At 41.4% G+C, this 72089-nt stretch overlaps 1 pseudogene; it reads right to left on the bottom strand.

The window, feature by feature from the left end:
- Positions 1 to 27718: 27718 nt before the first annotated feature.
- Positions 27719 to 59407, bottom strand: Gm20778 (annotated as a pseudogene).
- Positions 59408 to 72089: the final 12682 nt, after the last annotated feature.

Below are 72089 nucleotides of genomic sequence, written 5' to 3'. Positions count from 1 at the left end.
AATTCATGATTCAAAATAATCTTTATCTTAGGGGTTTGTGCACATGTGGTTACATTACTCTTCTTATGTTATGCTTGTGTGTGTATTTCTCCCCTCCCTCTCTCTGTCTCTCTGTCTCTCTGTCTCTCTCTCTCTTGTGTATTTCTGTATGTGTGTTTGTGTGTGTGTGTGTGTGTGTGTGTGTGTGTGTGTAGACTGGAGAGAAATTTCAGGAGCTGGATATCTTCTTCCACAGAGTTAGAAAGAGGCTCTGACCATTTCTGCTGCTCTCTATGGTCTAATCTGTCTAGCTTGTCTTTCAGGGCTGTTCTACTCTCTTAGCCTCCAATCTGGATTTAAGGGTGCAGAGATTACAGGCTTTTTCCTTTTTTCAGGATGAAATTCAGCTTATTAGGGTTCCAAGGCAAGTGCACTAACCCACTGAGCCACCTGGTTGCTATATTTTATGTATATATACATGTATGAGTCCATGTATGTGTGTGTATTTTTATACATATATATGTGTATATGAATGTGTATATATGTATATATATTATGCATTATATTCTAGTTTTAAAGTAAAGAGAGAGAGAGAGAGAGAGAGAGAGAGAGAGAGAGAGAGTGTTTGGTTGTTACCCGTTTACAATGCAAATGAAATGGAGAAAAGTATGAATTTCTCATTGACATGAGAACATTTCCTTTGCCCCAAGCTAGTTAGCCTCTTTGAAACATGCCTGTGTCATTGTCACCCCTGTCTGGCTGTACCTCTTCATAAAGACTTCTATTGGGTATTTTCTTAGCATGCAATAGAGAACTGTTATTATCTAGCTCAGGTCCATTTTTTTTAAATAAATTTTATACGTATTACACTGCAATTGCCACATAGGCTTCTGGGAAGTTTGTGTTAGTTTGATTTTATGCAAGTTTAATATCAGAAAATAGCATCTATTTTATTTCAATCACATAATTCATTTCTTTGAAGAAAGGAAACTACCTTTGGCTAAGTTGTGCCTGGCATATATCACTGCTTTAATGATATTGTGGATTGTATTCTAATAATTGGTATATAAAAGAAGTTGCTTCATTTCATGTCAACTGTAACTAATCTGTGGTTACCATATCCTTCACCATTATTATGTACATTCTGTATCATCATAAAAATTCTATTTAGGGGAAATGTGTTTGTATTAGGAATGTTAGTTTTGAAAACTCTAACGGCTTTTCACTGAACTTGAAGATGATTGCCAAGTGAATTTCTGTGCATAAAATTTACCTGAATTCTACCTTCTTGCTTAGTTCTCTCTAGAACAAAATTTACTCGGTTCATCACATATTGTAGCTAATATTATCTTGGAAACTAAATTGAGCTAGGCTAAAAAGAAGGAACAGTTGAGTTTGGTTTCTGACTATATGAAGTTTACACTTTCTTTTTTTTTTTTGGAGGGACTGGACATATGATTTATTTTTTTTCCATTTTTTATTAGGTATTTAGCTCATTTATGTTTCCAATGCTATACCAAAAGTCCCCCATACCCACCCACCCCCACTCCCCTACCCACCCACTCCACCATTTTGGCCCTGGCGTTTCCCTGTACTGGAGCATATAAAGTTTGTGTGTCCAATGGGCCTCTCTTTCCAGTGATGGCCGACTAGGCCATCTTTTGATACATATGCAGCTAGAGTCAAGAGCTCCGAGGTACTGGTTAGTTCATAATGTTGTTCCACCTATAGGGTTGCAGATCCCTTTAGCTCCTTGGGTACTTTCTCTAGCTCCTCCATTGGGAGCCCTGTGATCCATCCATTAGCTGACTGTGAGCATCCACTTCTGTGTTTGCTAGGCCCTCGCATAGTCTCACAAGAGACAGCTACATCTGGGTCCTTTCGATAAAATCTTGCTAGTGTATGCAATGGTGTCAGCGTTTGGATGGGGTGGATCCCTGGATATGGCAGTCTCTACATGGTACATCCTTTCATCTCAGCTCCAAACTTTGTCTTTGTAACTCCTTCCATGGGTGTTTTGTTCCAAATTCTAAGGAGGGGCATAGTGTCCACACTTCAGTCTTCATTCTTCTTGAGTTTCATGTGTTTAGCAAATTGTATCTTATATCTTGGGTATCCTAGGTTTTGGGCTAATATCCACTTATCAGTGAGTACATATTGTGTGAGTTCCTTTGTGAATGTGTTACCTCACTCAGGATGATGCCCTCCAGGTCCATCCATTTGCCTAGGAATTTCATAAATTCATTCTTTTTAATAGCTGAGTAGTACTCTATTGTGTAGATGTACCACATTTTCTGGATCCATTCCTCTGTTGAGGGGCATCTGGGTTCTTTCCAACTTCTGGCTATTATAAATAAGGCTGCTATGAACATAGTGGAGCATGTGTCCTTTTTACCAGTTGGGGCATCTTCTGGATATATGCCCAGGAGAGGTATTGCTGGATCCTCCGGTAGTACTATGTCCAATTTTCTGAGGAACCGCCAGACTGATTTCCAGAGTGGTTGTACAAGCCTGCAATCCCACCAACAATGGAGGAGTGTTCCTCTTTCTCCACATCCACGCCAGCATCTGCTGTCACCTCAATTTTTCATCTTAGCCATTCTGACTGGTATGAGGTGGAATCTCAGGGTTGTTTTGATTTGCATTTCTCTGATGATTAAGGATGCTGTACATTTTTTCAGGTGCTTCTCAGCCATTCGGTATGCCTCAGGTGAGAATTCTTTGTTTTACTCTGAGCCCCATTTTTTAATGGGGCTATTTGATTTTCTGGAGTCCACCTTCTTGAGTTCTTTATATATATTGGATATTAGTCCCCTATCTGATTTAGCATTGGTAAAGATCCTTTCCCAATCTGTTGGTGGCCTTTTTGTCTTATTAACAGTGTCTTTTGCTTTACAGAAGCTTAGCAATTTTATGAGGTCCCATTTGTCGATTCTTGATCTTACAGCACAAGCCATTGCTGTTCTATTCAGGAATTGTTCCCCTGTGCCCATATCTCCAAGGCTTTTCCCCACTTTCTCCTCTATAAGTTGCAGTGTCTCTGGTTTATGTGGAGTTCCTTAATCCACTTAGATTTGACCTTAGTACAAGGAGATAGGAATGGATCATTTTGAATTCTTCTACATGTTAACCTCCAGTTGTGCCAGCACCATTTGTTGAAAATGCTGTCGTTTTTTCCACTGGATGGTTTTAGCTCCCTTGTCAAAGATCAAGTGACCATAGGTGTGTGGGTTTATTTCTGGGTCTTCAATTCTATTCCATTGATCTACATGTACGTCATTGTACTAGTACCATGCAGTTTTTATCACAATTACTCTGTAGTACAGCTTTAGGGTAGGAATGGTGATTCCACCAGAGGTTCTTTTATCCATGAGAAGAGTTGCTATCCTAGGTTTTTTGTTATTCCAGATGAATTTGCAGATTGCTCTTTCTAATTTGTTGAAGAATTGAGTTGGAATTTTAATGGGGATTGCAGTGAATCTGTACATTGCTTTTGGCAAGACAGCCAATTTTACTATATTGATCCTGCCAATCCATGAGCATGGGAGATCTTTCCATCTTCTGAGATCTTCTTTAATTTCTTTCTTCAGAGACTTGAAATTCTTATCATACAGATCCTTCACTTCCTTATTAGAGTCACGCCAAGGTATTTTATATTATTTGTGACTATTGAGAAGGGTGTTGTTCCTCTAATTTCTTTCTCAGCCTGTTTATCTTTTGTGTAGAGAAAGGCCATTGACTTGTTTGAGTAAATTTTATATCCAGCTACTTCACTGAAGCTGTTCATCAGGTTTAGGTGTTCTCTGGTGGAATATTTGGGGTCACTTATATATACAAACATATCATCTGCAAATGGTGATATTTTGGCCTCTTCCTTTTCAATTTGTACAAGTGGATATTATCCCAGAAAGTCAGAATACCCAAAATACAATTAGCAAAACACATGAACCTCAAGAAGAAGGAATACCAAAGTGTAGATACTTCGATCTTTCTTACCTGGGGGAACAAAATACCAATGGAAGGAGTTACAGAGACAAAGTTCAGAGCAGAGACTGAAGGAAGCACCATCCAGAGACTGCCCCACGTAGGGATCCATCTCATGAACAACCAAAAACCCAGACACTATTGCAGATGCCAAGATTTTGCTGACAGGAGCCTAATATAGGTGTCTCCTGGGAGGCTCTGCCAGTGCCTGACAAATACAGAAGTGGATGCTCACAGCCATTCATTGGATGGAACACAGTGCCCCCAATGAAGGAGCTAAAGAATGTATCCAAAGAGCTAAAGGGGTCTGTAGCTCTATAGGAGAAACAACAGAAACTAACCAGCACCCCCAGAGCTCTCTGGGACTAAACCACCAACCAAAGAAAACACATGGTGGGACTTGTGTCTCTAGCCGCATATGTAGCAGAGGATGGCTTAATCATTCATCAATGGGAGGAGAGTCCCTTGGTTTTGGGAAGATTCTATGACCTGGTATAGGGGAATGCCAGGGCCAGGAAGTGGCAGTGAATGGGTTGGGGAGCAGGGGGGAGGGGATGATAGGGAATTTTCAGGGAGGAAACTAGGAAAGGGGAAAGCATTTGAAATGTAAATAAATATCTAATAAAAAAAATGGACTGCTTCTTCTCATCAGAATCCTCCATGGTGTACAACTCAGCAAGTCTTCCTCTAAAGAGCCAAGTCTACTCTCCTGCAGAAGGCCTCTCTGTGCTCCCAGCCACAGTTTCCACCAAGCCATGCTGCCTGCCAGGCAAGCCAAAGACACTTCTCCCAGAGGGAGACACAGCTGGGGCTCTCTTCCTCCCTCTTTTCCCTTTGGCTCTGGGTAAGGTCCAGCCCTCAGGCCCCAACTCCAGTCTCAGCTCTTCTGAGGCATCCAGTGGCATCTGGAATGTCCAAGAGCCTGAGAACCTGTTGTCCTCAACTCTCTGCCAACTGGCAGGTCTACAGGAAGCTCAGGCTGTGCTCCCCTAATCTTGAAGAAGGGTCCTAGGGCTTCTTGCAACCTGACGCCCTCCTGGCACCAGCATGCATTGCACACAGTCAAAACTGCTCACATCCCACCTCACCCAGGGGCCCAAGCCCTGAGCCAGATGTAGGCCACCCTTTAACCCACTAACTAATGGACCCTTTGGGCTCTCAGAGACTTAACCATCAACTAAAGAACATACACAGTTGGGGTCTAAGTCTATATGCACATAGGTAGCAGATGTGCAGCTTGGTCTTCGTGTGGCCCTTGCTAAAAAATCTGTAGTAGGGGCTATCTCAAAAGGGGTCGCCTAAATGCAGGATATACTGTTCTAGCTGGACTGCCCTGACTGGACTCAGTGGGAGTGGAAGTACCTAGCCTCCAGAGATTTCATGTTCCAGGTTTGGAAGATGACCAGGTGGCCCCCACCCACTCAAGAGGAAAAGGGGAGGGTAAGAAGGGGCAAGGGTTGTGGGAGAGACAGACTGGGAGGGAACAGTGAGCAGGATGTGAAGTAAACAAGTAAAAAATAAAAAGAAATAAAAAAAACCATTTTCCAGAAAACATCACATGGCACAACCGAGACTCCAATAAAACAATAATTTTTGACTTCAGTCTTCTATCAGATAAAACATTTTATTTATATATAAAATTTTTATATTAACATATACATAATAAACTTCCTCCTCATACACTTTGTCTTCATATATCAGTGTGTGTTGGAGTGTTCAGCTCCAGCGGCATCTAGAAGAAAAGCAAGAATTATCAATTGTATCATCAGCCACATCATTGGTGGCACTGTCAGGAGCAGCAGCATCAGCAGCATCAGTGTCATTATCATCATGATCAATGTAATGAGAAACAGTGAGAAGGTGGAGGCTAGCTTTGTTAATTTTATTCTCAGATGTTGCTTCCTTTGGAAAGTTTGTTTCCAGGCTGATACTATCCTCACAAGTCAGAGTTCAGAAGAGCAGAGATAAATAGACACCAATGTTTAATAGACACTAATGTTTTCAATGGGAGTGAAAAAAATTTTCCTCATTCCAGGATGGGAGACAACCAAGTACCATGGTCAGTTGTGTTGGTCTAAACTGGTTTTGTTACACTATGTGAAGTATTTTCAATAAGTTGAGAAAAGGAAACAATGTTTTCTGATTCTAGGTAATGCTCAAATAGCATGAAATGTATTAATCATGACTATTAGTATCAAAGATATCTACTTTTCTATCTAAAATAAAAGTTCATCTATTTTGAGCAACTACTGTGGTCCACCTTACCGGGTTTATCTTTTCTCTTGGAGGGAGGTCCTTGGCCATTTTCTTCGTAGCACACTTGCGAATTCCATTTCTAATCCACATCATCATTGATAACAGGAATGTAAGAAACCACATCAAGGGCATTACCGGCAGCAGTAGCATATCTGGTTCCCAAAGAAAACCAGGTACCTGGACAGTGGACCCGCTATGGCCAGTGTGATCAGATGACTCTAAAGCGTCATAAAAATCCTCAGCTATATCTTCATCTGGGTCAGCAACAGGACTGGGTTCCTCACCTGAAGAAAGAATAGCATACTTGTCTTATGCTCCAAGCAGTGTCAGAACATTCAGGGCAGTTCTTTCTTTCTTTTTTTTTTTTTTTCATTTTTTATTAGGTATTTAGCTCATTTACATTTCCAAAGCTATACCAAAAGTCCCCCATAGCCACCCACCCCCACTTCCCTACCCACCCACTCCCCCTTTTTGGCCCTGGCGTTCCACTGTACTGGGGCATATAAAGTGTGTGTCCAATGGGCCTCTCTTTCCAGGGATGGCCGACTAGGCCATCTTTTGATACATATGCAGCTAGAGTCAAGAGCTCCGGGGTACTGGTTAGTTCATAATGTTGTTCCACCTATAGGGTTGCAGATCCCTTTAGCTCCTTGGGTACATTCTCTAGCTCCTCCATTGGGAGCTGTGAGCATCCACTTCTGTGTTTGCTAGGCCCCGGCATAGTCTCACAAGAGACAGCTACATCTGGGTCCTTTCGATAAAATCTTGCTAGTGTATGCAATGGTGTCAGCTTTTGCATGCTGATTATGGGGTGGATCCCTGGATATGGCAGTCTCTACATGGTCCATCCTTTCATCTCAACTCCAAACTTTGTCTGGGACACATGCTCCACTATGTTCATAGCAGCCTTATTTATAATATCCAGAAGCTGGAAGGAACCCAGATGCCCCTCAACAGAGGAATGGATACAGAAAATGTGGTACATCTACACAATGGAGTACTACTCAGCTATTAAAAAGAATGAATTTATGAAATTCCTAGGCAAATGGATGGACCTGGAGGGCATCATCCTGAGTGAGGTAACACATTCACAAAGGAACTCACACAATATGTACTCACTGATAAGTGGATATTAGCCCAAAACCTAGGATACCCAAGATATAAGATACAATTTGCTAAACACATGAAACTCAAGAAAAATGAAGACTGAAGTGTGGACACTATGCCCCTCCTTAGAAGTGGGAACAAAACACCCATGGAAGGAGTTACAGAGACAAAGTTTGGAGCTGAGATAAAAGGATGGACCATGCAGAGATGCCATATCCAGGTCAGTTCTTTCAATGGAATCTAAGGAACATCAAGTGCAGGTACCAGGAGTAGGCTCTGGGTCACAATGGGGTGTGGCCCTTGCATGCTCCATGTAAAAATCTGAATCAGTTATGATTTCCAACCCAATGTCACTACCTATTTCTGAGTCATATTTTTCATCAGATTGAGAACTGTCAGAAGGACATGGGGAAGGAATTTTACCAATATCAGAAGGAGCAAGACTGTCAGGAGCACATTGTGAAGGACTTGGTTCTATGTCAGCAGGAATCCTGGTGTCAGCAGCACAGGTGGAATGAGTCAGCTCAACATCCGCAGGAGCACCCCTGTCAGGAGCAAGTTGTGAAGGAGTTGGTTCTATGTGAGCAGGAGCCCTGCTGTCAGCAGCACAGGTGGAATGAGTTGGCTCAATGATTGCAGGATCCTCACAGTCAGGAGCACACTGGGAAGAAGTAGTTGGCTCAACATCAGCAGGAGCCCCATTGACAGCAGCACAGGTGGAAGAATTTGGCTCAGCATCAGCAGGAGCCCTGCTGTCAGCAGCACAGGTGGAATGAGTTGGCTCAATGACTGCAGGATCCTCACAGTCAGGAGCACACTGGGAAGTAGTTGGCTCAACATCACCAGGAGCACCAGTGTCAGGAACAAGTTGTGAAGTAGATGGCTCAACATCAGCAGGAGCCCCATTGACAGCAGCACAGGTGGAAGAATTTGGCTCAGCATCAGCAGGAGCCCTGCTGTCAGCAGCACAAGTGGAATGAGTTGGCTCAATGACTGCAGGATCCTCACAGTCAGGAGCACACTGGGAAGAAGTAGTTGGCTCAACATCAGCAGGAGCCCCATTGACAGCAGCACAGGTGGAAGAATTTGGCTCAGCATCAGCAGGAGCCCTGCTGTCAGCAGCACAGGTGGAATGAGTTGGCTCAATGACTGCAGGATCCTCACAGTCAGGAGCACACTGGGAAGAAGTAGTTGGCTCAACATCAGCAGTAGCCCCATTGACAGCAGCACAGGTGGAAGAATTTGGCTCAGCATCAGCAGGAGCCCTGCTGTCAGCAGCACAGGTGGAATGAGTTGGCTCAATGACTGCAGGATCCTCACAGTCAGGAGCACACTGGGAAGTATTAGTTTGCTCATCATCAGCAGGAGCCCCATTGACAGCAGCACAGGTGGAAGAATTTGGCTCAGCATCAGCAGGAGCCCTGCTGTCAGCAGCACAGGTGGAATGAGTTGGCTCAATGACTGCAGGATCATCACAGTCAGGAGCACACTGGGAAGTAGTTGGCTCAACATCACCAGGAGCACCACTGTCAGGAACAAGTTGTGAAGTAGATGGCTCAACATCAGCAGGAGCCCCATTGACAGCAGGACAGGTGGAAGAATTTGGCTCAGCATCAGCAGGAGCCCTGCTGTCAGCAGCACAGGTGGAATGAGTTGGCTCAATGACTGCAGGATCCTCACAGTCAGGAGCACACTGGGAAGAAGTAGTTGGCTCAACATCAGCAGTAGCCCCATTGAGAGCAGCACAGGTGGAAGAATTTGGCTCAGCATCAGCAGGAGCCCTGCTGTCAGCAGCACAGGTGGAATGAGTTGGCTCAATGACTGCAGGATCCTCACAGTCAGGAGCACACTGGGAAGTATTAGTTGGCTCATCATCAGCAGGAGCCCCATTGACAGCAGCACAGGTGGAAGACTTTGGCTCAGCATCAGCAGGAGCCCTGCTGTCAGCAGCACAGGTGGAATGAGTTGGCTCAATGACTGCAGGATCCTCACAGTCAGGAGCACACTGGGAAGTAGTTGGCTCAACATCACCAGGAGCACCACTGTCAGGAACAAGTTGTGAAGTAGATGGCTCAACATCAGCAGGAGCCCCATTGACAGCAGCACAGGTGGAAGAATTTGGCTCAGCATCAGCAGGAGCCCTGAGGTCAGCAGCACAATTGGAATGAGTTGGCTCAATGACTGCAGGATCCTCACAGTCAGGAGCACACTGGGAATTAGTTGGCTCAACATCACCAGGAGCACCACTGTCAGGAACAAGTTGTGAAGTAGATGGCTCAACATCAGCAGGAGCCCCATTGACAGCAGCACAGGTGGAAGAATTTGGCTCAGCATCAGCAGGAGCCCTGCGGTCAGCAGCACAAGTGGAATGAGTTGGCTCAATGACTGCAGGATCCTCACAGTCAGGAGCACACTGGGAAGAAGTAGTTGGCTCAACATCAGCAGGAGCCCCATTGACAGCAGCACAGGTGGAAGAATTTGGCTCAGCATCAGCAGGAGCCCTGCTGTCAGCAGCACAGGTGGAATGAGTTGGCTCAATGACTGCAGGATCCTCACAGTCAGGAGCACACTGGGAAGAAGTAGTTGGCTCAACATCAGCAGTAGCCCCATTGACAGCAGCACAGGTGGAAGAATTTGGCTCAGCATCAGCAGGAGCCCTGCTGTCAGCAGCACAGGTGGAATGAGTTGGCTCAATGACTGCAGGATCCTCACAGTCAGGAGCACACTGGGAAGAAGTAGTTGGCTCAACATCAGCAGTAGCCCCATTGAGAGCAGCACAGGTGGAAGAATTTGGCTCAGCATCAGCAGGAGCCCTGCTGTCAGCAGCACAGGTGGAATGAGTTGGCTCAATGACTGCAGGATCCTCACAGTCAGGAGCACACTGGGAAGAAGTAGTTGGCTCAACACCAGCAGGAGCCCCATTGACAGCAGCACAGGTGGAAGAATTTGGCTCAGCATCAGCAGGAGCCCTGCTGTCAGCAGCACAGGTGGAATGAGTTGGCTCAATGTCACCAGGAGCCTCAAGCACATGAATTCTATGCTTCCGAGGAAAGGTACGGAAAATAGGTGGTTTATTTCCTCGCACCTATAAGGAAAATTGGCAATGTTACTTTTGATTTAAAGTTTCACTGATTTTATTCATTTTATCACCTGTCTGCTAATGTCAGAATCTTGATTTATAGTCCCCAAAATGTTTCTGTATTCAGACCAACTTCATCACTAAGGACACTATCTGATATTTAGCAACCTCTGCTTCCTTTGTGCATGATGAGTAAAAGGCCCAGAGTATCTAGAAATCTTTGATGGGGACCTGCTTAGTGTTATGCTTTTATCTTCTGCTCTTTGCTACCTCACATCATCATTCTCTACAAAATGGAAAGACATAAAAAGAAAGGACAAAATGTGTCCTCTCCTGTCCTTATGACCTGAATTTTGAATTCCAGCCAGATGAGGTGAATAGGGCAGTGAGGTGCTCTGAAAACAAAAGGAACCTCTCTCTTCTGCACTACACTAACCCTTCCCCAATGAATGATCTTCCACAGTTGTCCATTAGATACCTGGGATATCAGAACAGTGGAGCTGAATTGTAAAATGCATGAATCAAGTATGTCACTACCTACAGCAGAGGGGAATTGCTGAGTTCCATGGATGGATTCTATATATGCCTTCCAAAATCTCACCTATTAGCTCTATGTCAAAGTAACTTTTATGCACTAGGTGTAATTGTAATCTTTGATGCTTACTACCTCCATTTGAGTGATAACCTAGACCTAGTCCTGGAAGCTTCTAGCCTCTGTGAAACTTAGCATAGGCCTAGAATATTTTCTGCCTCTCATACTTACTGCTGAATAAGCACACCGTTATTTCTGGTTCTTTTTCATCTCTGGCTGACTGGTTCAACTCAGGTGTTCTAGCTCAAAGCTGCTCCCCATGCTAACTGATTCAGTCTGGATTCTCTCTTGGCCTCTGATGTTTTTTGTTCTGCTTGACCTCAAACTAACTAGCAATTTTTTTTCTAATCTTCTGACTCCTTCATATTCTCTGGTTCATTCTGCCTTCACCCGTGTCTTGCTGGTTCTCTCTTCAATGAATCTCTCTAAAACTGTCTGGGTAAAAATGCCTCCTCTCTCTGTTTCTCTCTGCACTACCTCTCAAGTAGCTTCCCTTTCCTTTCTTCTTGAGAGAGTTGGACACATTCTATTTAATCAAAACTTTCTCTGATTCATCAACTTCTCTGCCATGCAATTAGACATCACTTTCAGACAAGGTGCTTCATTCTACAAACTAACTTTACCTTGATTGTTTAGGATTATGGTGTTTACTAAGGAGGTGTCTGTATTCTGGCTAGAGGGATTAAAGTTTGGTGCAAAGGCTGAGTCACACAATAACTAGACAAGAGTTTATTGAGTAAACAACACAATCAAACACAAGCACAGCATGATCAGCTATCCTGCATCACCATGACTGTTGTTACACAGAGAGGATGAATATAATGACTTGATCCAGCACCTCTGTGGTGGCTTGAATGTCAGAGGCCCATAGGCTCATATAATGCTTGCTCTCCAGATGGCTGACCTATTCTGGAAAGGATTAGAAGTTGTGGCCTTTTTGTTGGATATGTGTAACTGGGATGGGCTTTAAGATTACACTAGACAGGTGCCATTCTCGTAAAGTTCTCTCTTTCCTGTGTAGGTCAATATGTGATCATTCTGCTGCTGCTTCAGTACCATGCCTGCTGCCTGAGCCATGATGGTGATGTGTGCATTCCACTGGAACCATGAGCCCAACTTCAAACACACCCTTTCTTCTGGAAGTTGTCTTTCTCATGGTCTTTTCTTACAGCCATAGAAAGTAACTAACATAACCATTATCTAGGTACAGTAGGAGTGACTTCAAATGTCTGAAGGATTCATTCCAAGCTGTGAAGGGGTTTTGCCCAGTGGATTTGGTCACAAAACAAGTGATCAAATTCCATAATGCTAGCTTAGATAGGCTACCCAGAGCACTCACTGATTCAACCAGATACACTTAGGAAATGTGAGTGTTGAAAGTGGATTTGATGCGGCATGGCAAATAAGGTCTCCATATATTTGTTGCTCCTTACACCTCCATGAAATTCATAACTTAGCAGCCACCTTTTACCCTTCAGTACCAGGTTTGAGGATGGGATATGCTACTTACATGAAAAAGTCACACTCCAAAACATACTCTGCATCATCAAACAATATAACACAGAGAAGGTTCAACAAAATGAGTTAAGCAGCACTGTTGATCAAAGGGAAAGGATGAGGAAGCATGCAATCTCTGTGTCTTCAAACTGTTCAAATGTTAGAATTTAGTTCACTCGATTCACTGAGAAACGGACTTGAATACAGCAAAGCATGTGGAATTTTCAGACATAGGCACGTTTTCATACACCACGTGTTACCGGACTCATTATCCCCTTCCTCATTGTGTAAATATGCTTGGGAAAGTTATTAAAGAAGAATAAAGGACCATATGATGCAAAATTAAATTTCCAGGACATCTGCCACTTCCATGAAGATAACACTGAAGATAAAGGAGAGGACCCTGAAGAGATTTCCCTGAATTGTTACTCACACAACAGGTGTATATAACAGCATTTATTTACCAGTATACTTAAATTCATGATTCAAAATAATCTTTATCTTAGGGGTTTGTGCACATGTGGTTACATTACTCTTCTTATGTTATGCTTGTGTGTGTATTTCTCCCCTCCCTCTCTCTGTCTCTCTGTCTCTCTGTCTCTCTCTCTCTTGTGTATTTCTGTATGTGTGTTTGTGTGTGTTTGTGTGTGTGTGTGTGTGTGTGTAGACTGGAGAGAAATTTCAGGAGCTGGATATCTTCTTCCACAGAGTTAGAAAGAGGCTCTGACCATTTCTGCTGCTCTCTATGGTCTAATCTGTCTAGCTTGTCTTTCAGGGCTGTTCTACTCTCTTAGCCTCCAATCTGGATTTAAGGGTGCAGAGATTACAGGCTTTTTCCTTTTTTCAGGATGAAATTCAGCTTATTAGGGTTCCAAGGCAAGTGCACTAACCCACTGAGCCACCTGGTTGCTATATTTTATGTATATATACATGTATGAGTCCATGTATGTGTGTGTATTTTTATACATATATATGTGTATATGAATGTGTATATATGTATATATATTATGCATTATATTCTAGTTTTAAAGTAAAGAGAGAGAGAGAGAGAGAGAGAGAGAGAGAGAGAGAGAGTGTTTGGTTGTTACCCGTTTACAATGCAAATGAAATGGAGAAAAGTATGAATTTCTCATTGACATGAGAACATTTCCTTTGCCCCAAGCTAGTTAGCCTCTTTGAAACATGCCTGTGTCATTGTCACCCCTGTCTGGCTGTACCTCTTCATAAAGACTTCTATTGGGTATTTTCTTAGCATGCAATAGAGAACTGTTATTATCTAGCTCAGGTCCATTTTTTTTTAATAAATTTTATACGTATTACACTGCAATTGCCACATAGGCTTCTGGGAAGTTTGTGTTAGTTTGATTTTATGCAAGTTTAATATCAGAAAATAGCATCTATTTTATTTCAATCACATAATTCATTTCTTTGAAGAAAGGAAACTACCTTTGGCTAAGTTGTGCCTGGCATATATCACTGCTTTAATGATATTGTGGATTGTATTCTAATAATTGGTATATAAAAGAAGTTGCTTCATTTCATGTCAACTGTAACTAATCTGTGGTTACCATATCCTTCACCATTATTATGTACATTCTGTATCATCATAAAAATTCTATTTAGGGGAAATGTGTTTGTATTAGGAATGTTAGTTTTGAAAACTCTAACAGCTTTTCACTGAACTTGAAGATGATTGCCAAGTGAATTTCTGTGCATAAAATTTACCTGAATTCTACCTTCTTGCTTAGTTCTCTCTAGAACAAAATTTACTCGGTTCATCACATATTGTAGCTAATATTATCTTGGAAACTAAATTGAGCTAGGCTAAAAAGAAGGAACAGTTGAGTTTGGTTTCTGACTATATGAAGTTTACACTTTCTTTTTTTTTTTTTTGGAGGGACTGGACATATGATTTATTTTTTTTCCATTTTTTATTAGGTATTTAGCTCATTTATGTTTCCAATGCTATACCAAAAGTCCCCCATACCCACCCACCCCCACTCCCCTACCCACCCACTCCACCATTTTGGCCCTGGCGTTTCCCTGTACTGGAGCATATAAAGTTTGTGTGTCCAATGGGCCTCTCTTTCCAGTGATGGCCGACTAGGCCATCTTTTGATACATATGCAGCTAGAGTCAAGAGCTCCGAGGTACTGGTTAGTTCATAATGTTGTTCCACCTATAGGGTTGCAGATCCCTTTAGCTCCTTGGGTACTTTCTCTAGCTCCTCCATTGGGAGCCCTGTGATCCATCCATTAGCTGACTGTGAGCATCCACTTCTGTGTTTGCTAGGCCCTCGCATAGTCTCACAAGAGACAGCTACATCTGGGTCCTTTCGATAAAATCTTGCTAGTGTATGCAATGGTGTCAGCGTTTGGATGGGGTGGATCCCTGGATATGGCAGTCTCTACATGGTACATCCTTTCATCTCAGCTCCAAACTTTGTCTTTGTAACTCCTTCCATGGGTGTTTTGTTCCAAATTCTAAGGAGGGGCATAGTGTCCACACTTCAGTCTTCATTCTTCTTGAGTTTCATGTGTTTAGCAAATTGTATCTTATATCTTGGGTATCCTAGGTTTTGGGCTAATATCCACTTATCAGTGAGTACATATTGTGTGAGTTCCTTTGTGAATGTGTTACCTCACTCAGGATGATGCCCTCCAGGTCCATCCATTTGCCTAGGAATTTCATAAATTCATTCTTTTTAATAGCTGAGTAGTACTCCATTGTGTAGATGTACCACATTTTCTGGATCCATTCCTCTGTTGAGGGGCATCTGGGTTCTTTCCAACTTCTGGCTATTATAAATAAGGCTGCTATGAACATAGTGGAGCATGTGTCCTTCTTACCAGTTGGGGCATCTTCTGGATATATGCCCAGGAGAGGTATTGCTGGATCCTCCGGTAGTACTATGTCCAATTTTCTGAGGAACCGCCAGACTGATTTCCAGAGTGGTTGTACAAGCCTGCAATCCCACCAACAATGGAGGAGTGTTCCTCTTTCTCCACATCCACGCCAGCATCTGCTGTCACCTCAATTTTTCATCTTAGCCATTCTGACTGGTATGAGGTGGAATCTCAGGGTTGTTTTGATTTGCATTTCTCTGATGATTAAGGATGCTGTACATTTTTTCAGGTGCTTCTCAGCCATTCGGTATGCCTCAGGTGAGAATTCTTTGTTTTACTCTGAGCCCCATTTTTTAATGGGGCTATTTGATTTTCTGGAGTCCACCTTCTTGAGTTCTTTATATATATTGGATATTAGTCCCCTATCTGATTTAGCATTGGTAAAGATCCTTTCCCAATCTGTTGGTGGCCTTTTTGTCTTATTAACAGTGTCTTTTGCTTTACAGAAGCTTAGCAATTTTATGAGGTCCCATTTGTCGATTCTTGATCTTACAGCACAAGCCATTGCTGTTCTATTCAGGAATTGTTCCCCTGTGCCCATATCTCCAAGGCTTTTCCCCACTTTCTCCTCTATAAGTTGCAGTGTCTCTGGTTTATGTGGAGTTCCTTAATCCACTTAGATTTGACCTTAGTACAAGGAGATAGGAATGGATCATTTTGAATTCTTCTACATGTTAACCTCCAGTTGTGCCAGCACCATTTGTTGAAAATGCTGTCGTTTTTTCTACTGGATGGTTTTAGCTCCCTTGTCAAAGATCAAGTGACCATAGGTGTGTGGGTTTATTTCTGGGTCTTCAATTCTATTCCATTGATCTACATGTACGTCATTGTACTAGTACCATGCAGTTTTTATCACAATTACTCTGTAGTACAGCTTTAGGGTAGGAATGGTGATTCCACCAGAGGTTCTTTTATCCATGAGAAGAGTTGCTATCCTAGGTTTTTTGTTATTCCAGATGAATTTGCAGATTGCTCTTTCTAATTTGTTGAAGAATTGAGTTGGAATTTTAATGGGGATTGCAGTGAATCTGTACATTGCTTTTGGCAAGACAGCCAATTTTACTATATTGATCCTGCCAATCCATGAGCATGGGAGATCTTTCCATCTTCTGAGATCTTCTTTAATTTCTTTCTTCAGAGACTTGAAATTCTTATCATACAGATCTTTCACTTCCTTATTAGAGTCACGCCAAGGTATTTTATATTATTTGTGACTATTGAGAAGGGTGTTGTTCCTCTAATTTCTTTCTCAGCCTGTTTATCTTTTGTGTAGAGAAAGGCCATTGACTTGTTTGAGTAAATTTTATATCCAGCTACTTCACTGAAGCTGTTCATCAGGTTTAGGTGTTCTCTGGTGGAATATTTGGGGTCACTTATATATACAAACATATCATCTGCAAATGGTGATATTTTGGCCTCTTCCTTTTCAATTTGTACAAGTGGATATTATCCCAGAAAGTCAGAATACCCAAAATACAATTAGCAAAACACATGAACCTCAAGAAGAAGGAATACCAAAGTGTAGATACTTCGATCTTTCTTACCTGGGGGAACAAAATACCAATGGAAGGAGTTACAGAGACAAAGTTCAGAGCAGAGACTGAAGGAAGCACCATCCAGAGACTGCCCCACGTAGGGATCCATCTCATGAACAACCAAAAACCCAGACACTATTGCAGATGCCAAGATTTTGCTGACAGGAGCCTAATATAGGTGTCTCCTGGGAGGCTCTGCCAGTGCCTGACAAATACAGAAGTGGATGCTCACAGCCATTCATTGGATGGAACACAGTGCCCCCAATGAAGGAGCTAAAGAATGTATCCAAAGAGCTAAAGGGGTCTGTAGCTCTATAGGAGAAACAACAGAAACTAACCAGCACCCCCAGAGCTCTCTGGGACTAAACCACCAACCAAAGAAAACACATGGTGGGACTTGTGTCTCTAGCCGCATATGTAGCAGAGGATGGCTTAATCATTCATCAATGGGAGGAGAGTCCCTTGGTTTTGGGAAGATTCTATGACCTGGTATAGGGGAATGCCAGGGCCAGGAAGTGGCAGTGAATGGGTTGGGGAGCAGGGGGGAGGGGATGATAGGGAATTTTCAGGGAGGAAACTAGGAAAGGGGAAAGCATTTGAAATGTAAATAAATATCTAATAAAAAAAATGGACTGCTTCTTCTCATCAGAATCCTCCATGGTGTACAACTCAGCAAGTCTTCCTCTAAAGAGCCAAGTCTACTCTCCTGCAGAAGGCCTCTCTGTGCACCCAGCCACAGTTTCCACCAAGCCATGCTGCCTGCCAGGCAAGCCAAAGACACTTCTCCCAGAGGGAGACACAGCTGGGGCTCTCTTCCTCCCTCTTTTCCCTTTGGCTCTGGGTAAGGTCCAGCCCTCAGGCCCCAACTCCAGTCTCAGCTCTTCTGAGGCATCCAGTGGCATCTGGAATGTCCAAGAGCCTGAGAACCTGTTGTCCTCAACTCTCTGCCAACTGGCAGGTCTACAGGAAGCTCAGGCTGTGCTCCCCTAATCTTGAAGAAGGGTCCTAGGGCTTCTTGCAACCTGACGCCCTCCTGGCACCAGCATGCATTGCACACAGTCAAAACTGCTCACATCCCACCTCACCCAGGGGCCCAAGCCCTGAGCCAGATGTAGGCCACCCTTTAACCCACTAACTAATGGACCCTTTGGGCTCTCAGAGACTTAACCATCAACTAAAGAACATACACAGTTGGGGTCTAAGTCTATATGCACATAGGTAGCAGATGTGCAGCTTGGTCTTCGTGTGGCCCTTGCTAAAAAATCTGTAGTAGGGGCTATCTCAAAAGGGGTCGCCTAAATGCAGGATATACTGTTCTAGCTGGACTGCCCTGACTGGACTCAGTGGGAGTGGAAGTACCTAGCCTCCAGAGATTTCATGTTCCAGGTTTGGAAGATGACCAGGTGGCCCCCACCCACTCAAGAGGAAAAGGGGAGGGTAAGAAGGGGCAAGGGTTGTGGGAGAGACAGACTGGGAGGGAACAGTGAGCAGGATGTGAAGTAAACAAGTAAAAAATAAAAAGAAATAAAAAAAACCATTTTCCAGAAAACATCACATGGCACAACCGAGACTCCAATAAAACAATAATTTTTGACTTCAGTCTTCTATCAGATAAAACATTTTATTTATATATAAAATTTTTATATTAACATATACATAATAAACTTCCTCCTCATACATTTTGTCTTCATATATCAGTGTGTGTTGGAGTGTTCAGCTCCAGCGGCATCTAGAAGAAAAGCAAGAATTATCAATTGTATCATCAGCCACATCATTGGTGGCACTGTCAGGAGCAGCAGCATCAGCAGCATCAGTGTCATTATCATCATGATCAATGTAATGAGAAACAGTGAGAAGGTGGAGGCTAGCTTTGTTAATTTTATTCTCAGATGTTGCTTCCTTTGGAATGTTTGTTTCCAGGCTGATACTATCCTCACAAGTCAGAGTTCAGAAGAGCAGAGATAAATAGACACCAATGTTTAATAGACACTAATGTTTTCAATGGGAGTGAAAAAAATTTTCCTCATTCCAGGATGGGAGACAACCAAGTACCATGGTCAGTTGTGTTGGTCTAAACTGGTTTTGTTACACTATGTGAAGTATTTTCAATAAGTTGAGAAAAGGAAACAATGTTTTCTGATTCTAGGTAATGCTCAAATAGCATGAAATGTATTAATCATGACTATTAGTATCAAAGATATCTACTTTTCTATCTAAAATAAAAGTTCATCTATTTTGAGCAACTACTGTGGTCCACCTTACCGGGTTTATCTTTTCTCTTGGAGGGAGGTCCTTGGCCATTTTCTTCGTAGCACACTTGCGAATTCCATTTCTAATCCACATCATCATTGATAACAGGAATGTAAGAAACCACATCAAGGGCATTACCGGCAGCAGTAGCATATCTGGTTCCCAAAGAAAACCAGGTACCTGGACAGTGGACCCGCTATGGCCAGTGTGATCAGATGACTCTAAAGCGTCATAAAAATCCTCAGCTATATCTTCATCTGGGTCAGCAACAGGACTGGGTTCCTCACCTGAAGAAAGAATAGCATACTTGTCTTATGCTCCAAGCAGTGTCAGAACATTCAGGGCAGTTCTTTCTTTCTTTTTTTTTTTTTTTTTTTTTTCATTTTTTATTAGGTATTTAGCTCATTTACATTTCCAAAGCTATACCAAAAGTCCCCCATAGCCACCCACCCCCACTTCCCTACCCACCCACTCCCCCTTTTTGGCCCTGGCGTTCCACTGTACTGGGGCATATAAAGTGTGTGTCCAATGGGCCTCTCTTTCCAGGGATGGCCGACTAGGCCATCTTTTGATACATATGCAGCTAGAGTCAAGAGCTCCGGGGTACTGGTTAGTTCATAATGTTGTTCCACCTATAGGGTTGCAGATCCCTTTAGCTCCTTGGGTACATTCTCTAGCTCCTCCATTGGGAGCTGTGAGCATCCACTTCTGTGTTTGCTAGGCCCCGGCATAGTCTCACAAGAGACAGCTACATCTGGGTCCTTTCGATAAAATCTTGCTAGTGTATGCAATGGTGTCAGCTTTTGCATGCTGATTATGGGGTGGATCCCTGGATATGGCAGTCTCTACATGGTCCATCCTTTCATCTCAACTCCAAACTTTGTCTGGGACACATGCTCCACTATGTTCATAGCAGCCTTATTTATAATATCCAGAAGCTGGAAGGAACCCAGATGCCCCTCAACAGAGGAATGGATACAGAAAATGTGGTACATCTACACAATGGAGTACTACTCAGCTATTAAAAAGAATGAATTTATGAAATTCCTAGGCAAATGGATGGACCTGGAGGGCATCATCCTGAGTGAGGTAACACATTCACAAAGGAACTCACACAATATGTACTCACTGATAAGTGGATATTAGCCCAAAACCTAGGATACCCAAGATATAAGATACAATTTGCTAAACACATGAAACTCAAGAAAAATGAAGACTGAAGTGTGGACACTATGCCCCTCCTTAGAAGTGGGAACAAAACACCCATGGAAGGAGTTACAGAGACAAAGTTTGGAGCTGAGATAAAAGGATGGACCATGCAGAGATGCCATATCCAGGTCAGTTCTTTCAATGGAATCTAAGGAACATCAAGTGCAGGTACCAGGAGTAGGCTCTGGGTCACAATGGGGTGTGGCCCTTGCATGCTCCATGTAAAAATCTGAATCAGTTATGATTTCCAACCCAATGTCACTACCTATTCCTGAGTCATATTTTTCATCAGATTGAGAACTGTCAGAAGGACATGGGGAAGGAATTTTACCAATATCAGAAGGAGCAAGACTGTCAGGAGCACATTGTGAAGGACTTGGTTCTATGTCAGCAGGAATCCTGGTGTCAGCAGCACAGGTGGAATGAGTCAAATCAACATCCGCAGGAGCACCCCTGTCAGGAGCAAGTTGTGAAGGAGTTGGTTCTATGTGAGCAGGAGCCCTGCTGTCAGCAGCACAGGTGGAATGAGTTGGCTCAATGATTGCAGGATCCTCACAGTCAGGAGCACACTGGGAAGTATTAGTTGGCTCATCATCAGCAGGAGCCCCATTGACAGCAGCACAGGTGGAAGAATTTGGCTCAGCATCAGCAGGAGCCCTGCTGTCAGCAGCACAGGTGGAATGAGTTGGCTCAATGACTGCAGGATCCTCACAGTCAGGAGCACACTGGGAAGAAGTAGTTGGCTCAACATCAGCAGTAGCCCCATTGACAGCAGCACAGGTGGAAGAATTTGGCTCAGCATCAGCAGGAGCCCTGCTGTCAGCAGCACAGGTGGAATGAGTTGGCTCAATGACTGCAGGATCCTCACAGTCAGGAGCACACTGGGAAGAAGTAGTTGGCTCAACATCAGCAGTAGCCCCATTGACAGCAGCACAGGTGGAAGAATTTGGCTCAGCATCAGCAGGAGCCCTGCTGTCAGCAGCACAGGTGGAATGAGTTGGCTCAATGACTGCAGGATCCTCACAGTCAGGAGCACACTGGGAAGAAGTAGTTGGCTCAACATAAGCAGTAGCCCCATTGACAGCAGCACAGGTGGAAGAATTTGGCTCAGCATCAGCAGGAGCCCTGCTGTCAGCAGCACAGGTGGAATGAGTTGGCTCAATGACTGCAGGATCCTCACAGTCAGGAGCACACTGGGAAAAAGTAGTTGGCTCAACATCAGCAGTAGCCCCATTGACAGCAGCACAGGTGGAAGAATTTGGCTCAGCATCAGCAGGAGCCCTGCTGTCAGCAGCACAGGTGGAATGAGTTGGCTCAATGACTGCAGGATCCTCACAGTCAGGAGCACACTGGGAAGTATTAATTGGCTCATCATCAGCAGGAGCCGCATTGACAGCAGCACAGGTGGAAGAATTTGGCTCAGCATCAGCAGGAGCCCTGCTGTCAGCAGCACAGGTGGAATGAGTTGGCTCAATGACTGCAAGATCCTCACAGTCAGGAGCACACTGGGAAGTAGTTGGCTCAACATCACCAGGAGCACCAGTGTCAGGAACAAGTTGTGAAGTAGATGGCTCAACATCAGCAGGAGCCCCATTGACAGCAGCACAGGTGGAAGAATTTGGCTCAGCATCAGCAGGAGCCCTGCTGTCAGCAGCACAAGTGGAATGAGTTGGCTCAATGACTGCAAGATCCTCACAGTCAGGAGCACACTGGGAAGAAGTAGTTGGCTCAACATCAGCAGGAGCCCCATTGACAGCAGCACAGGTGGAAGAATTTGGCTCAGCATCAGCAGGAGCCCTGCTGTCAGCAGCACAGGTGGAATGAGTTGGCTCAATGACTGCAGGATCCTCACAGTCAGGAGCACACTGGGAAGAAGTAGTTGGCTCAACATCAGCAGTAGCCCCATTGACAGCAGCACAGGTGGAAGAATTTGGCTCAGCATCAGCAGGAGCCCTGCTGTCAGCAGCACAGGTGGAATGAGTTGGCTCAATGACTGCAGGATCCTCACTGTCAGGAGCACACTGGGAAGTAGTTGGCTCAACATCACCAGGAGCACCAGTGTCAGGAACAAGTTGTGAAGTAGATGGCTCAACTTCAGCAGGAGCCCCATTGACAGCAGCACAGGTGGAAGAATTTGGCTCAGCATCAGCAGGAGCCCTGCTGTCAGCAGCACAAGTGGAATGAGTTGGCTCAATGACTGCAGGATCCTCACAGTCAGGAGCACACTGGGAAGAAGTAGTTGGCTCAACATCAGCAGGAGCCCCATTGACAGCAGCACAGGTGGAAGAATTTGGCTCAGCATCAGCAGGAGCCCTGCTGTCAGCAGCACAGGTGGAATGAGTTGGCTCAATGACTGCAGGATCCTCACAGTCAGGAGCACACTGGGAAGTATTAGTTGGCTCATCATCAGCAGGAGCCCCATTGACAGCAGCACAGGTGGAAGAATTTGGCTCAGCATCAGCAGGAGCCCTGCTGTCAGCAGCACAGGTGGAATGAGTTGGCTCAATGACTGCAGGATCCTCACAGTCAGGAGCACACTGGGAAGTAGTTGGCTCAACATCACCAGGAGCACCACTGTCAGGAACAAGTTGTGAAGTAGATGGCTCAACATCAGCAGGAGCCCCATTGACAGCAGCACAGGTGGAAGAATTTGGCTCAGCATCGGCAGGAGCCCTGCTGTCAGCAGCACAGGTGGAATGAGTTGGCTCAATGACTGCAGGATCCTCACAGTCAGGAGCACACTGGGAAGACGTAGTTGGCTCAACATCAGCAGTAGCCCCATTGACAGCAGCACAGGTGGAAGAATTTGGCTCAGCATCAGCAGGAGCCCTGCTGTCAGCAGCACAGGTGGAATGAGTTGGCTCAATGACTGCAGGATCCTCACAGTCAGGAGCACACTGGGAAGAAGTAGTTGGCTCAACATCAGCAGTAGCCCCATTGACAGCAGCACAGGTGGAAGAATTTGGCTCAGCATCAGCAGGAGCCCTGCTGTCAGCAGCACAGGTGAAATGAGTTGGCTCAATGACTGCAGGATCCTCACAGTCAGGAGCACACTGGGAAGTATTAGTTGGCTCATCATCAGCAGGAGCCCCATTGACAGTAGCACAGGTGGAAGAATTTGGCTCAGCATCAGCAGGAGCCCTGCTGTCAGCAGCACAGGTGGAATGAGTTGGCTCAATGACTGCAGGATCCTCACAGTCAGGAGCACACTGGGAAGTAGTTGGCTCAACATCACCAGGAGCACCACTGTCAGGAACAAGTTGTGAAGTAGATGGCTCAACATCAGCAGGAGCCCCATTGACAGCAGCACAGGTGGAAGAATTTGGCTCAGCATCAGCAGGAGCCCTGCTGTCAGCAGCACAGGTGGAATGAGTTGGCTCAATGACTGCAGGATCCTCACAGTCAGGAGCACACTGGGAAGAAGTAGTTGGCTCAACATCAGCAGTAGCCCCATTGAGAGCAGCACAGGTGGAAGAATTTGGCTCAGCATCAGCAGGAGCCCTGCTGTCAGCAGCACAGGTGGAATGAGTTGGCTCAATGACTGCAGGATCCTCACAGTCAGGAGCACACTGGGAAGAAGTAGTTGGCTCAACACCAGCAGGAGCCCCATTGACAGCAGCACAGGTGGAAGAATTTGGCTCAGCATCAGCAGGAGCCCTGCTGTCAGCAGCACAGGTGGAATGAGTTGGCTCAATGACTGCAGGATCCTCACAGTCAGGAGCACACTGGGAAGAAGTAGTTGGCTCAACATCAGCAGTAGCCCCATTGACAGCAGCACAGGTGGAAGAATTTGGCTCAGCATCAGCAGGAGCCCTGCTGTCAGCAGCACAGGTGGAATGAGTTGGCTCAATGACTGCAGGATCCTCACAGTCAGGAGCACACTGGGAAGAAGTAGTTGGCTCAACATCAGCAGTAGCCCCATTGAGAGCAGCACAGGTGGAAGAATTTGGCTCAGCATCAGCAGGAGCCCTGCTGTCAGCAGCACAGGTGGAATGAGTTGGCTCAATGACTGCAGGATCCTCACAGTCAGGAGCACACTGGGAAGAAGTAGTTGGCTCAACACCAGCAGGAGCCCCATTGACAGCAGCACAGGTGGAAGAATTTGGCTCAGCATCAGCAGGAGCCCTGCTGTCAGCAGCACAGGTGGAATGAGTTGGCTCAATGTCACCAGAAGCCTCAAGCACATGAATTCTATGCTTCCGAGGAAAGGTACGGAAAATAGGTGGTTTATTTCCTCGCACCTATAAGGAAAATTGGCAATATTACTTTTGATTTAAAGTTTCACTGATTTTATTCATTTTATCACCTGTCTGCTAATGTCAGAATCTTGATTTATAGTCCCCAAAATGTTTCTGTATTCAGACCAACTTCATCACTAAGGACACTATCTGATATTTAGCAACCTCTGCTTCCTTTGTGCATGATGAGTAAAAGGCCCAGAGTATCTAGAAATCTTTGATGGGGACCTGCTTAGTGTTATGCTTTTATCTTCTGCTCTTTGCTACCTCACATCATCATTCTCTACAAAATGGAAAGACATAAAAAGAAAGGACAAAATGTGTCCTCTCCTGTCCTTATGACCTGAATTTTGAATTCCAGCCAGATGAGGTGAATAGGGCAGTGAGGTGCTCTGAAAACAAAAGGAACCTCTCTCTTCTGCACTACACTAACCCTTCCCCAATGAATGATCTTCCACAGTTGTCCATTAGATACCTGGGATATCAGAACAGTGGAGCTGAATTGTAAAATGCATGAATCAAGTATGTCACTACCTACAGCAGAGGGGAATTGCTGAGTTCCATGGATGGATTCTATATATGCCTTCCAAAATCTCACCTATTAGCTCTATGTCAAAGTAACTTTTATGCACTAGGTGTAATTGTAATCTTTGATGCTTACTACCTCCATTTGAGTGATAACCTAGACCTAGTCCTGGAAGCTTCTAGCCTCTGTGAAACTTAGCATAGGCCTAGAATATTTTCTGCCTCTCATACTTACTGCTGAATAAGCACACCGTTATTTCTGGTTCTTTTTCATCTCTGGCTGACTGGTTCAACTCAGGTGTTCTAGCTCAAAGCTGCTCCCCATGCTAACTGATTCAGTCTGGATTCTCTCTTGGCCTCTGATGTTTTTTGTTCTGCTTGACCTCAAACTAACTAGCAATTTTTTTCTAATCTTCTGACTCCTTCATATTCTCTGGTTCATTCTGCCTTCACCCGTGTCTTGCTGGTTCTCTCTTCAATGAATCTCTCTAAAACTGTCTGGGTAAAAATGCCTCCTCTCTCTGTTTCTCTCTGCACTACCTCTCAAGTAGCTTCCCTTTCCTTTCTTCTTGAGAGAGTTGGACACATTCTATTTAATCAAAACTTTCTCTGATTCCTCAACTTCTCTGCCATGCAATTAGACATCACTTTCAGACAAGGTGCTTCATTCTACAAACTAACTTTACCTTGATTGTTTAGGATTATGGTGTTTACTAAGGAGGTGTCTGTATTCTGGCTAGAGGGATTAAAGTTTGGTACAAAGGCTGAGTCACACAATAACTAGACAAGAGTTTATTGAGTAAACAACACAATCAAACACAAGCACAGCATGATCAGCTATCCTGCATCACCATGACTGTTGTTACACAGAGAGGATGAATATAATGACTTGATCCAGCACCTCTGTGGTGGCTTGAATGTCAGAGGCCCATAGGCTCATATAATGCTTGCTCTCCAGATGGCTGACCTATTCTGGAAAGGATTAGAAGTTGTGGCCTTTTTGTTGGATATGTGTAACTGGGATGGGCTTTAAGATTACACTAGACAGGTGCCATTCTCCTAAAGTTCTCTCTTTCCTGTGTAGGTCAATATGTGATCATTCTGCTGCTGCTTCAGTACCATGCCTGCTGCCTGAGCCATGATGGTGATGTGTGCATTCCACTGGAACCATGAGCCCAACTTCAAACACACCCTTTCTTCTGGAAGTTGTCTTTCTCATGGTCTTTTCTTACAGCCATAGAAAGTAACTAACATAACCATTATCTAGGTACAGTAGGAGTGACTTCAAATGTCTGAAGGATTCATTCCAAGCTGTGAAGGGGTTTTGCCCAGTGGATTTGGTCACAAAACAAGTGATCAAATTCCATAATGCTAGCTTAGATAGGCTACCCAGAGCACTCACTGATTCAACCAGATACACTTAGGAAATGTGAGTGTTGAAAGTGGATTTGATGCGGCATGGCAAATAAGGTCTCCATATATTTGTTGCTCCTTACACCTCCATGAAATTCATAACTTAGCAGCCACCTTTTACCCTTCAGTACCAGGTTTGAGGATGGGATATGCTACTTACATGAAAAAGTCACACTCCAAAACATACTCTGCATCATCAAACAATATAACACAGAGAAGGTTCAACAAAATGAGTTAAGCAGCACTGTTGATCAAAGGGAAAGGATGAGGAAGCATGCAATCTCTGTGTCTTCAAACTGTTCAAATGTTAGAATTTAGTTCACTCGATTCACTGAGAAACGGACTTGAATACAGCAAAGCATGTGGAATTTTCAGACATAGGCACGTTTTCATACACCACGTGTTACCGGACTCATTATCCCCTTCCTCATTGTGTAAATATGCTTGGGACAGTTATTAAAGAAGAATAAAGGACCATATGATGCAAAATTAAATTTCCAAGACATCTGCCACTTCCATGAAGATAACACTGAAGATAAAGGAGAGGACCCTGAAGAGGTTTCCCTGAATTGTTAGTCACACAACAGGTGTATATTAACAGCATTTATTTACCAGTATACTTAAATTCATGATTCAAAATAATCTTTATCTTAGGGGTTTGTGCACATGTGGTTACATTACTCTGCTTATGTTATGCTTGTGTGTGTATTTCTCCCCTCCCTCTCTCTGTCTCTCTGTCTCTCTCTCTCTCTTTTGTGTTTCTGTGTGTGTGTGTGTGTGTGTGTGTGTGTAGACTGGAGAGAAATTTCAGGAGCTGGATATCTTCTTCCACAGAGTTAGAAAGAGGCTCTGACCATTTCTGCTGCTCTCTATGGTCTAATCTGTCTAGCTTGTCTTTCAGGGCTGTTCTACTCCCTTAGCCTCCAATCTGGATTTAGGGGTGCAGAGATTATAGGCTTTTTCCTTTTTTCAGGATGAAATTCAGCTTATTAGGGTTCCAAGGCAAGTGCACTAACCCACTGAGCCACCTGGTTGCTATATTTTATGTATATATACATGTATGAGTCCATGTATATGTGTATATTTTTATACATATATATGTGTATATGAATGTGTATATATGTATATATATTATACATTTATATTCTAGTTTTAAAATAAAGGGAGAGAGAGAGAGAGAGAGAGAGAGAGAGTTTGGTTGTTACCCGTATACAATGCAAATGAAATGGAGAAAAGTATGAATTTCTCATTGACATGAGAACATTTCCTTTGCCCCAAGCTAGTTAGCCTCTTTGAAACATGCCTGTGTCATTGTCACCCCTGTCTGGCTGTACCTCTTCATAAAGACTTCTATTGGGTATTCTCTTAGCATGCAATAGAGAACTATTATTATCTAGCTCAGGTCCATTTTTTTTTTATAAATTTTATACGTATTACACTGCAATTGCCACATAGGCTTCTGGGAAGTTTGTGTTAGTTTGATTTTATGCAAGTTTAATATCAGAAAATAGCATCTATTTTATTTCAATCACATAATTCATTTCTTTGAAGAAAGGAAACTACCTTTGGCTAAGTTGTGCCTGGCATATATCACTGCTTTAATGATATTGTGGATTGTATTCTAATAATTGGTATATAAAAGAAGTTGCTTCATTTCATGTCAACTGTAACTAATCTGTGGTTACCATATCCTTCACCATTATTATGTACATTCTGTATCATCATAAAAATTCTATTTAGGGGAAATGTGTTTGTGTTAGGAATGTTAGTTTTGAAAACTCTAACGGCTTTTCACTGAACTTGAAGATGATTGCCAAGTGAATTTCTGTGCATAAAATTTACCTGAATTCTACCTTCTTGCTTAGTTCTCTCTAGAACAAAATTTACTCGGTTCATCACATATTGTAGCTAATATTAACTTGGAAACTAAATTGAGCTAGGCTAAAAAGAAGGAACAGTTGAGTTTGGTTTCTGACAATATGAAGTTTACACTTTCTAAAGGTTTCACTGGGTGTAATAATTACATCTAATCTGACCCTTTCTTAATGGTGAATTTAGAGGGCGTACATTAAGATAATTAGCTAGCTGTTAACAGTAGGCAGTGGAGGAAGTGGTGTAAGATCTGCAAACAGACCCTCCTGTTTGCTTTGTAACTTCTCAGTGGGGATTAAAACAGAAAAGAGGGCTATTATTTTTTAACTTGTTTCTGTAGTTGCTGTGACAAAATGTCTGATGGGAAAGTCAGTCAGTTACTTCCAGCAAGGCAACAGGGTGTCCCAGTTTGTGGCACTATTCTATTGCTTCTCACATGCTGGTAGACCAGGAAACAAATAACACAGAACTGGTACCACATGTAGTCATAACCATGAAAACCTACCACTGACAACCTTGTGCTACCTAGGCCATATCCCGAATGTTAAACTCTCTCCCTAAGTGTGGCCCAGTATTAAAACCCAGGAGAAGTCATCTCTCTCTGTCTGAACCTCCCATGCACTGGGTAACAGGTGTGTCATGTTATAAACACACACACACATACACACACACACTTTTTATATACTCTGTGTGTGTCTCTGTGTGTGTGTGTGTGTGTGTGTGCGTGTATGTGTGTTCATACTAAAGCATTTTCAGACAATGTGTAAATCAGGGTCAGCGAGATGGCTAAGTAGATAAAGGTACTTGTCACCATGACAAACATCTTGAACTTGATACCTGAGACTGAAATAGTGGAAGGAGAAGACTGACTCCTATTAGTTATCATTTGATACCCACAATTCACCTTGCCTTCCTCTACTTCCCATATCAATTATGAACAGGGTGTCCTTGAACTGACAAAGACAATCCTGCCTGATTTGTGGGTTCATGAATTAAAGGTGTGCCCAGCATACCGAGTCTCTATTGTGCACACCCTGCCTATTAGTCCTTTGGACTTCAATAGGTAAAATGTGAAGGCTGAGGCCTGGGTCCCGGAAGTTAACAATTATCCTAAGCCTGACTACTTACTTCCCCTTATGATTCTTTTAATCGTTTTCATATCAAACATATTCACTGTAGGAGCTAGAAAAGGGGGTTGAGGAGTTTTTAACATGTTTTGTTCTTGCATAGCACCTGGGTTTGATTTGTAATACATAACCGTTTGCTCACAAAATTCTGGAACACCAAGTCCATGAGATGAAATAACCTCTTCTGATGTCTGTGGGACACACACACACATGGGACACAGAAAGAATACACATGCAAAGCATTCACACACTTAAAGTCAGTCGATCTAAGAAGAGAAACACAAGTATTGGTTGCTTCCATGTTGACTGTACCTAATTCCAGGAGCCTGTATTATTTACTTTTTGTCATTTTATGAATTCTTCTCACTGTGTTACAAACATGCCCATTTTTTTGGTTTCTTTCTTGTTGTTTCCATAGTCTAATTTCCTAACACTTACATTTTAACACAGTGGTTCTCAACCTATCTGTCATGACCAATTGGAGGAGGTGCACAGAACAGGCTCACACAAGTTGCCTAAGAAAGTCTGAAAACACTGATAGGACATTACAACTGATAACATTATCAAACCTACAGTTATGGAGCAGCAACAAAAACAATTTTATGGTTGGGAGTCACCACAACATGAGGAACTCTATTAAAGAAAGGGTCACAGCATTAGGGAGGTAGGGAAGCACTACCTAATACAGGGCCTGACAAGGAGTGAGGATATGAAGGAGATGAGGGGACTGTTCAAGCTAGGTTTCTCTTCCCTGACACTACTTGCAGTACTCAACCACAGGCACACACATCCAACATTTTCCTTCATAACAAGCAAATATGTTACTTATCAAATGGGGGAGAATTAACATTAGGGATGCTTTTTCTTCATAAGTGTTAGTTATTGGCTCTCCCCAAGAACACACATAAACTCCAGAACTCCAAAAACCCACAAAATCCTTTTGCATCCTCCTCTGTGGTCTATGTAAAGTTTTGCTAGATTCTTCCAGCAATGCAAAGGTATAGAGTTAACTTTTTGTTTGGTTGTGAAATTAACTCTTTTCTTTTGGGGTGCATGCTTTCAAATCAACTTTACTTCTTAGTAATCATGGGGTATTGACACATAAAAAATAAAAACTGTAATTAAACATGAAATATTTTCTAATACGCTTATCTATTTTCAAATTGCTAGGATATCATCAAGATGTAAAAATATTTAGGCTAGACTAGATTAAGAGAAAATCATGAAATGAGAAACAGGATATTGTTCTTCCGGGTTGAGACTAAGCTTAATTCATTATGTGCCAAATTTTCTCCATCTTATATAAGATGATCATTAATATTGCTAAAACCTCTTTTGGCATTCTTTCTCCTCCATTGCTGGGGGGAACAAAATGCACAGTTTACCATTTTAAATAAATGCCAGTTAAATTGCCACTGCTATCCTTATCATAGTACCTGTGGAACTACTTTATAGAAACACATTGGATCACTTAGTCACATTCAAAAATCATTAAAATGTCACTTATCAGTCACACATCCCCTCACTCTAGGGCTAGAGGTTATACAGAAACAAGTTTCCTAAACTCCAGTATCTCATAGTGATTAAGTAGCCTCATACTGAATATGGATGTATCTAAATAAAATACTACAATATTTTAAGTGTTTGAATATGGCACAAAGAATATACATGTATATTTTAAAAATAAGAAAAAGAAGAACTTATATGGATGTATATAGCAATTGACTCTCTGCTTCTAGAAATGCTGGCTAACTGGGGAAGGACAGTTATTGTTTAACTAGATGAAGAACTTTCAACATACCCTTATAAGAATCAAATAGAAAATGCTCTAATCTCTTCATAAGGCAAATTTGATGAACATAATTGCTAAATATCCACAATTTCTTCTCAGTCTAAAAACAGATGAAAGAGAGAAACCAAAGAGAGGCTCTCATATATGATCCTGAAATAGGAGTGCCCAAGGGTAGATAAAACTTATGGGCATTCTGCTGGGGGTAAAGGCACTTTGGAGATTGCTGGATCATTGAAATATCTGGACTTACTAAATGGTATTCTGGTCTATTATCACGGGCACATTTTTAAATCAGTCTAATGTGTATTCATTTCTGCAAACATTACTTTGTCAAACATCAAACACCTTCTATTATGTGAGAACTGCACTCAGTCTTCACTCCCTATGTCTCTTGAGTCCATTCTCATATTGGGCCACGACTACCCATAAGGACTTACTGCTCACTTGCAATTGATAGAAAGATCCACATCTACAATATGGTTTTCTCTGAATCACCTTTTCCATATAAAACTGGGATAGTTAGACTACTGCTGAATTAAGACAATTCATAAGAAACTCGATTTCACAGAGTAGCATTTTACCTTGATACAGGAAGTATACCTGACATCTTCTGCTTTTGAACACCTAAAAACAACAATGGGAGGTTTGTCAGGGAGCCATTAGAATGCAAATATGCAACCTTCTTTCAACATTAGATGTGTGGCTGGATCTCTTGTTCATGGAGAAAAACCCCAGGCTAACTATCCAGTAAACTTTAGGGATTCTCTGACACCACCTCCAGTCTCACCATAAGGGCCCCAGCATACAGCAGCACATGAGACTGTCAGACTTCATGTGGATTCTGGGCATCCAAACTCTCATTCTCACACATGCATAGCAAGCACTTTATCCATTGGATCTTCCACCTAGCTATGGATCCTTTTGAGCATTTCATGCTGCATGAGAGATATCATCAGTAATTTCAACATGGTTTGCTCTATAAATAATTATTCAGCTTGTGATTATAGAAAAGTAAAGAGCTGAAATTGTCTTACACAGAGGCAAAGACAGTGTCAGGCTCTGAATTTCATATTTTCTACAGATTAATATATTATAAAATGCACACTACATTCTTACCACAGTGATGTTCTTCTTGTAATTTTCTCATTAACTACAAAAGAGGGAGGCAAAATTTGTCATTAAACAATGGTAGCCAGTGCTGAAGCAAATATTTTTGTGACCTGATATGCTTTGACACCATTTATGAAAAGCTTTTAAGATGAATATTGATTTGTAAGCAACAAATATACTAGAACTCTTCCTTTCTTCATTCTTGTATTTTTAAAATTAAAAAAGAAAATTTTATCTAAAGTTACTATTTATAATTAATTGTGCAAAATACCCACAATCCTGAGCCCTATCAGACACAAAAAGTGTCATCTTAGCCTGAAGTGTTATTCCACAGTGAATTGTGTTGCCATTGCTGCTTTCTGTCTCTGCCCTAGGGATGCTGGCACAACTCTAAGTGAGCAAACTCATCTTGGACAGAAGTGAAGGGACTTCTCCAAGTATTGACTTGAACTTCCTTCACTGAGGGGAAATATCCATTCCTACAACAGGGAAGCTCAGTCTATGGCTATGCAACATAGCCAAATACAGGAGACCCAAAGCCCTTTGCAAAGGATTTCCAGCTGCAAGTGTGATAAAGCTCTAGAGAGATCAGTGTGTTACTCTACTCTAGATCTTCTGAGGAAGATCCTAAAGGCCCTCAGTTCTAGCACTGGTCCCTAGCTCATGTGCAATGCAAAGAAGCTCAGCATCAACTTCCATTGCTTCTCATGGCATGAGCTGCTGGAAAGACCTCTTAGTAGCTATGCAAACTGAAGTATTACTCCAGAGAGAAGCATGGAAGACACAATGAAGCAGTAATTCCAAGGGACTAATGCCTCACATGAGACGTTTTTTTTATTTATTTCTGCATATAAACCATTGAGTGACTCAGGTTTCACTATATGGAAAAAGCCTGCTCAGCAAACAAGCTAACAAATAAACAATTCTTGTTTACTTCCTTTGCAATATGTAAAACTCCACAGTACCCTGCTGGACATTGCCCATGGCCAGAGCACAGCCTTTGTCCCAAACAAGAAATGGGCTGAGAAAGTGAACCTTTGGAGGACCTTATGCTACACATGTATGGGGCCTCTGTCAATCCTTATCACCAGAAGAAAACTCTAATGCTAAAATAACTTAAAAGAAACTCACCCACATTACACTAATAGTATTTCATCCTATGTTTATGTGAAGACAGCCATTTAGATTCCTCTACACTATTCTCTGGCTGGTGTTTTCCAAAGGCAAAGTAGGTGCGAGAGATGCTGTGGTGACAGTTGCTGAAAGCATAAACTGTGTGGTATTTCTCCCACTGTGAGAATCATATTCAGACTGAACCAATGGGCCCTTCCATGCTATGCACTACAGGATGATAGGATTTTCTCAACCTTCCTCCTACTGTGGCAGTTTTTTCTGCAAATTATGTCTTGTAGCATGTAAACCAAGTATCACTATATATTTGGTAACTAATAGAACTACAGGGAAAAGGTGCTGTCAGAGTAGCCCATATGGAGGCTGTTGCATAGAATACTGAGAATGGCAGTTCTCATTCCACAGCACTACCAACAAAACTCACACACCAGTCATTTTTTTAAAAGTTCCTATTGAGCCAGTTATTTATTGTATCAGGATATTCACATTAAATGGAAGACAAATAAAAATAACCAGAAGACAATGTATGAATTATCGAATGAGTGGAAATTCAGAAATTCTATGATGGAAAAAAATCCAGAGTGCCCTTATGACATTAAGTCCTCAAAATACAGTGAAAGTAATTTAATACTCTATTTTTGTTTGCTTAACATAACCACATTTTATGGACACCGATACACATACAACAACATGCAGTCAGTAATATATATCAATTATAAAACTTAAGTAAAAACTCATTTCATACCAAAGTCAACTTGCTGTTATGGAACTAGAGAGGATCTACATTGTAGAATAGGTGAAAAATCTTTTTACTTCTAAAAAGACACTACATGCATCAGTAGTTCATTTTAAATAAACAAACATATTTCAGGTGATACAATTTGAATTTGAAATTTCTTTGAAACAATTCCTAAATAAGCCTGAATCCTAAAAATGTTTGGCAGCAAATTAAGAAAGGCTATAACTACTATTGGCATATTTGATTTCCTTAGTTTCTATTCTAGCAGGAACAAAATTCTTTTTATGATTGGGATAGAATCAATAGAGTACTTACTCTTAAACTTACCTGTATTATACTGGACAGTGTTTTTCAAGATAGATTTAAGCTGTCTTGGTGGTCTTGCTTCACTGTGGCATATTTTAAGAATGTTATTTTAATATTCATATAAAAATTAATCAAAGACTTTGAATACTTTGTTGTTTGATTTCCCAATTTATGCTACATTACAAACCAATAAAATCTATTAACTTGTTCTTCAACTAGTTGATTACATTTGGGGACACTTTCCTTACAACTTCTCCTCATATGGGAGAAGTTAGCATACAAAATATAGCCCTACAAAACCACTCACAGATACAGACAAGCACGCGTGCACACATGCATACACACTAGTACCTCTTCAGCCTTTGTTTTAACAGCTTACAGATTTTTTGTTTTTAATGTATTCACTCAATTTCAGTCTTTGCTCCTGGAAGGGCAAAGTACTTCTCTCATGATACTTTGTGCATATTTCATTGATTATGATGTTACCACACAAGAGGATGCTTTGTGCATCATCAAGTAGATTTCTAGAACTCTAAACAACCCACCACAGCTTTCATAATGTTCAAGCTGCTCCTTCTGTTCTCATGTATGACTGAGTCCTGATATCGTAGTCTGCTTGTTTCTATTCCAAACAAGCATTTCTAGGAACATAATAAGATAGTAACAAGAGCAAAGAACAATAAAATTTAGTTGACACTTGCAGTTTTACTGTGGAACCGTTTAGGATTCCAAATAGAAGTCAACATGTGTATTTTTCAAGGAGTTTCTGAAGAGTTTTAAGTACTGAAGATTTTTGAATCTTCACTTTCAACATTACCTTTGATGATTTTGGGAATTTTCAAACATGGATTCAGTAAGCTATTTAATAATGTTTGAAAATGTTTGTTGATACATAGCACAAATAAAGAGGACAATATAATTGTCCTCTCTTGTGGAAGTAATGAATCCTAATGAGCACAGAATTACCTTGAAATACAACTTTTCATTTTCTATCAAACCAGTGTCTAACCTAGCATCCTGGACAGGAGTGGATGGGCCTTCAACTCTATGGTCATGTCTAACTGATGTGGAAGACAAATGCCCCCTTTATAGAGAGATAATTATTAGTTACACTGTCATTCAGATAATCACTTGAGAGTCAAAGGAATCATTCCGGTGGAAAACAGATCATGTGAACAGATCATTGATGGATGGAACATTCTGGAAGACATGGGTGTCTTCTAACAGCTATGAAAGATGCTACACCTGACAAAAAAGGTCCTTTGCATGTAAAGTAAAGCTCTGTCAGAAGTGGAAAGAAATTTGTTGGCATCCCGTAGTGATGACTGACAACTGAGAATCATCCTAAATTATGTAAACTCTCAGACAAGAGAAATGCCTGAAATGATAGCTCCTAGTGTGGGTCTTAGTTCACGAACTGAATCCAGTAAGGCTTTGAAAAACCAGTGAATCTCAGATGGACATCCATATGCATAGCTAATCCCAGCAGGCTCTTTTTCCAAACTTCAGAGTTGGTTCTTGGAAATGGTGGGTGACTATCCTGTTCATGTTCCTATGAACTACACTGAGCAAGTTTCCAAGCTAAAAAATATATTCATAATATTGTGGGACTTGTAAGACACAGGTCTCAAAGTACTCACAACAAGAATTTGCTTCTTATTTTTGAATTTACCTACTACTAATGAATTGTTAAACCTTACCAGGACAAAGGCCTTTCCTCTTTAAAGTATAAGACTTCTGAAAAGAAAAACAAAATATATCTTATTACAACTATAGAAAAACATTACATATAAAAATGATCAGAATCATTGTTAGTATCAATTTCTATGAGACCAATCTAGAGACTATTCAAGAGTAAATATCCACTTTTAGCAAATTACTTTGCATAGAAATATTCATTCCCTGTATATTTCAAATTGAAGACGACAATAATTTATCAAACATTAATGCCTAACAATATACACACATACACATTTGTAATGATCCTAAATGAACTCTCACAGTCTGATAGCGAGGACAATCCTGACCAGAATAAACAACTGTTTCAAAAATAACTTCTTGTGATTCTTTTTAACTCTAGGCTAATGGTTCTGGAAAGAATTATAGATTGAGTCTGGTGGCACACAATTTGAATCTCAACACTTAGGAGGCAAAAGCAGATGGAGAAACTGTGACTCCCTGGACAAACAGAGCTATATTTAGTGAGACCGTGTCTCAACCCCTCCCCTAAAAAGAGTAAAGTCCAGAGCTGATCTTAAAGATGTTCTCCCCTGAGTGCCAGTCTTTGGCTACAATTAAACCCACATTAAGCAGGCCTGCTGCAGCAGGAACATCCACTGCTCTGCCCAGTTTCCTGGAGACATACACTGTCACCTGATTTCCAATGTCCAGGCAAAGGTAGCCCACCTCAGGACGCCTGTGACAGAAACTACCCGGGATAACCAGTTGGCTAAAGGCCAACATAAGAACACAATCAAAGAGAACTAAATCAATATGACATATCCACAGCCCAGGTATTCTACTATAGCAAGCTCTGGATATCCTAACACAATCAAAGCACAGTAAAATGTCTTTAAATCCAGTCTTATGAAGATGATAGAGGCCTTTAAATGGGGAAAATAATAAATCCCTTAAATATACAGGAAAATAGAATCAAACAGGTGAAGAAAATGAATAAAACAATCCAATATCTGCAAATGGTAAATGAAGCAGTAAAGAAAATACAAACTCAGGGAACTTTGGAGATGGAAAACCTAAGAAGGACAACAGAGACAGAAGCACAGCCAACAGAGCAAAAATAATGGAAGAGATGATCTCAGGCATAGATGATATAACAAAAGAAAATGTTAAACCTAAAACAATTTCTGACTCAAAGTATTCAGGTAATCTGTGACACTCTAAAAAAATCTTTTTATGAATAATGGGAATAAACAACAAGTCAAGAGACTACCAGCTCGAAGGACAAGGAAATATTTTCAACAAAATCATAAAAGAAAATTCACCCAAACTAAAGAAAGAATGCCTAATAACGTAGAAAAAGCTTACAAAACACCAACTTCATTGGTGTTCTCAACACATAATCATCTTCCCTCCACATACATCAAAATAACAGGAATTAACAATCATTGGTTATTGGTAGCTCTCAACACCAGTAAAGTCATTTTCCACAATAAAAAGATATAAGCTGACAGACTGGATATGAAGTCAGCATCTATCATTCTGCTTCATGCAAGAAACATACCTTGGCAAACATACAGAGATATTACCTAAGAATGAAGGACTGTAAAAAGTTTTCCCAAGAAAAGGTACTCAGGATGAAAGCTAAGGAGCAATTGTAATATCTAAATAAAAGAGACTTTCAACCAAAATGAATCAAAAGAGATAGGGAAGGATATTTCACACTCATCAAAGAAAAACACACCAAGATGACTTCTCAATTCTGAATCCCCACATTTACAACTTAAATCCCACTTTTAAAGGTGCTAATGGGGTTTGAGGGCCACAAAGCTAGCAGTGCACAAGCAGTAGAACAGATGAGACAGTGTTCTTTCTGCCTCCATCTGCACCCAGGAGCTGGGGCTGTTCCACAGCCCTCTGTGCATGGGCCCTGCCAGGGTGAGCTGGTCTCCCAGAAGTGCTGACACAGACTTACAGGCCCACAGGAGGGACAAGCTCAACCCAGAGACAGCAAGACCAACTAACACCCCAGATAACCAGATGGCAAAAGGCAAGCCCAAGTACCTAACCAACAGAAAAAAGGCTACATGGCATCATCAGGATCCAGTTCTCACACAAGAGCAAGTCCTGGATACCCCAACATACCGGAAAAGCAAGATTTGGATTGAAAATCACATCTCAGGATGCTGTTAGAGGACTTTCAGGAGGAAATAAATAAGTCCCTTAAAGAAATACAAGAGAACATCGGAAAACAGGTAAAAGAACTTAAAGAAAAAACACAAAATTCCCTTAAATCATTACATGGAAACAAACAAACAGGCAAAGGAATTGAACAAAACCACCCAGGATCCAAAAATAGAAGTAGAAACAAAAAAAGATACCACAAAGGGAGACAGCTCTGGAGATAGAAAACCTAGGAAAGAGGTCAGGAGTTATAGATGCAAGCATCACCAACAAAATACAAGAGATAGAAGGGAGAATCTCAGGTGCAGAAGACCATAGAAATCATTAACACAACAGTCAAAGACAATGCAAAATGCAAAACAAAACAACAACAACAACAACAACAACAACAAAACTCCTAAGCCAAAAAATCCAGGAAATCCAGGAAAAAATGAGAAGACCACACCTAAGGATAATAGGTATAGAATAGAGTGAAGACCCCCAATTTAAAGGGCCAGTAAATATCTTCAACAAAACTATAGAAGAAAACTTACTTAATCAAAAGAAAGAGATGACCATGGACATACAAGAAGCCTACAGAACTCCAAGTAGATTGGACCAGAAAAAAAAATTCCACCTGTCATATAATAATCAAAACACCAAATGCATAAAACAAAGAAAGAATATTAAAAGCAGTAAGGGAAAATGGTCAAGTAATATATAAATGCATAACTATCAGAATTACACCAGACTTCTCGCCAAAGAATATGAAAGCCACAAGATCCTGGGCTTATGTCATATAGACCCTAAGAGAACACAAATGCCAGCCCAGGGTACAATACCCAATAAAAATCTCAATTCCCATAGATTGAGAATCCAAGGTATTCCATGACAAAACCACATTTACAGAATATGATTCCATAAATCCAGTCCTTCAAAGGATGATAAATCCCAGAAGATGGAGAGATCTACCATGCTCATTGGCAGGATTAATATAGTCAAAATGGCTATCCTGCCTAAAGCAATCTACAGATTCAATGCAATCCCCATCAAAATTCCAACTGAAATCTTCACTGAGTTAGAAAGGGCAATTTGCAAATTCACCTAGAATAACAAAAAACCTAGGATAGCAAAAAGTCTTCTCAGTGATAAAAGAATCTCTGGTGGAATCACCATGCCTGACCTAAAGCTGTACTACACAACAATTGTGATAAAAACTGCCTGGTACTGGGATAGCGACAGACAGGTAGACCAATGGAATAGAACTAAAGACCTAGAAATGAACCCAAACACCTATGGCCACTGGATCTTTGACATTGGAGCTAAAACCATCCAGTGGAAAAAAGACAGCATTTTCAACAAATGGTGCTGGCACAACTGGCTCTTATCATGTAGAAAAATGCAAATTGATCCATTCTAATCTCCTTATCTCCTCAAGTCTAAGTGGATCAAGGAACTCCACATAAAACCAGAGACACTGAAACTTATAGAGGAGAAAGTGGGGAAAAGCATCGAAGATATGGGCACAGGGGGAAAAAATTCCTCAATAGGACAGCAATGGCTTGTGCTGTAAGTTTGAGAATTGACAAATGGGACCTCATAAAATTGCTAAGCTTCTGTAAGGCAAAAGACACTGTCAATAGGACAAAACAGCAATCAACAGATTGGGAAAAGATCTTTACTAATTCTACAGCTGATAGAGGGCTAGTATCCAATGTATACTAAAAACTCAAGATGTTAGACTCCTGAGAACCGTTCAGAATGGCTAAGATCAGAAACTCAGGGGAGAGCAGTTGTTGGTGAGGATGTGAAGAAAGAGGAACATTCCACCATTGCTGGTGGGATTGAAAACTGATACACACACTCTGGAAATCAGTTTGGTGATTCCTCAGAAAATTGGACATAGTACTAATCAGAGGACTCAGCAATATCACTCCTGTGTATATACCCAGAAGATGCTCCAACTCATAATAGGGACACATTCTCCATTACATTCATAGCAGCCTTATTTATAGTAGTCAGAAGCTGGAAAGAACCCAGATGTCCTTCAAAAGAGAAATGGATACACAAAGTGTGGTACATTTACACAATGGACTACTACTCAGCCATTAAAAAGGGTGAATTCATGAAGTTCTTAGTCAAATGAATGGAACTAGTAAATATTATCCTGAGTGAGGTAACCCAATCACAAAAGAACACACATGGTATGTACTCACTGATAATTGGATATTAGCCTAGAAGTTCAGAATTCCCAAGATACAATTCACAGAATACATGAAGCTCAAGAAGAATGAAGACCACAGTGTGACTACTTCAGTTCTTCTTAGAAGAGGGATCAAGATACCCATGGGAGGAGATACAGAGACAATGTTTGGAGCAGAACCTGAAGGAAACGCCATCCAGTTACTGTCCCATCAGGGAATCCAGCCCATATACAATTACCAAACCCAGACACTATTGTGGATGCCAACAAGTGCTTGCTGACAGGAGCCTGATAGAGCTGCCTCCTGAGAGGCTCTGCAGTGTCTGACAAATACAGAGGTAAATGCACACAACCAACCATTGGACTGAGCACAGGGTCTCCAATGGAGGAGCTAAGAAAGGACACAAGGAGCTGAAGGAGTTGGCAGCTCCATAGGAGGAACAACAATATGAACCAACCAGTAACTCCAGAGCTCCCAGGGACTAAACCACCAACCAAATAGTACACATGGTGGGACTCATGGCTCCAGCCGCATATGTAACAGAGAATGGACTTGTGGGACATCAAGGAGAGGAGAGGCCCTTGGGCTTGTGATGGGCCCCAGTGTAGGGGAATGCCAGGACAGGGAAGCAGTAGTCGGTGGGTTAGTGGGCAGGGGGAGGAGGGATGGGATTGGGGTGGTGGTGGTGGAGGGGAAATGAGGAAAGAGGATAAAGTTTGAAATGCAGATAAAGAAAATAAATAAGTAAATTCAAAAAATAATGTGAATGACTGAAAACAATTGGATTAAATTAAAAAATATATATAAGAATTGTAGTCCGGAGACACAGCTCAACAGTTAAGCACACCCAGTGCTCTTCCAGAGGACTGCAGTTCAGTTCTCAGTACTGTCTCTAAAACTCCAACTCTAGGAGAATGCCTTCCTCTGGCTTCAAGGGTCACATGTGCACATAGAATTTTAAAAATAAAAATTATTCTTTAAAAATGGCAAAAGAGAATGTGGTATGTGTATACAATGAAATTCTATTCAACTATTAATAGTAAAGACATAATGAATTTTGCAGGCAGAAGGATAGAACTTGAGATTATCATCCTGAATGAAGTAACCCAGATCCGAAACATGGATGGTTTGTATTCACTTATAAATGGATATTAGTAATAAATTACAGGATAACCATACCATATTCCACAGACCAAAAGGAGATAAACAAGGGGTAAGGACCAAACAAAGTTGTTTGAACCTGACTTAGAACAGAGAATAAAATAGTCATAGGAGCAAAATGGAAGGAGAGAACTAGGTGGGAGTGGGGATGGTCAGGGAAATGGGGTGTTTCAGTATCAGATGTACGGAGACACAGGGGAGATGACCTGATGTCCATGAGAATGAAGGGATATCCGCAGGTGGCAGGGGTTGGGGTTTGGGACATAATTCACATGCTTGTCACATTGCATGGTGAAAAAAAAAACTTTGATAAAATCAAACACCCCTTCATGTTGAAAGTCTTGGAGATTTCAGTGAAAAAATTTGCACATCTAACCAAAATATGACAAGTCAATAGCCAACAACTTAAATGGAGAGAAACTTAAGAGACTAAACAACGCTGCCCACATACATAAGAGACCTCAAACAATCTACCAAAGAATGCCTACACCAAAGGTGATAAACACCTACAGCAAAATGACTGAATAAAAAAAATTGACCCAAAGAAATCAGTAGCCCTCCTTTATACAAAAGATAAAAGGGACAAGAAATGAAACCTTTCACAATAGCCACAGATGATCTAAAATATCTCAGTATAACTCTAACCAACCTACTGAAAGACAATGTCTACCAAAAACTTCAATTCCCTGAAAAAGAAGTTGAAGAAAACATCTGAAGATGGAAAGATCTCCTGTGCTCATGGATGGACAGGATTAACATGGTGAAAATAGCCACTTTACCAAAACCATCTTCCCACCAAGTACATTTCCCACCAAAATTCCAACACAATTACTTACAGAATGAGAAACAGCAATTCTTAGCTTCCTATCAAAAACAAAAAATGCAAGATGACTATATATAATAAAATAATTCCTGGATGTATCATCATACCTAGTCTCAAGACGTACCACAGAGCAATCAGAATAAAAACTGCATGGTATACCTATGGAAATGAACAAGTTGGTCTGTGGAATCAAATCGAAGACCCAGAAATAAGTCACACACCCACCAACACTTGATTTTGACATAAAAGTCATACAATGGAAAAAAAGAAAGAAAATATCTTCAACAAATGTTGCAGGTCTAACTGGACGTCTACAAGAGGATGAATGCATATAGACCTATATTTATCCCCCAGCACAAAACTTGAGTTCACAGGCACCAAAGACCTCTAGACCACTAAACCAGATACACTAAATTTGCTAGGAGACAAGGTGGGAAATATCCTTGATACATTGGTTCAGTAGACAATTTTCTGAACAGAACACCAATGTCTCAGGCTCTAAGATCAATACTTGAAACATAGGGACTCATGAAACTGAAAAACTTCTGCAAGACAAAGGACATTGTCAATAGGAAAAAATGGAAGCCTACATATTGGGAAAAGATACCCACCAACCCTACACTTGAGAGAGAACTAAAGTCCAAAATATATAAAGAACACAAGAAGTTAGAAACTCATAAATCAATTTAAAAATGGGGTAAATAGCTAAACAGAGAATTCAACAGAGGAATCTCAGAAGTTTGAGAAACACCTGAATGTTCAAAGTCTTCAGTCCTCAGTGAAATGAAAATCAGAAGGACTCGAAGAATCCACCTTACACCAGTCAGAATGGCTAAAATCAAAACCTGGAGTGACAGCACAAGCTGGTAAGAATATTGGGCAAGGGGAACACTCTTCTATTGCTGGTGGGAGGGCACATGTTTACAACCCCTTTTGAAAAGTAATTTGGGGGACACCCCCAAGGAACCACACAGGATTCCCCATGGGATCCTAAGACCTCTGGTGAGTGGAACACAGTGTCTGCTCCAATCCAATCGCTCGGGACCTGAGACTGCATTAATTAAGGAAGGAGATAACCCGGCCTGATCAGGGGCACAAGTCCCTTCCGGTTCACTCCAGCAGTGGAGTTCCTTGTGCGCGGAGTTTCTGGACACCCCCAAGGTCCTCACAGGACCCTCCATGGGATCTTAAGACTTCTGATGAGTGGAACACAACTCCTGCCAGGAGGCAGTTTCGAACACCAGATATCTGGACACCTGCAATGCAAGAGGAGAGCTTGCCTGCAGAGAGTACTCGACCACTGAATCTAAGGATAGAGCTAGTCTCCCAGATCTGCTGATAGAGGCTAAAATAATCACCTGAGGAACAAGCTCTAACCAGAGACAACTATAACAACTAGCTCCAGAGAATACCAGATGGCGAAAGGCAAACGAAAGAATCCTACTAACAGAAATCAAGACCACTCACCATCATCAGAACGCAAGGGCGAAATCAACCAAGTGTAAACAAGAAGAACTATTCAAAGAATTAATCAAATGAGGAGTTGGTTCTTTGAGAAAATCAACAAGATAGATAAACCCTTAGCTAGACTCACTAGAGGGCACAGGGACAGCATCCTAATTAACAAAATCAGAAATGAAAATGAAAAGGGAGACATAACAACAGATCCTGAAGAAATCTAAAACACCATCAGCTCCTTCTACAAAAGGCTATACCCAACAAAACTGGAAAACCTGGAAGAAATGGACAAATTTCTAGACAGATACCAGGTACCAAAATTAAATCAGGATCAAGTTAACGATATAAACAGACCCATATCCCCTAAAGAAATAGAAGCAGTCATTAATAGTCTCCCAGCAAAAAAAAAAAAAAAGCCCAGGACCAGATGGGTTTAGTGCAGAGTTCTATCAGACCTTTAAAGAAGATCTAATCCAGTTCTGCACAAACTATTCCACAAAATAGAAGTAGAAGATACTCTACCCAACTCATTCTATGAAGCCACAATTACTCTGATACCTAAACCACAGAAAGATCCAACAAAGATAGAGAACTTCAGACCAATTTCCCTTATGAATATCGATGTAAAAATACTCAATAAAATTCTCGCTGACTGAATCCAAGAACACATTAAAGCAATCATCCATCCTGACCAAGTAGGTTTTATTCCAGGGATCCAGGGATGGTTTAATATACAGAAATCCATCAACGTAATCCATTATAAAAACAAATTCAAAGACAAAAACCCCATGATCATCTCGTTAGATGCAGAAAAAGCATTTGACAAGATCCAACACCCATTCATGATAAAAGTCTTGGAAAGATAAGGAATTCAAGGCCCACACTTAAACATGATAAAAGCAATCTACAGCAAACCAGTAACCAACATCAAAGTAAATGGTGAGAAGCTAGAAGCAATCCCACTAAAATCAGGGACTAGACAAGGCTGCCCACTTTCTCCCTACCTCTTCAACATAGTACTTGAAGTCCTAGCCAGAGTGATTCGACAACAAAAGGAGATCAAGTGGATACAAATTGGAAAAGATGAAGTCAAAATATCACTCTTTGCAGATGATATGATAGTATATATAAGTGACCCTAAAAATTCCACCAGAGAACGCCTAAAACTGATAAACAGCTTCGGTGAAGTAGCTGGATATAAAATTAACTCAAAAAAGTCAATGGCCTTTCTCTACACAAAGGATAAATAGGCTGAGAAAGAAATTAGGGAAACAACACCCTTCTCAGTAGTCACAATTAATATAAAATACCTTGGCGTGACTCTAACTAAGGAAATGAAAGATCTGTATGATAAGAACTGCAAGTCCCTGAAGAAAGAAATTAAAGAAGATCTCAGAAGATGGAAAGATCTCCCATACTCATGGATTGGCAGGATCAACATTGTAAAAATGGTTATCTTGCCAAAAGCAATCTACAGATTCAAAGCAATCCCCATCAAAATTCCAACTCAATTATCAACGAATCAGAAAGAGGAATCTGCAAATTCATCTGGAATAACAAAAAAACTAGGATAGCAAAAACTCTTCTCAAGGATGAAAGAACCTCTGGTGGAATCACCATGCCTAACCTAAAGCTTTACTACAGAGCAACTGTGATAAAAACTGCGTGGTACTGGTATAGAGACAGACAAGTAGACCAATGGAATAGAATTGAATACCCAGAAATGAACCCACACACCTATGGTCACTTGATCTTCGACAAGGGAGCTAAAACCATCAAGTAGAAGAAAGACAGCATTTTCAACAAATGGTGCTGGGACAACTGGTTGTTAACATGTAGAAGAATGCAAATCGATCCATTCCTATCTCCTTGTACTAAGGTCAAATCTAAGTGGATCAAGGAACTCCACATAAAACCAGAGACACTGAAACTTATAGAGGAGAAAGTGGGGAAAAGCCTTGAAGATATGGCCACAGGGGAAAAATTTCTGAATAGAACAGGCTTGTGCTATAAGATCAAGAATTGACAAATGGGACCTCATGAAACTGCAAAGCTTCTGTAAGGCAAAAGACACCATCAATAGGACAAAAAGGCCACCAACAGATTGGGAAAGGACCTTTACCTATCCTAAATCAGATAGGGGACTAATATCCAATATATATAAAGAACTCAAGAAGGTGGACTCCAGAAAATCAAATAACCCCATTAAAAAATGGAACTCAGAGCTGAACAAAGAATTCTCACCTGAGGAATACTGAATGGCTGAGAAGCACCTGAAAAAATGCTCAGCATCCTTAATCATCAGAGAAATGCAAATCAAAACAACCCTGAGATTCCATCTCACACCAGTCAGAATGGCTAAGATCAAAAATTCAGGTGACAGCAGATGCTGGCGTGGATGTGGAGAAAGAGGAACACTCCTCCTTTGTTGGTGGGATTGTAAGCTTGTACTACCACTCTGGAAATCAGTCTGGCAGTTCCTCAGAAAATTGGACATAGTACTACCGGAGCATAGTGCAATACCTCTCCTGGGCATATATCCAGAAGATGTTCCAAACGGTAAGAAGGACACATGATCCACTATGGTCATAGCAGCCTTATTTATAATAGCCAGAAGGTGGAAAGTACCAAGATGCCCCTCAACAGAGGAATGGATACAAAAAATGTGGTACATTTACACAATGGAGTACTACTCAGCTATTAATAAGAATGAATTTCTGAAATTCCTAGGCAAATGGATGGACCTGGAGGGCATCATCCTGAGTGAGGTAACATAATCACAAAAGAACTCAAATGATCCCTACCTTTTCAACATAGTACTTGAAGTATTAGCCAGAGCAATTCGACAACAAAAGGAGATCAAGGGGATACAAATTGGAAAAGAGGAAGTCAAAATATCACTTTTTGCAGATGATATGATAGTATATATAAGTGACCCTAAGAATTCTACCAGAGAACTCCTAAACCTGATAAACAGCTTCGGTGAAGTAGCTGGATATAAAATAAACTCAAACAAGTCAATGGCCTTTCTCTATACAAAGAATAAACAGGCTGAGAAAGAAATTAGGGAAACAACACCCTTCTCAATAGTCACAAATAATATAAAATATCTTGGCGTGACTCTAACTAAGGAGGTGAAAGATCTGTATGATAAAAACTTCAAATCTCTGAAGAAAGAAATTAAAGAAGATCTCAGAAGATGGAAAGATCTCCCATGCTCATGGATTGGCAGGATCAACATTGTAAAAATGGCTATCTTGCCAAAAGCAATCTACAGATTCAATGCAATCCCCATCAAAATTCCAACTCAATTCTTCAACGAATTGGAAGGAGCAATTTGCAAATTTGTCTGGAATAACAAAAAACCTAGGATAGCAAAAAGTCTTCTCAAGGATAAAAGAACTTCTGGCGGAATCACCATGCCAGACCTAAAGCTTTACTACAGAGCAATTGTGATAAAAATTGCATGGTACTGGTATAGAGACAGACAAGTAGACCAATGGAATAGAATTGAAGATCCAGAAATGAACCCACACACCTATGGTCACTTGATCTTCGACAAGGGAGCTAAAACCATCCAGTGGAAGAAAGACAGCATTTTCAACAATTGGTGCTGGCACAACTGGTTGTTATCGTGTAGAAGAATGCGAATCGATCCATACTTATCTCCTTGTACTAAGGTCAAATCTAAGTGGATCAAGGAACTTCACATAAAACCAGAGACACTGAAACTTATAGAGGAGAAAGTGGGGAAAAGCCTTGAAGATATGGGCACAGGGGAAAAATTCCTGAACAGAACAGCAATGGCTTGTGCTGTAAGATCGAGAATCGACAAATGGGACCTAATGAAACTCCAAAGTTTCTGCAAGGCAAAAGACACCGTCAATAAGACAAAAAGACCACCAACAGATTGGGAAAGGATCTTTACCTATCCTAAATCAGATAGGGGACTAATATCCAACATATATAAAGAACTCAAGAAGGTGGACTTCAGAAAATCAAATAACCCCATTAAAAAATGGGGCTCAGAACTGAACAAAGAATTCTCACCTGAGGAATACCGAATGGCAGAGAAGCACTTGAAAAAATGTTCAACATCCTTAATCATCAGGGAAATGCAAATCAAAACAACCCTGAGATTCCACCTCACACCAGTCAGAATGGCTAAGATCAAAAATTCAGGTGACAGCAGATGCTGGCGAGGATGTGGAGAAAGAGGAACACTCCTCCATTGTTGGTGGGAGTGCAGGCTTGTACAACCACTCTGGAAATCAGTCTGGCGGTTCCTCAGAAAACTGGACATAGTACTACCGGAGGATCCAGCAATACCTCTCCTGGGCATATATCCAGAAGATGCCCCAACAGGTAAGAAGGACACATGCTCCACTATGTTCATAGCAGCCTTATTTATAATAGCCAGAAGCTGGAAAGAACCTAGATGCCCCTCAACAGAGGAATGGATCCAGAAAATGTGGTACATCTACACAATGGAGTACTACTCAGCTATTAAAAAGAATGAATTTATGAAATTCCTAGCCAAATGGATGGACCTGGAGGGCATCATCCTGAGTGAGGTAACACATTCACAAAGAAACTCACACAATATGTATTCACTGATAAGTGGATATTAGCCCCAAACCTAGGATACCCAAGATATAAGATATAATTTGCTAAACACATGAAATTCAAGGAGAATGAAGACTGAAGTGTGGACACTATGCCCCTCCTTAGATTTGGGAACAAAACACCCATGGAAGGAGTTACAGAGATGGAGTTTGGAGCTGAGATGAAAGGATGGACCATGTAGAGACTGCCATAGCCAGGGATCCACCCCATAATCAGCATCCAAACGCTGACACCATTGCATACACTAGCAAGATTTTATTGAAAGGACGCAGATGTAGCTGTCTCTTGTGAGACTATGCCGGGGCCCAGCAAACACAGAAGTGGATGCTCACAGTCAGCTAATGGATGGATCATAGGGCTCCCAATGGAGGAGCTAGAGAAAGTAGCCAAGGAGCTAAAGGGATCTGCAACCCTATAGGTGGAACAACATTATGAGCTAACCAGTACCCCGGAGCTCTTGACTCTAGCTGCATATATATCAAAAGATGGCCTAGTCGGCCATCACTGGAAAGAGAGGCCCATTGGACTTGCAAACTTTATATGCCCCAGTACAGGGGAATACCAGGGCCAAAAAGGGGGAGTGGGTGGGCAGGGGAGTGGGGGTGGGTGGATATGTGGGACTTTTGGTATAGCATTGGAAATGTAAATGAGTTAAATACCTAATAAAAAATGGAAAAAAAAAAAAGAACTCAAATGATATGTACTCACTGATAAGTGGATATTAGCCCAGAAACTTAGTATACTCGAGATATAAGATACAATTTGCAAAACACATGAAACTGAAGAAGAACGAAGACCAAAGTGTGGACACTTTGCACCTTCTTAGAATTGGAAACAATCACCCATGGAAGGAGTCACAGAGACAATGTTTGGAGCTGAGACAAAAGGATGGACCATCTAGAGACTGCCATATCCAGGGATCCATCCCCTAATTAGCCTCGAAACGATGACACCATTGCATACACTAGCAAGCGTTGGCTGAAAGGACCCTGATATAACTGTCTCTTGTGAGACTAGGCCAGGGCCTAGCAAACACATAAGTGGATGCTCACAGTCAGCTATTGGATGGAGCACAGGGCCCCCAATGGATGAGTTAGAGAAAGTATCCGAGGAGCTAAAGAGGTCTGCAACCCTGTAGGTGCAACAACATTATGAACTAACTAGTACCCTGGAGCTCTTGACTCTAGCTGCATATGTATCAAAAGATGGCCTGGTCCGCCATCACTGGAAAGAGAGGCCCATTGGACACACAAACGTTATATGCCCCTGTACAGGGGAATGCCAGGGCCAAAAAATGGGAATGGGTGGATAGGGAAGTGGTGGGGAGGGTATGGGGGAATTTTGGGATAGCATTCTAAATGTAATTGAGGAAAATACGTAATAATAAATAAATAAAATGATAATATAAAATTAGATTCTTAAGTATAAAAAAAAGAAAAAAAAAGAAAAGTAATTTGGCAGGTTTTGTTGCTGTTGTTGTTGTTGTTGTTTTCTGAAAATTAGGAATAGTTCTACCTCAAGACACAGCTATATCACTCATGGGCATATACCCAAAAGATGTTCCACCATACCATCTCAATAACTGTTGCTCAACTCTGTTAATAAAACCTTTATTTGTCATAGCCAGAAACAGGAAACAACCAAGATGGACTTTAACTGAAAAATAGATGAAGAAAATGTGGTATACCTACACAGTGAAATATCATTCCACTGCTTAAAACAAGGAATCCATGAAATTTGCAGGCAAATGGGTAGGCTTTGAAAATATCATCTGGAGTGATGTAATCCAAACCCAGAAACACAGGCATGGTATGTACTCACTTAGAATGAGTACTTTTTCAGACATAGTACAGGATAATCATGCTAAGATCCACAGACTTAAAGAAGCTAAAACACGAGGGCACAAAAGGAAAATGCTTGATTCTCACTCAGAAGGGAAAATAAAATAGACATTAGGATTTGATTTAGGGAGGGAAATTTGTGGGAGATGGAGAGGGAACTAAGGTGGGGAGCAAGAGTAGGGTGGTATCAGGGAGAAGAGATACCTGAGGAGAGGCACCTCTGTGATGAAACAAAGACCAGGGACTGTGGGGGCTCTTAGGAATCTATAGGGGTGAGTCAACTAGCAGCAGGTGATATGGAGCCCTAAGCAATCTTCTCCTGTAGCCAGAAGGGACTTCCAGTGGAAGGAGGGGAATACCAATGCCCTCACAAAAACATCAACCCAAAATTTATCCTACCTACAAGATATTCAGGGATTACAATGGAACAGAGATTAAGGGAATCGCCACCCAATAACTGGCCCAATTTGAGACCCACACTGTGGGAGAGAGCCAGGCTTTGACACCATTAATGATGTTCTGCTATGCTTGTAGACAGGAGCCTAGGATAACACTTCTAAGAGGCTTCATCCAGCAGAGGACGGAAACAAATGTACAGAACCACAGACAAACATCAAGGGGAGTTTGGAGAGTCTTGTGGAAGAGTTGGGGAAGGACATTGAACTCAAAGGAGAACATTGTGACTGAGGGGTCAGGGACACCACAAGAAAACCTACACAATCAAGTAGCCTGGGCCCATGAGGGCTCACAGAGATTGAACCACCAATCAAAGAGCATGCATGGGCTGCACATAGACCCCCTCCCCATATGTAGCAGATGTGCAGCTTGGTCTTCATGTGGGTTCTCTATAAACTGAAGGGAGGACCGCTTCACACTGTTGTCTGCATTTGGATTCCTTTCTGCTAGTTGAGCTGCCTTTTCTGGACTCAGTGGGAAAGAAGCTTAATCTCTACTCTTCTTTAGGGTAATAGGACTGGCTACTATATACCATATTTATATTCACTATAAAAACCTTACCTTCATTGAACCTGACATGCTTCACTTCAGTTCTCTGAGCTGACGATCCAGTACTGTGACATAGATTTTAAAGTTAGCATTATTGTGCTATTCATAAGAAAAATATTTAGCAAGTGTTTTAAGTACTTTATATTTGTGTCCCTTCTGTATCTTACTTTAGATGTTTACAAACAACATTTTTTTGAATCAGGATCTCACTATGTATCCATGCTGGTCTGAAAACTGCTCTATGGAGCATGTTGGCCTTAACTCACAGAAATCTGTTCATGTCCTCCTTCCCAAGTTCTGGGATGCAATCCATGGGCCAACAAGACTAGACAAAACGTTGAATTCACTTTTCAGCAATTGACTATGATTGCTGACTGCTCTCCTCCCACCTTTTCTCAAGAGAAAATATGAGGAATACTTAGCTCTTAATTAAAACACAAAGAAAGGTGCACGCGCACGCAAACACACAAACACACACACACACACACTAAAAAGAATTAAAGACAAGATCGGGCATGCTCAGGGTGGTTTGGCTGTAGACACTTATGGAAGTCTAAAAGGAAGGATTCCAGGCCTGAAGGAGATAGGAACTCCAGAGAATGACCAACCACCAGAATCAAATAACATGAACCCTCAGGGCACTCAGAGATGGAACAATGAAACAAAGAACAAACATGGGTTGGACGGATATCTCCGAGCACCTATGTAGCAGAGGGGCAGCTAGGTCTTCACATGGGTCCCAATCAACTGGAATGGGGGTATCAAAAAAAGCTGTTCATCCTACCTCAGTTTTATTCTTCTAGCTGAGCTACTTTTTCTGTCCTCAGAGAGAGACGAAGTGCCAGGGTTTGGACATACAGGGAGAAACTGCTCAGAGGTGAAGTGGAGGAGGGGCAGGGAGAGACTGTGGGACTGGGTGACCAGGAGGGGGTCACTGAGCTAGATGTAAACATAAGAAAAAAATTAAATTAAATTTTTACAGAAATCATTAAAGTTTTGAAATGTATCTTAAATCACAGAAAGAACTGTTATTTGGAAATAATGGCTCAACATAAACAACAGATATACATGTCTACTAAACAGAAAATTTCAGCATAAACAGATGTATTCCATATGGAAAAAGCATGTGGCATTGTAAGAGCAAACTCTTTCAGAGCTATATATTCACAGAATTCAGTACAAGATTTATAACGCTAATTAAAGTAGTAGACTCTGCGGAAAGAAATGAACTACTTATATATCCACTATGAAAGCTCCATCTGAAATGGGGAAGAAAAATGTCTTGAACTGCCGAATCACCAAAGTTGCTGGGTACCTGTGCTAGGACAGTTTAAGAACATCTCCCAGTAAAAGGTAGTTTTCTGCTGACTTGGACATTTCAAGACTCAAACATCATTTGGAAACACTGCTTGGTACCTGTGATTACGTATGGTATAATTCTAAAGAAATGGCTTATGCTGTCATCTTTGAGGTCACAGGTTATAAGTTTTCAGACTTAGGGACTGTGGGTGTTTATCATGGTAGAACACTTGCCATAGACACCTATGGCTCTTAATTCAGTGACAAACACTTTCAAAAGTAAAAATACAATGGCTGTGGAGCAGCAACCGATCTTTGTTATCCTTTGGCTTGGTGGATGGCTCATGAGGTGAACTCCTGAACTAGGCAGTGATCCCTACTGCATGCTGTTCTTTGTTGTGGTGAAACTGTCTCTTTTCCAGCTCCCACTTCATGTGTGCTAAGCTTCCTAACTATGCCTCTGAGTTGCTTACAATCTCTCTATCATTTTAATACTCCTGACTTAAGCAATGTCACCCTCAAGAGCAGCACTAAGATTGAAGAAAGGAAGAAACTGTACCTTTTTGCACACTTTGCTGCTAAAAATTCTACCATTTCAGGTTTCTGTTCAAATGTTGCAAGTTGCAATGGTGTCAAGCCATACTATAAAGGAAAAAAATAATGCATTTTACAAAACTACTTGTTTCTCAACAATCTGCTCATCACCGATTTTGTGAAGATAAGTAGACAAGAAAAGAGTCACAAGGGATCATTCATCCTACAACACCTGCTGAACTTTCCCACACACAGCTGTCTTTTCCCTTTGACACACCTTTTCCCTGTCCAACACTGCCTATAACAGGGCTCCCTTCCAGAACTCTCCCCAAACACTCAAGGATTGCAATCTTCTTAGCTCCGTGGAGTGGGGCCTCCATTGCCACAGCCCAGAATACAGAGTACACTGTGCTATGCCCCTGTTGAAGGACTGTGCTCAGGAGGGGTCTGGGGCAGAGTTTCTCAACCTGTATTTCAAATATATTTCTTTTCTAAACTAAGAATTTATCTCAGAAGCTTGACAGCCTCTCAAAACTTTTTAAACCTTAAATAACTTTTTTGGCATATTTTCTCCAGTGACCAAATTTCTTCATTTGCCTGTTACCTCTCTCGTTTTCCAGTCTACCCTTATCCTAAGCCAAACACATATCAGTACCTTCTTTGCATCAACACATTTCTATTTATTCTACAATCACTTAACTTGAAATGAATTTATTTTTATTGTCTGTGCGTATGTGATGTTTGTGTGGTCCTAAATCCTTTATTTTTGAATTTTAAAATCAAGGCCAATTCTGAGACAAAATACACTATTTTTTTGAATGAACTACCAAAAATATGAAAAAACATATTTGGTGAAAATAAAAGGGTTCCACTGAACAGATACAGTGAAAATGCATGAGCTTCTGTGTGTAGAAAATAGATGTGCGTGTCACTGCTAGAGGTGCCCTGGGAATGAAGTTGAGTGATCTTTACCTCTGTTTTGGCTTCAATGTCTACGTTGTGCTCAAGGAGCATTTTTACAATCCTTATGTTACCCCTGGATATAGCATGGTGGAAGGCTGTGTTCCCACTGGAATCTATCAGATTTGGATCTGCATTGTGGGTGAGCAATACGGAAGCACAATCCACATTGTCTCGTTGGGTGGCCTGTAAAATTGTACAAAGAAATACATCTTAAATTCAAGGAAGTCAAGAGAGATGTTTCTACCATTGCACTGAATAGTTTCCCTAAAATAAAACATAGAGTTCCACTTCTGCATATTATCACTCTCTTTAGACACAAGGTCTTTCAAGAACCCCCAGGCTTGCTTGCCTAACTTTATAATCTCCCCACCACATCTCTTTCCCAGTGGTAGAGTTTAAGGATTCTGCCAACACACCTAGATATTCTAAGAATTCAGGCTCTGTGCTGGTTCGTTGTTGCAGTGCAGAGATTAGTTGTTTGGTTAGGTTTTTTGTTTGTAGGTTGGTTTTGTTTATTTGTTTGTTTGTTTTTCTTTTTGCCAGTGTAACACAGGCTTAACACACCTAGAAAGATTCTCACTTGAGGAAATGCCTCTATCAGACTGGCCTCTGGTTAACTATGTGGACTTTTTTTTTTTTTTTTAATTTTAAATTGAGATAGAAGTAGGAAAGTCTAGGTTTTAGGAGTTGGGGCATGCCTGGGACAAAGTCCTCAATTTTGTTAAAAAACAAAAACAACAACAACAACAAAAAGTAAACACCTGAGCAAGGCTTGGTAGAAGCCATGGAAAAGCTGCATTCTCCTGTGAACTCCAGTTCAGTTCTTCCCTCCAGTTCCTGATTTGAGCTCCTGCCCTGGTTCCCCTTGAGAATGATCTGTGATGTGTAAATGTAAGCCAAATAACCACTTCCTTTCCTGAGTTGTTTTTGGTCAGTGTTTTATCACAGCAAGAGAAACCAAACAAGGACAACCTCTATCCATTTCATGTCAAAACAGATGGCCAATAGCTACCTTAATCAAGGGTGTGCAGCCTTCATCATCCCGGATGTTAATGCTGGAATTATTTTCTAATAATAGTGTCACCACGTCTGGATGGTTGTGGGCACATGCATAATGCAGCGAAGTCCTGCAAATGGAAAGGACATTTAGGGACATTCCCAAATGCTAAATAAGAGCCCCATCTCCTTTAAGCACCACATACTATGAAGCAAATTTTCTTCTGATGTAAGAAAATAACTGGAATTGCCTTATTTATTTATAACTACTCAAATGTTCATTTACTGTGCTAGGGATAATGTGCATGGCTGTGTCCACATAAGGCAGGTGTTCTCTCACTACCTTCATCTTTGTACAAAGCATCATAGAAAAGTTCCCAGTAAGTTCATCTCAGCATGAATTCAAATCCTACTCTAATATCTGGTACTCACTAGTGACTACTTGGGATTTCTATGAGCTCCATGACTCCATTTCCAGATCCAAAGAATGGAGATTAAGCATAGCTGTTATCTTACCCGGGGCTGCTGGGAGGCTTCAGGTTGGATGAGCAAGTACTCTGCTAGAACATTACAAGCATTTACAGCTCCTGAGAGTTCAGCATTTGCTCATCATGATAATGATTTCTCTTCCTTGTTATAACAAACACAACATTTCAGTGAAGGTAAAACAGGATTCTATCAACAGTACACATATAAAACTTTTCTAGTCAAGGAAGTTTACATGTCTTTAAAAATAACTCTTTTTCACCAACCAAGTCTTGAACATGATAATCCTCCTAACTCATCCTAAATAGTGGCCAGTGACACTGGGCTCACTGTCCCTTTTCATTCACATTTTAGCCTCTCTAACATTGGAATATCATTCATCATTTCTATTATTTAGCAACTATAATTGCCAATATTTTTAACTTTGTTTCTCTACAAAATAAAGGGTTATCATGAAACCCATTGTGCCTTACATTGAACAAAATATGGCACAATCCACAGGTAAATGGCAATGATACAGATCACTTGTATCTATGTAAATTCTTAAAAACAAACAAAACTCTAAGACATCAGCCATCAATTCTTTGTTTGTTTGTTTTTCATTTCTACAGTTCATTTTTTTATGCCCATGAGTAGTGTTTCCATTCCTGGTAGCAGGGGGAGCACAACCTAGTCCTTAGGTAATAGATACAGTATCCATGGTAATCCAGGCACTAAATGGTAGCAAAGGAGGACCTCATGCTTTGCCATAAAATGGTCAATGTGCTCCTGGACTCACACCAAAATTGGGTCAATATCCCTACAAGGTGATAACCTATGCCATCCTAGCTCCTATGCTTGATATTCAAAAGGTTATAAGCACAATGAAGCAAGGGTTCCAATGAGCATGCTTCAGTTCATTTAACATTTAAATTTATAGAATGTAAGGAAGCTTGACTGGGCAGAGAAACATAATGGTATAAGACTGGGAAGATCTGGAGAGATAGCAGAATGTGTATTCTACACAGTAGATATCTAAGTTATGTGTGGGGAACGAATGGGCTGACAGAATGAAAAACTACAGTTGGACAACTCAGTGTTTTTTTTTTTTTTAAAGATTTATTTATTATTATATGTAAGTACACTGTAGCTGTCTTCAGACACTCCAGAAGAGGGAGTCAAATCTTACAGATGGTTTTGAGCCACCATGTGGTTGCTGGGATTTGAACTCAGGACCTTCAGAAGAGCAGTTGGGTGCTCTTACCCACTGAGCCATCTCACCAGCCCCAACTCAGTGTTTTTAAAGAAAACATTCATTAAGCAAAAGAATATCCTCAACTATAATTTATAATTTATTCATCTATTATTTATATGAAGTTCCAACTTCAAGCGTCTTTGAACTACAAAATATTCAAAAAGCTTGTGGACTACAGAAAATCTACAGTTGTGTCATTGATTCCCCTTCATAACCTAGTATGACCTAAAAATAGGAAATAAGAATGAGGGGCTGGGATGGTTGGTAAAACTCAATTGGTAAAACACTTGCCCTGGAAACCTGAATGCAGATGTGGCGATATGGGAATCCCCAAACCTTACTTGCTTACAAGTCTGAGAATTAGTGTGCTCCAAGAGAGTAAATCAAACATACCATGGGATTTGGGTGAGTGAACATGTCTCTAAAACTGAGGGACCATTGGGTGGAACCCACCAGGGGCCCTGATGGCCAGAGTTCAGTCCCCAGAACCCACAATGTGACAGAAGAGAACTGTCAAGTGGCTATTTCTCTGATCACCCCACACTTAGTTCCACATGTGTGGGACACAGAAAAGTGAGAGGAAGACAATGTCAGTCCCTTAACATGTGTATCAATGCACAAATAACATGTACATATGATGAGAACCGGGATTGGTGGTGGTGGGGGAATGTATCATTGTTCCAGTTCAAAATGTCTTTGATCCATTATAAAAATGGGTCATATTGATCTAAGATTTCATAGTGATTTTTTCCATTTCAGTTGATGATTTATCTTATGATAAATTTTTCAGTGTTGTATATTAGTGCTAATGTTCTATATATTGAGACAAATCTAGACAGGCGGCTTGGCAGTTAACAGCTCTAGGTATGTTTTCTAGAGGGCTCAGCTTTGATTGCTAGCACCAACATGGCAGCTCACAACTGTGTATAGCTCCACTTCCAGGGGACCAAGTACTGATTGTGTCACACATGGTTCAACGAAAATGCACATAGAAAAAACCTTTGTGCGTGCATGTGTGTGTGTTGCTGTGCATGAGTGTCTTCAAAGTTTTAGTGTAACATAAAAATAAAATGATGTAGTTTGATCAAGGCCTAGGACCTGTTGTTTCAGGGTATGCAGGTCTCATATTACTAAGAGCATTAAACACAATGTAGGGGACCCCAGTGGAAATGACCCTAAGCATGACATCTCTCCTCCATTAGGATGTGGCCCTGAAAGTTGATTTTTCTGTTTATCTCTGAGTATACCTGACAGATCCCACCGACCTCTTTGTACCCCCCCTCACCAATTTCAAGCCCCATTACCTTTTCCTCCTATCAGATTCATCCACATGATGTTGACTGGAGTGGATTAACTTCTCTGTTGTATCAAGGTCACCCACGCTGGCCGCTCGTTGTAATGGGCCTATAGGATCATAGCCAATCAAGTAGAGGGGATATTTCTTCTTTTTCTGAGGATGCATGCATCTAAGACCCAGACATGAATGCCACAGGTGGGTGTACCAGCGTCTCCTTCTGGGGATGTTCATTGTCTGGGCATTATAGTTGATTTCTTCCTCCATTATTGGAGCCTAGGGTAGCCCACGAACCTTCTTCCCTCTCTTCCCTTCCCTTTAACTGATATCTGACTCTCAAATTCTATAATTAAAGAAAAAAAAGGCAACTCTTGTATCTAAAAAGCAGGAGAGCACAACCAGTTCAGTGTGAAGTGAACTGTACTTCAGCAAGTAGCAGCAGCACAGCCCTGCTAGCACCACCACAGTGACATGCTCTGAGCACACAATGGTGCTATCTATGATGCGTGTGTTCTATGCATTTCTTCCTCAGAGTGCAGTGGCAGGAGCCCACCCTCCTGGGTGCCTGGGCGAAGCACTGTCAGTTTTGACTCTGCACTAGATCTACCTGCATGGACTTCAAAGGGAATACTGAGGGCAGATAGGTGATGGTTTAGATACTTTGCAACCCTGCAGCCCTGCCAATATGTGGACCTAACTGGCCTGATGGGGCAAAAATGATCATCCTGTGTTGCCAAATCCAGACCCAACACCACAAATATGTTATGTGGCCTCTTTTAAGGATGTTAGTGGTTAAGGATCTGAGATGAGAACTATGATCTAAATAACCGCACAGGATTAGTATCTTGTAAGGAACCAGTGGGAGAATGCTATCTCCCAAGGAAGAGCAAGTAGTGTAGAGTGTTATAAAGAGAGACAGAAAATCTAGAGCAGGAGGGTTTAATAAGAGGCAATTGGGAGAGACAGGTAGAGGCATGGGGTACACCCTTCCACAGCCCTCACCTCTTTCAGGCTCCGTTACCTGCCCCTCCTATTATATTCATCAACATGATATTGACTGGAGTTGATGAGTCTCTCCATTGTATCCAGGTCACCCTTGTTGCCTGCCCAGGGATTCCTACCTGAAAATGTAGAGGGTCAGTTTCCTTTGGTTATACAAGCACCCACAGCCCTGGCATGCAGGCCTAGCTAAAGTAGGAAATAAGGGGAGGGACCACAAACACTAAAGGCCTTTTGAAAAGCTATATGGAAATCAGCTACTCTAGCAGCTTCCTATACATTTATGCAAGGGATCCTTATGGAGCCAAAAACTGACAGAGGAGACAAGACTCCAACTACACATCCTGTGCCACCAAGTTACACCTCCAGTAACAGGAATGGGTTGCAACCTGTTGAGTCATTAACCAAAGGGTCCTACATTAAGCCTCAACTATCAGCACAGGCTAGTGCCAAGAGTATTGGGTGGTCTACACAATCTGATGGTTAGGACTGATTTCTGAAGGTCACCTTTCTGTCATCACAGTGCAATAGGTTGAGCTGGGTCTAACTAGACTCTTCACCCTACTAACCAGAGTTCATAAGATTGGAAGGAAACCTGTTACTACTGGAGAACAAAGGAAATCCTCAATATCTGTCAGCTACAAACCCTGAAACCTACAATAACACCTACAAGGCAGCTCACAACCATCTTCAAAGCCAATTATAGGCTATCCAAATCCTCTTGCATTGTCACAGGCCCAGACATGCCCACAGTGCACACACATACATGTAGGCAAGACATACATACACATGAAATAAACATAATTTATCTTTCAGTAATAATGGGTTTACAGGTATGTAATATACTTATGTTTAAGTTCATTCTAAGAAAGAATACAATCTAGTAGTGCTTTCTTAGTATGTCATTAAAATTATGCACCCATCACTCTGTTTTAAAAACATTTTTATCTTTAAGAAGAAACCCTAGCAATGTATTGAATCATTTCTGCATCCCTGGATGAACTGTACTTGATCATGATGGGTGATGTTTTTAATGTGCTGCTGTATTTGTTTTGCAAGTCTTTTCTTGAGTATTTTTTCATCAATGTTTATAAAAGGAATTGGTCTGAAGTTCTCTTTCATTGTTCAGTGCTTCTTGGTTTAGGTATCAGGGTGACTGTTGCTTATACCATGAGTTTGGCAGTGTTCCTTCTGTTTCTATTTTGTGGACTAGTTTGAGGAGTATTAGCTCTTCTTTGAAGTTCTGGTAGAATTCTGCACTAAAACCATCTGGCATCTGGCCCTGGGCTTTTCAGTCGTGAGACTTTTTTTTTTTTTTAGTATAGAATGGAGCTCATGGGGAGGGGAGTTAAGAGGGTAGCAGAGTCAGAGAAAGGCAGACAGAAGGAGAAAGTAGAGACATAGAGCCTGGCCATGGTCACATGGAGAGAGAGGGGAAGGGAGTGAGAGAGGGGGGGTGCAAGGGGGAAGAGAGAGGCAAGAGAGCAAGAGGGTAAGAGCTGGTTGTGAGGCTTTTAATGCTTCTACTTCTTTAGGGATTATAGGACTGTTTAAATAGTTTACCTGGTCTTGATTTAACTTTGGTAAGTGGTATCTGTTTAGAAAAGGAAAGTCCATTTCATTGAGACTTTCCAACTTTGTGAATACAGGTCTTTCAATAAAACCTATTAATTCGTTGAATTTTCTGATTGTCTATTGTTATGTATCCTTTAACACTTCTGATTTTTGTTTATTTGGATACTGTCTCTATGCCTTTTAGTTTGGCTAAGGGTTTGTCTATCTTGTTGATTTTCTCAAAGAACCAGCTCTTGATTTTGTTGATCCTTTTTGTTGTTTTCTTGGTGTCTAATTGATTGAGTTCAGTCCTGATTTGGATTGTTTCCTGCTGTCTACTCCTTTTGTGTGCGTTTGCCTCTTTTACTAGAGCTTTCAGATGTAGTTTTAAATTTTTAGAATGAGGGCTTTCTAATTTCTCTAGGGAGGCCATTAGAGGTATGAACTTTCCTCTTAGCAGCACTTTTATTGTGCCCCTTAAATTTCAGGTATGTTGTGCTTTCATTTTCATTGAATTCTAGAACGTCTTTAATTTCTTTATTTCTTCCTTGACCCAGAGATCATTGAGTAGAGAGTTGTTCAGTTCCCATGAGTGTGTATGCTTTCTGGTTTTTCTGTTGTTATTGAAGTCCACCTTTAACCTACTGTGTTCTGATAGGATGCAAGGGGTCATTTCAAATTTTTTGTATCTGAAGAGGCTTTCTTTGTGACCAACAATATGGTCAATTTTGGAGAAAGTTCCAGAAGGTGATGAGAAAAAGTTACATGCTCTTGATTTGGGGTGAAATATTCTACACATATTGCTTAGGTCCATTTGATTGATAACATCTGTTATTTTTATTATTTCTCCATTTAGTTTTTGTCTGGATGACCTGTAGATTGGTGAAAGAGAAGTGTTGAAGTCTCCCATTAATAATCTATGGGGTTTGGTGTATGCTTTAAGCTTTAATAGTGTTCTTTTACAAACGTGGTTGTCCTTGTGTTTGAAACATAGATGTTCAGAATTGAGATATCATCTCAGTAGATTTTTCTTTTGATGAGTATGAAGCATACTCATACAGGAAAGCCTGTATGAAGTATATGAAGTATATGAAGTATACTCATACAGTATGAAGGATACTCATACAGGGAAGCCTGTCTCTTTTGATTACCTTTGGTTAAAAGTCTATAATATTAGATATTAGAAGGTTTTCATCTTGGTTTGACTCAGCTTGATACTTAGGTCTGCTTGCTTGAAAAATTTTGGTTCAGCCCTGCACTCTGAGGTAATGACTATCTTTATTGCTGATGTGTGCTTCTTGTATGCACTACAATAGTGTATCTTGTTTTCACATCCATTCTATTTGCTTGTGTTTGTGTGTGTGTGTGTTTAATTAGAAAATTTAGTCGATTTATATTGAGAGATATTAATGACCTGTGATTGATAGTGCCTATTTTTTTTGAAGCTTAAAAATGAAAGCTTTATTTTCTGAGTGCTCATGAAGTTGGACATTTCATGATCTGAACTGTATCCCGGAATGGAGCTGTACAACATTTTTATAGAATGGAAACAAAAAGCAAGGGTGGGCTGTTGCATTGACCAATTTTGACATAAGAGCTTAAGCAAGGAAATTAACAAGGAAGTTAACATTGGTGACATTCTTGGCCTTATCTGGGTCACGTGTTTCAGGGTCCTTGATTTAGCTTTTGCTGTCAGGTCCCCTTCTGGACTCTGGCCCAGAATTTTAGAATGTTAAGGGAACAAAGAAGTGGGCAAGTTACACACATTAAGTCAAGACAGGCAGCACACTTATGACTTATGTGCCTTAGTTTACATAAAGGGATAACAGCTGTCTTCCCTTTTTACATCCTCCACTGGCCATCAGACAAACCTGGAACACTTGAAGGAGCAGAACAGGACGGAGTTAGCTTCTGGAGCCTAGGAACATAAACTCAGTTTTGAGCCTGTCAGCAAGGTATTCCAAGGAGTTTCTGAGATGACTGGACTCAGGAAACTGTCTCCTAACAGGGTGGCCACAGGCTGCATGTAGGATAAAAGGATACATGTAAGAGCCCTAAGTAACACAACACAATGCTGCTGAAAGCTCAGAACATTCTCAAAGGTCTCAGTAAGCTGAAAAGGTAAGAAACCTCCCGAAGTTTCTTGTCTCACATACCTGCTTCCCATCCCCATTCCTCATTGCCTCTAGGGCTTGCAGTCTATAGGCCCAGCCTGGGCTGCCTTAGGAGCATGTGGTTCAGGTCTCACCCTTGCCTCCTGGGAAGGCAGGTCACCCATGTGGCAAGCTAGTGGCTCTGACCTTGAATGCCTGTGTGGTGTTTGCCTCATGAGCCCAATCTAACAAACATGCTCCACAAATTGTTTCAAAGTAAAATGAACCCGAGTGTCCCTGTTTAAAAACAGCCTTCGGTCCTTTCTCTAACTCCTCACTTAGGACCTGGGTTCAGTTCAATAGTTGGCTGTGAGCATCAGGGTTGCAGGGGGTGAGGGGGGGGGTGTGCAGGGAAGGAACCAGGAAGGGGGATAACATGTGAAATGTAAATAAAACAATTAAGCAATAAAAAAATTAACTCAAGTCAGTAAATCAAATAAGGAGTCTCATGAAAAAAAACAACAATAACAGCAAGCCCACCATGTAGGCCCATCCCTGACTGCAGGGCCTGAGAGCCAGGTCTGGTCATTGATAATTCAGTTACATAGTCCTCTCCCCTCTGCCTTTATCAATATTTGATGGCAGGCTTCAGCATGCTTTTGGTGGCAAGTCCTTCTGGAGCCCCCTTCTCATGTGACAGTGATGCAACATAGGTCTCAGCAGGAGCTCACATCACAAGTCACCTCCTTCCTGAGGTCAAGGTGGCCCATGATTGGCTGGGCAGCTTAGGCTGGAGCCAAGGCATTATGTTGATGAATCCTAATGATGTAGGAAGGCCCTGGCAAGCCACCATGCAATTAGAAGCCTGTTCATGTCTGGGTGGGTTCCAGACAGAGGCAGGGCTAGGAGCAGGCAGGAGCAGGCACATCTAGGGGGACTGCTTTGCAGGTGGATGGGGGTTTTACATGGGTCGTCATCTCCAAGAGAAACCCTCGGAGGGCCATTTAATTAAGTCCAGCAGCTGCTCAGAAACCATAGTCACGCCAGAGCAGTACATGATGTCTCTTTACAGGTTACAAGGAGGACGGCACTCCCCACTACAATAGCACAGGTGGCTGCCCGCACCCTCGGAACACCAGCCTCTGTGAAGTTCATCACTATCTGCCTCCATTAAACCGTGTCTTTGGCAGTGAGTCAGCTCTGTCTGCTGACAGGGTCTGTTGGTAAATAAGGGTGTAGTGACATGTTCTGATTGGCCAGAAATGAATATACAATGTCAGTTTCTGACCTCATCTCAGATAAATAGGAGGGGGCAACAAGGCAGGAGGGTCAATTTGCGGCTGCTAGGTGTCTCTGGTCTGGATTCCTAGTCCAGAAATAACTCAGTGCCTTCAGGAGGCCAGACATGCTGGCTGTACCAGGAGCCTACGTAAAGGGTCACAGCTGACTGTGGAGCAGGCACTGTTGAACTCCACAGTTCTTTCTCTGATATAGAAATGTTCCCTGGCTTGGAGAGTCTTCCGAACTTGGATTTATTATTCTATAGGAAAGAAGCCTGACATTCTGTTGGCTCAGACCAAGGTACTTGTTTTAGGGCCAGAGACCTGAGCTTACTTCTCTTGATGTTGGCACCCAGACCTGGCTTACTCACATAGATGGGAGTGCCCCAAGACCTTCTCAGGACACAAGGAAACCCTACAAGGGACTCCATTTCATGCTCATTAACCTGGATTGGCCAGACCATTCACAGATGGCTTGATCCATTCGCTCTACCTCTACCTATGGTAAGTTCAGCATACTGAAGAGAACTGGGGTTTTTCTCATCCACTGGCAGCTGTGTGCTCCTCCGGATGGGCAGGTAGGGTAGAAGAGGGAGCTGGCAAAAATCTTGGAGTCAGGTGCCCTTCTCTGGTTCTTCATGATGGTCCTGCGACACTGTGAGTCACTTCATGTTCTTGTGCTATTTGCTCCTATTTATATTTGGTTTTTTTTTTCTTTTCTTTTTTTCTTTCTTTCTTCTTTTTTCCAGTGGCATTATTTTTTTTTTTTGTGGTCCAATATCTATTGACAAATTCAGACAGTGCTTAATAAAACTTTAGTTAGGTCACTGTACACATTCCTGATAAAATTTGCATATTCACCTTCCGTTTATTTTTTTGTAGAACATGATTATAATATTTACAACTGTCAATATTCAACATTAAAGATAATTTTAAAGACATATTTTGTTATTATGTCTCCATTGTCATTTCTGATTTTATTAATTTGGATACTGTCTCTGTGCCTTCTTCTTAGTCTGCCTAAGTGTTTATCTATCTTGTTGATATTCTCAAAGAACCAGCTCCTGGTTTGGTTGATACTTTGTATAGATCTTTTTCTTTTCTTTTTTTTTTTAAGATTTATTTACTTATTATATTATTTAGTACATTGTAGCTGTCCTCAGACACTCCAGAAGAGGGCATCAGATTTCGTTATGGATGGTTGTGAGCCACCATGTGGTTGCTGGGATTTGAACTCAGGACCTTTGGAAGAGCAGTCAGTGCTCTTAACCACTGAGCCATCTTGCCAGCCCCGCTCCTTTTCTTCCTATTTGGTTGATTTCTGCCCTGAGTTTGATTCATTCCTGCCTTCATCTCCTGTTGGGTGTATTTTCTTCTTTTTGTTCTAGAGCTTTCAGTTGTACTGTCAAGCTGTAAGCTCTCTTCAGTTTCTTCATGGAGGCACTTAAAGCTTTGACTTTTCCTCTTAAAATTGCATTCTGTGTCCAATAAGTTTTGGTGTGATATGTTTTCATTTTCACTAACTTCTAAAAAGCCTTTAATTTCTTATTTCTTCCTTGACCAAGTTATCACTGAGTAGAGTCTTGTTCAGCTTCCATGTGTATGTGTGCTTTCTGTTTTTTGTTGTTGCTATTGTTGTTGTTGTTGTTGTTATTTAAGACCAACCTTAGTACATGGTGATCTGATAGGGTGCATGAGATTATTTCATTCTTTTTGTGTCTGTTGAGGCCTGTTTTGTGACCATTTATATGGTCAGTTTTGGAGAAGGTACTATGAGGTACTAAGAAGAAGGTATGTTCTTTTGCTTTAGGATGAAATGTTCTATACATATCTGTTAGAACCATTTCTACTGTTAGTTTCACTGTACCTCTGTTTACTTTCTGTTTCCATCATCAGTCCATTGCTAAGAGTATCCCACTATTATTGTGTGGGGTATGATGTGTGCTTTGAACTTTAGCAAAGTTTCTTTTGTGAATGTAGTTGATTTTGCATCTTGGAGCATAGATGTTCAGAATTGAGAGTTCATCTTGGTGGATTTTTCCTTTGACCGGTATGAAGTGTCTTTCCTTGTCTTTTTTGATAACTTTTGGTTAAAAATTGATTTTATTCAGTATTACGATGGCTAGTCCATCTTCTTTCTTGGGACCAATTGCTTGGAAAATTGTTTTCCAATATTTTACTCTGAGGTATTGTCTCTCTTTGTCACTGAGGTGTGTTTCCTGTAGGAAGCAAAATGCTGGATCCTGTTTCTATATCTAGCCTGCTCACCTATGTCTTCTGGGGGGGAATTGAGTCCATTTATGGTAAGAGTTATTGATTAAAAGTAATTGTTACATCCTGTTATTTTTGTTGTTGGAGGTGGAATTATGTTTCTGTGGATATCTTCTTTTGGGTTTGTTGAAAGATTGCTTTCTTGCTTTTTCTAGGGTGTAGTTTCCCTCCTAGTTTTGGAGTTTTCCATCTATTATTCTTTGTACAGCTGGTTTTATGGAAAGATATGGTGTAAATTTGGTTTGTCATGGAATATCTTGGTTTCTCCATCAATGGTATTTGAGAGTTCTGCTGGTAAAGTAGCCTAGGCTGGCATTTTTGTTCTCTTAGGGACTGTATGATATCTGCCTAGGATTTTTCTACCTTTCAGTCTCTGGTGAGAAGTCTGGTGTAATTCTGATAGGTGTGCCTTTATATGTTACTTGACCTTTTTCCCTTACTGCTTTTTTTTTTATTGTATGTATATATGTAAGTACACTGTAGCTGTCTTCAGACACTCCAGAAGAGGGTGCCAGATCTCATTACGGATGGTTGTGAGACACCATGTGGTTGCTGGGATTTGAACTCAGGACCTTCGGAAGAGCAGTCAGTACTCTTAACCTCTGAGCCATCTCTCCAGCCCCTCCCTTACTGCTTTTAATATTCTGTCTTTATTTAGTCTATTTATTGTTCTAATTATTATATGACAGGAGGAATTTCTTTTTTGGTCCAATCTATTTGCAGTTCTGTCGGCTTCTGGTATGTTCATGGGCATCTCTTTCTTTAAATTAGGGAAGTTTTCTCCTATAATTTTGTTGAAGATATTTACTGGCCCTTTAAGTTGGGAATCTTCACATTCTTCTATACCTATTATCCTTAAGTTTGGTCTTTTCATTGTGTCCTAGATTTCCTGGATGTTTTGGATTAGGAACTTTTTGCATTTTGCATTTTCTTTGACTGTTGTGTCAATGTTTCCTATTGTCTTTTCTGCACCTGAGATTCTCTTCTCTAGTTCTTGTATTTTGTTGGTGATGCTTGCATCTATAACTCATGACCTCTTTCCTAGGTGCTCTATCTCCAAGGTTGTCTCTCTTGGTGATTTCTTTATTGTTTCTACTTCCATTTTTAGATCCTGGATGATGGTTTTGTTCAATTTCTTCACCTGTTTGTTGTATTTTCCTGTAATTCTTTAAGGGATTTTTATGTTTCCTCTTAAAGGACTTCTGTTTAACTGTGTTTTCCTGTATTTTTAAGGGAGTTATTTATATCCTTCTTAAAGTCCTCTATCATCATCATGAGATGTGATTTTAAATCAGAGACTTGCTTTTGTGGTGTGTTGGGGTATCCAGGGCTCGCTGTAGTGGGAGAACTGGGTTCTGATGATGCCAAGTAGGCTTGGTTTCTGTTGCTTATGCTTTTGCCCTTGCCTCTTGACATCTGGTTATCTCTGGCATTAGCTGGTCTCACTGTCTCTGACTGTGACTTGTCCCTCCTGCAAGCCTGTGTGTCAGTACTCCTGGGAGACCAGGTCTCTCTGAGAGGAATTTGGGTATGAAAAGCTGTGGCACAGTGTCAGCTCCTGGGTGCAGACAGAAACCAGAAGGACCTGTCCATGGCTGTTCTTCCGATCCTGTGTCCTGAGGGTTCTGGGCAGGTCCCTCCAGTCTTACCTGTGCTCACAGGTATGTCTGCACTCCAGTGCTACCCACACTATCCCTGCGGTATTTGACTATCAGCTATGTGCATTTCTCATGGATGATTCTCAAGCTGTGGGGAATTCCTATTGATGATTGATAGGATATAGGTTTTTCCTCAAGATGATTGCCAGGTTGGGGGTGTGCCATGTGCATAACTAACAGGCTGTAGCTATTTTCTGTGGATTGTTGATAGGTTATGGGCTTTTCCTATAAAGACTGGAAGTTTGTGGGTATTTGCTATGGATAATTGACAAGCTGTAATTGTTACGTATGCCTGATAGGCTGTGGGAATGTCCTAAGGATAATTGTCATGATCTGGGTATATCCTATGAATGATTGAAAGTCTGTGGGAATTTCCTGTGAATGACTAACAAGCTGTGGGTATACATTGTGGGTAAATGACAGGATTTGGGTACTTTCTATACATGATTGACAGGCTGTGGACATTTCCTATGGATGATTTGCAGGCAGCGGCCATTTACTATAGATGAGTGACAGGCTGTGGACATATCCCGTGGATGACTGAAAGGCTGTGCATGTTTCCTGTGTGTATTGAAAAGTTGTAGATGTGTACTATGTATGGTTGGCAGGCTTTGGGTATTTCCTGTGAATGATTGACAGGGTATAGGCATTTCCTATTGAAGATTAACCGATTGTGGGCTTGTCCTTTGGACGAGTGACAGGGTTGGTATGTGTTTACTGTGGATGATTGACAGTCTGTGGCCAGGACATGTGGTTGAATGACAGGCTGTTGGCATTGCCTATGAATGATTGACAGGCTCTGAGATATCCTAGGAAAGATTGACAGGCTGTGGGTGTTTCCATTGGATGACTGACAGGCTATAGGAGTTTCCAATGCACAAATGACAGGCTTTGAACACTTTGTATGCAAAACTGATTAGTTGTGGGCATGTCCTATAGATGATTAACAGACCATGGCCATTTTTTATGCATGATTGACAGGCTGTAGGAATTTTCTGTGGATGACTGGCAGGCTGTGATTATTTCTTCTGGTTGACTCTCAGGATTTGTGAGTTGCTTGTAGATAACTGACAGGCTGGGGACGTTTCCAGTGAATGGTTGACAGGACTTGGGCACTTCTTATGGATGACTGCCAGCCTGTGGGCTTTTCCTATGAATAATTAACAGGCTGTGGGGGGTTGTTGCACAGATTTTGATAAGCTGTGTGTGTCCTGTGGATGACTGACAGGCTTTGGGTCTTGCATAGGAATGACCTATAGATGCAATTCTACAGATCTCTTGAATCTATATAAATTTTTGATAACAAATGAAAATCTAAACCCTAAGTCATCATTACTTTGATTTTTTTTTTCATTTCTTTTGTTCTATGCCCATGAGTAGTGTTTCCATACCTCACTACCAGCAGGAGCACAACACACTCCTAAGGTAATAGATAAAGTGTCCATGGTAATCCAGGTGCTAAATGTTAGCAAAGCAGGACCTCATGCTTTGCCATAAAATCCTCAGTGTGCCCCTGGACCAGTACCAAAATTGGGTAAATATCCCTACAAAGTGATAACCTATGCTTGATATTCAAAAGACTTTAAGCAAAATGAAACTAGGGTTCCAAAGAGTATGGCTCGTTCCATTTCATAATATAAATTTATAGAGTGTGTTAAACTTGACTGGGAAGAGGAACATAAAGATATAAGAATAGGAAGATCTGGAGAGATAGTAGAATCTACATTCTACACAGTAGCTATGTAAGTTATGTGTGGGAAATAAATGGACTGACAAAATGAAAAACTACAGTTGGACAGTTCAGTGTTTTTAAAGAAAACATTCAATGAGCAAAAGAATATCTGGAAACTAAAATTTATAATTTATTGTTATATTATCTATATCTAGCTCCAAAGTAAAGAATAATTAGCCCCTTAGAGCTACAAAATGATCTAGAAGCAAGGGGACTACAGAAAATCTACAGTTGTGTGATTGGTTCCCCTTCATAACCTAGTGCAGAATAAGAATAGGAATAAGAATAAGGGGCTAGGGTGGTCGGTAAAACTCAACTGGTAAAACACTTGCCCTGAAATCCTGAGTGAAGATGTGGGATCCCCAAAGCTTACTTGCCTGCAAGTCTGAGAGTCAGTGTGCTTCAAGAGAGTAAATCAACCACACCAGGGTTTTGGGTGAGTGAACATGTCTTTAAAACTGAGGGACCCAGAACACATAATGTGGCAGAAGAGAACTGCCAAGCGGCAAATCCTCTGACCACCACACACTTAATTCCTCATGTGTGGAACACAGGAAAATGAGAGGAAGACAGTGTCAGTGTCTGTCCTTCACATGTGTATCAATACACACACCACATGTGCACAAGGTGAATATGGGGGAGCAGGGTCATGGTTACAGTTCAAAATGTCTTCATTTGGTCCATTAGCCAACACGAGACATATTGACGGAATGTTTCTTAGTTATATTTTTGCATTAAAGTTGACAATAGACCTTATGATAAAACTTTCCGTATTATCTATAACATCGTATAAGTAACATAAATATTATGGAGAGATGGCTTGGTAGTTAAGCGATCTAGTTTTGTTTGTAGTGCATTGAGTTTTGAGTGCTATTACCCACATGGCAGCTCACAACTGTCCATAACTCCAATTCCAGAGCATTCCCCACTCAATTCTACCACATAGTGCATAGAAAACACATAGCAGCAAAATACTCCTCTATATAAATCTACAAAAGTTAAGCATATACAACAAAGTAAAATGTATGTAGTTTCTTTAACTAAGTCACGTTAAAGTATCCAATACAGTACTTCAAAAGAGACAATGGGAAAGTATTTATAAACTAACTGAATTTTTTGGTTTCCTTTCCTTATAGAAGGCCTAGGAGCTGATGTCTTAAAGTATGCATGTCTAGGTGCCCAGGACCCTAAAGCAGGTAAATAATCTAGTGAGGCTCAGTATAAAAGAGCCTAAGGGAAGCAGAAAACTGCCCTGACCAGGGGCACAAGTTCCTTCCAGTCAGAACCAGCACCCTGTCACCTAGGGAGCAGAGTTGGCAGACACCACCATGGTTGCTAGAGGACTCTCCACTCGATCTTAGGATCACTGGTGAGTGGAACACAACATCCGTTCCAATCCAATCGTGCGGGACCTTACACAGCAGAAGGGAAGTAGAAAACCGGCCTGACCAGGGGCACAAATCCCTTCTGGTCAGTGCCAGCACCCAGTCACCTAGGACGTGGAGTCTGTGGACAGCCCCAGAGTCCCCAGAGGACTCTCCACGTGATCTTAGGATCACTGACTGCATGGCAACACCACTTCCAGGCACTGTAACACGTGCAGGATCTCAGGACAACAGGATCTCAGGATATCCTAAGGTGGGTCACACCAGTATTTCAGGGTCTCAGAGGAAGCTTGACTGCCAAAAACTCTGACACACCCAGAATCTCAGGTTAACAAGAGTCCACAATCAAAGGATCACAGAGAAAGCTGGACTCTGAGGAGTCCTGAATCAACTGGGATTATAGGAAGGACATATTCCAATCAGATATACTGAGGGCAGCAAGCACTTGAGATAATCAGATGGCAGGAGGCAAGCTTAAGAACAGAAGCAACAGAAACCAAGGTTACTTGGCATCATCAGAACCAAACTCTCCCACCGTAGCAAGTCCTGGATACACCATCACACCAGAAAAACAAGACATGGATCTAAAGTCACTTCTCATGATGATGATGGAGGACTTTAAGAAGGAAATACAGGAAAACACAGGTAAACAGCTAGAAGCCTTTAAAGAGGAAATGCAAATACCCTTAGAGAGTTACAGGAAACA

Source organism: Mus musculus, chromosome 8, assembly GCF_000001635.26.
Source record: "Mus musculus strain C57BL/6J chromosome 8, GRCm38.p6 C57BL/6J".
NCBI classification, from domain to species: domain Eukaryota; kingdom Metazoa; phylum Chordata; class Mammalia; order Rodentia; family Muridae; genus Mus; species Mus musculus.
The sequence above is the reverse complement of the archived record's forward strand: the minus strand, read 5'-3'. Positions and strand labels throughout refer to the sequence as shown.